The sequence below is a fragment of the Palaemon carinicauda genome, chromosome 30 (genome assembly GCF_036898095.1).
Source record: "Palaemon carinicauda isolate YSFRI2023 chromosome 30, ASM3689809v2, whole genome shotgun sequence".
NCBI lineage: Eukaryota > Metazoa > Arthropoda > Malacostraca > Decapoda > Palaemonidae > Palaemon > Palaemon carinicauda.
Window position 1 is genome coordinate 30,284,862 of NC_090754.1, and position 61,093 is coordinate 30,345,954.

At 44.0% G+C, this 61,093-nt stretch overlaps 2 protein-coding genes across 12 annotated transcripts in view; one reads left to right on the forward strand and one right to left on the reverse strand.

Annotated features, from left to right (window-relative positions):
* Snap25 (Synaptosomal-associated protein 25kDa) overlaps positions 1-2,587 on the forward strand; it is a 220,095-nt gene extending 217,508 nt beyond the window's left edge. For all 11 annotated transcript variants that reach the window (XR_011040535.1, XM_068353582.1, XM_068353583.1 and 8 more), the window contains one exon: positions 1-2,587. This exon is cut by the window's left edge and continues 2,000 nt beyond it. The gene's annotated coding sequence lies outside the window, so the exon portion shown is untranslated.
* A 28,331-nt stretch (positions 2,588-30,918) lies between these two features.
* On the reverse strand, positions 30,919-56,653 carry LOC137623700 (coiled-coil domain-containing protein 167-like). Its single transcript, XM_068354525.1, has 3 exons — positions 56,497-56,653; positions 33,025-33,122; positions 30,919-31,509 (listed from the first exon to the last, which is right to left on the reverse strand). Exons 2-3 carry the CDS (start codon positions 33,114-33,116, stop codon positions 31,287-31,289), a joined length of 315 nt encoding a protein of 104 aa, XP_068210626.1. The 5' UTR covers positions 33,117-33,122; positions 56,497-56,653; the 3' UTR covers positions 30,919-31,286.
* Positions 56,654-61,093: the final 4,440 nt, after the last annotated feature.

Here is a 61,093-nt window from a genome sequence, read left to right on the forward strand (position 1 = left end):
TTTGAAAGTGGAAGCCTTCCTTTATCAGAAATTTGCTATAAAAGATCATTTCAGGCTCAGAAATGGTTTCTGTCACTTAATAACTTGGTGGTAATACATTGCCCAAATGTCAGTTGTTGAAATTACCTTTATCATTTAACGAAGACAATATTGCACATTTCATTTGTTAGGATAATATAAGGTTGTACCTTTAGCAAATCTAGGCCCATGGCCAACATCTATTGGTTAAAGTTAATAAAATAGCCAGACCTGTTCTAAAGTATACATCCCAAATAAGGTAAAAAGAAATAGGCCTTTATTAACTTCACAGTATAAAGTGTTGCTTGATAAATCTCAAATGCATAGATAACGTTTCGTGATAAACTCAGGGTACCAACAGTTTGGCTCTGAAAAGTTTTCTTAATCTTTCTTTTTTAAAGTTAGATAAGTGGAAAAATTTTATAGCTGACCAAAATATTTTTACTGTTAAAATGTCAACATTCCCATACATTAGATTGAGGTCTTAATTTTGGCTTGCATAGGTTTGCTAAGGCAATGGCCTTAAATTGTTGGTATGTATTATTATTATTCAGAACAATGTGTTTGAAGATTTCTGTGTGTGCCCATTAATGAGGCAGTAATGCTCAATCATGCTGTGCTCAATTAAATAATCTTTTGGGCCAAATGAAATATTGGTATATTTTCAGATCATCTGTTCTTGAATCTTAAATTTTACATTGTTATCTTAAAACTAACAGTATTAGGGCTACTGAATGCAGATAAACTCATGGACTTTCAAATGTTTATGTAATGGTTAAGATTGGTGTAGATTTTGTACAAGCAGGTGTTTCCTCACCGTGACACATGGTTGTAAGCTGTGATATTCTCTTTTGGTTTAATCATGCAAATAACCGATTCATGTGTTAGGTCATATCAAAACTAATGAAAGTGTTGATGTTTTCGTAGGACATTTTCATAGTACTTTTTGCATGGCATTTTGGGTAGGCACCAAATAATTTGTGTTTTTGTATTTGATTTCCTCCTTTAGCATATAAGTCCACAGCTAATTGAATTAAAAATAACAGGTCATATTAAAGTGGTATAAAGGCTAATAAGAAATGCTCCACAAATTTGCATGCCTTGGTACACCAAAAGTTTTTGAAGAATGATTTGTTGCAGTGCTAGATTGTTGTTGTTGCAACTTTATATATCTTATTCACATGCCACCTATATTGATTTAACTGACACTGGTTTATGGTGAATAAGAGAAAGGTAGTTTGTTAACTAGAAGGTGGCATTTAAAGGTAGTGCTTCAAGGATGTAACATTTCAGATTGCAGTGGAAGAACCAAGAATTGCATGTGCATTACCAGAAATTAAGTGAAAATTCCCAGATTTGATGTTCATTTAATAAGCATGTGGCAATGGATGGATGGTTATGAACATGAATCTTGTCTCCTCCTGTGAACTGTAGAACAATCCTTGAAAGTTTTATAGGTCCAGGGTTAAATGCAGTTGTAAATGACCGTTTACAAATGTAGAGTATACCCTTGCTATTTTGACTGGAGATGCCTTTTTGAAGTGAGTATAAAATCCTATGGTTTAGCGTAGGAGTGAAATATCCACAGCACAATATGGTGGCATATCTAGTATTTAGCTATAGATCTTCATGTCTTTTCTATTGTGATTTGTGTCTTAGTGGTTTGTAATATGCAGAGAAGGCCCACCCAATTTTTCCGTGTCACTTCTCTGTGTTGGTTCATCCCCAAAGAGTGAAAGGGAACTCCTTCAGGGAGTAAGGGAAGCAGTCATATTTTTTTTCTTTTTATACAGTGAAAATTCAAACTTGAGAGTTTTGATGGCTGTGCAGAATGAGTTTGGTTGTTTGACAGTCTGATATCCTAAGTTCTTAAGATTTTTTTGTATTAAGGACAGGTTCATACTGCAGAGCATTGAACATATATGGACTGTTTGATCCAATCATGGTTAGATCATCTTGTTATGTTGTGCATAATAAAGATTAAGGTCCCCGCAAATGGATGGTTAGGGTAACACTGCATTGCTTTCACAATCCTCATAATGCTATTCCAGGACTGCTTCTTCCCCTACACTTCATTAATTTTACTCTGTGCTCCCCTCTGGAACTTTTTTGTGAATAGCTTAGTATTTTTTGTAGTTTATATAGTCTGATTATTAACTTATTTCAGACAGTGATCTGATCTGATAAACCAGAAGGGAAATAAAAAAAAAAATAAGGTGACTATACTGGTATAGAGCATTCCACATATTGTCAATAAAGGGTGTCTACATTTTCTGTGCACTTGAATAGATTTATTTTTCTTTTACATGAAAGTTGATAGTGTGGGGATTGACTCATTAAGTATTATTTTATACTGGGCTCCAGGATTAAATGAGTATTTCATAAAGTAAATTTAACTATGCAGATGATCTTTGTTGTTCTTTATATATTTGATTGCATTATGGCAATGTGCACATGAGAAATAATGAATTGGTAAATGGGAATTAAATTCTTTGTGATTTTCCTGGTTTTCTCATAGGGGAGCATTCGTTATAGTAAATACGTATCATTTAATAAATATGTAAACCAGTGTTGAGCTTTTTCCTTTAGTTCCTTTGGTATAATATATCTGTGATCATGCTCATTTAGAAAAGTTTGATAGCAATAATGAGTATTTATTATTAAATGTTTACTATATACTGTACAGTAGCAACTCAAACTTATCAAAATCACATTTTTCAGATTTTGTTATTTACCAGAAAGCTCAGAAGACTTGAATGTCCAATAGAAAAAAATTATTACACAAGGCAGAACTCATGGTAAGGACGCAAGCCATAACAGGTATTGAAATGAATGTGATTATGTTAACCTGTTTGAAACTGTAAGTGTGGACCCCTTTACAAAGAATTTCTCTTACTTTAACATTATTTTCTATTTCTGTGATTGAAAGTCTTTTTTTTTTTGTAAGGCGTTTTTTTTTCTGATAATCTTTTTTTGACAAATGTTATAAATGTACAGCCTATGAATACTTCAATACTCTACCTACAATGAATTTATTCTTTTTTATTTTTTAAGTGAATGTGTCATTGTTCATCGTACAAGAACATGTCCAGAAATTCTAATGAATTTGGTTTGTTCAACCACTTAAAGACTAACCTACACCCTACTTTTTGTCTGAAAGGTACGACAATATTTACCCTGGTAAGTAATTTTATGATTTTGTTTATTGTATTTTACATGAAATGAGCCACTTAACCAATTATGCTTTATCTCACTCAAAAAATTAAGATTTCAAGAAGAAAGCAGACTACATTAAATATATGTATGATATTTTAAAGTATTATACAGATACTATGAAAAGTGAAAGTGGGAACACTTAAATTTTTTAGTGTAGGCAAACATGGTCTTTGTTTCCTATCAGACTTTGCTACTTACAGAAAACTAGATTCCTGGAATGTGTGATGAGTTGAGGTGTTGCTACTTAATATGTAACGTATACAAATTAGTAATTAGACAATTTAGTAAGATGTAACTGGTTACTAAATATACAAAGCTCTGAATAATGTTAATGTTCTAAAAATGCAAACTTTTTATTTTATTTGTGACATAAAACCCCAAAGAAGCCAGCTGCTATTGCGTCGTCATTATTATTATTATTATTATTATTATTACTATTATTATTACTAGCTAAACTACAACCCTAATTGGTAAAGCAAGATGGTATAAGCCCAAGGGCTCCAACAGGGAAAATAGCACAGTGAGGAAAGAAAATAAGTTAATAAAAGATATAAGAACTAATGAAAAATTAGAATAAAATATTTCAAAAACATTAACAACATTAAAATAGATATTTGATATATAAACTATAAAAGGACTTAGGTAAGCCTGTTCAACATAAACACATTTGCTGAGAGTTTGAACTTTTGAAGTTCTACTGATTCAACTACCCGATTAGGAAGATCATTCCACAACTTGGTCACAGCTAGAATAAAACTTCTAGAGTACTGTGTAGTATTGAGCCTCATGATGGAGAAGGCCTGACTATTAGAATTGACTGCATACCTAGTATTACGAACAGGATGGAACTGTCTAGGAAGATCTGAATGTAAAGGATGGTCAGAATTATAAAAAAGGGATTTTGACGAAGGAAAAATCTATTTCTGGGCGAGAGACCTGTGCCGCCCAGTGAAATACTCCTAGAGCACTATTTCTAAGGAATATAACTGCTATATATTACCAGAGAAAAAAAGCATAGGAATGCCAGGTTGAACCCAGCTCGCTCACCTATATAAGGTGTCGGTATAAAATACTGGGGCGTGATAATTCACAACCAGAGGTCTCGCACTATTTAGATATCTCCTCTTCAAAATCCCCGCCACAGCGAGGTGCCGATCAACACTACTACCACTAACCCAACCCACGCCAGTGACGTCACTCCTCATAGCACCCAAGGTTTGGGGCCCATGTTGGGAGGGAAGTCAAGGGAGGGTTCACTGGGCGGCACAGGTCTCTCGCCCAGAAATAGATTTTTCCTTCGTCAAAATCCCTTTTCTGGGCTCCGACCTGTGCCGCCCAGTGAAATAGTACCAGAGAAATGGTCCCAAATCTTGGAACAATACCTGAGGAAGTAAAATAAAATCCAAAATAACAGGTAAGAGGATAGCAAGACATAGTTGATTAAGGTTCACTATGTTCAGGAGGAATCACATTCCCTGCTGCCACTGTAGCAAATATAAGGCTTCCAGAGGTTTTAAGCAGTGGCGTTTAAATACTGTTGGAGACTTCCGACCTGTATATTTAGTAAGTCCAGTGAAGTTCATAGTAATTAACTGAGGTAGCTACAGCTCATATATCATGGACGTGAGGGAGTGATGTGGGAATGATTCTAGGTAGCCCGTTAATGAAATGCAGAATCTTCTGTCTGAGTCCTTTCAGGATCTGAAGCCAACTTAAGTACGTCATTCAGAAACCAGGAAACTGAGCTAGGGTGAGTTGATGGTTTCAATCTGGCGCAGGTTCTCGGGATGGATGAGAAGTATGAATCTGTAAGGGCAATATTAAAGCCAATTGTAAAACCTTCAAGGCTGACTTAATTTGTGGTAATAGTACAAGTCGCTAAGTCTGATTCAAATAAAATTCTGAAGAAGGTTACTGTCAGATTCATAGTCATCGTCTCAACCTTTGAGTCCCTTAAAAACTGGCAAGTTTCATAACAGCTGAATCATACTGTCGAAGGGTGGATCCCCTCTTATCTGATTCTAAAAATAACGTATTTGAGGATCAATATCTGCAACTCTTGAGCTGCAAATTTCATAAAGTCCAGAAAGGTAGGGCATTCTGAATTTGAGGAAGCTAACACACCGAGTTGTACTGCTTGTGTTAGTATTGGATTGGGGATCTGTCGAGGTGGAGACCCAGTTCCACCAGAAGGGGAAACCCGTTGTGCTTGGGCCAGATGGGGGCTACTAGTGCAACTTGGCTTTTGAAAGTCCTGAGCTTGTCTAACACTTTCATCGACAGATTTATTGGTGGGAATAGGTAAATTCTCTCCCAAGTGTTCCAGACTAATGATATTGCGTCTGTGGCGTAAGCCCGAGGATCCGGGCTGGGAGCTACGTAGCACTCTAGTTTGTAGTTGGACTTTGTTGCAAACAGATCTATCTGGAGATCCGGAACCTGAGAAAGAATCCAACTGAAGGACAGTGGGTCTAGTGACCACTCCGACTCCAGCGGAGTTGTCCTCGAAAGTGCGTCCGCCACTATCTATCTAGAAGAAACCTGATATGTTGGTTTTTGGCTGGAGCCGGTTGCTTAAGGTCAAAAATACCGCCATGGCCTCTAAAACATTGATATGAAGTTGGCGGAATATTGTCGACCATAGTCCCAGGACTTTCTTGTACTGAGAGTATCCCCCCCCCCCCCCCCCGCCTGTTAGGGAGGCGTCTGTGTAAATGACGAGCTTGGGGGTGGATATTGTAAGGAAACGGATTTGCCAGATTTTGACCTTTGTCCATGGTTGAAGTCTTTTCATCAGAATTGGTTGGAGTCGAGCCCTTTGTCTCGATATTACTCGCTTTCCTGGAGCACCATACTCGGCTTATATCTTTCAGTCTGGCCTTCAGTAGTATATCTGTTACTGAGGCAAACTGGAGGGCACCCAGGATTCTCTCTTGATTTCTTCTGGAAGACAATTTGTCTTTGAGAAAACGTATTGTGTTTTGCTATATCGTTCCTCTTGGCTGTTGGGAGACAGAGTGTGGGAGCATAGAACCCATTGAATCCTAACCATTGAAACTTGTCCCCGGGACCAAACGAGATTTCTCGAAGTTGATTTGGAACCAAAACTGTTGTAAGAGATTATCACTCTGTAGTTGCTGTGAGGCAGTTTGCCTAGTTGAAGCCTAGAAACGGACGAAAATGCCTTGCTTTCGGAACATGATAGCAAACGTCTGCAAGATCTATAGAGGAGGTGACGGCCCCACAGAGAAGCAAGGTCCGCACCTGAGAGATGGTCAGCAAGTGAAACTTGTCGCATTAAATGTAAGAATTCAGAAGCGACAGGTCTAGGATTACTCTTCGCTATTCTGAGTCTTTCTTTGGCCCGCTGAACAAGTGATCCTGAAATTACAAACGATTTACTTTCTTTATTGCTTCCTTTTGCAATAAATCGTTTTCATATAAGACTAGCTCTTCCGTTGGATGTTGATGAAAACTGGTTGGTGGAGGGGGCCTTTCTATCCAACTCCACCCCAGACCTTTGGAAATTATACTGAAAGCCCAAATGTTGAACGTTCAACGGTTCCGGAAGATGTAAAGTCCTACCCCTACCTGAGAACTCCCAATGATTTGCTGCGGATTTACCTCCTCGGCCTCGAGAGTAGCTGTTGCGAAAAGTTCCTCTCGAGCTAGCGCCTCTGGGCCGCTGGTAACCCTGGAAAGCACCCTGAGTTTCAAAGGTGGGCCTAAGGGCTGGGGAAGTAGCATAGGAGGTAGTTGCTACTTGGGACTGAGGAACCAGCACGTATTGCTGTTGGGGTTGACCCTTCGAAGTGAAAGGTTGACTTCCTTGTGCCACCGGGATGGTTTGAACCACCTGTTGGGACCGCCGGTTTGGAAGGAATGGAAAGATCTCAAACTCTTTCTACCTCGAGATTGGTTGCTGGCCGGTTCGAACTTGTGCTTGGGGACTAAGCCCATCGAACCTTGAGGCTCTGATTGACCCTAGCAGCTCCAGACTGGGGCTTTAATGAGCTTGTTAGGCTCATGTCTGATAGTGGCCTCAGACAAGACATGCCTACAGCAACGACGTCTGGCCGCAAAGAAGTCGTAGGAATCAGACAGTAAGGTTTGAAGTAATGACTTCGTCAAGACCTTAAAAGGTGGTTCTTCTTCATACATTAAAGAGGTCTTTTCTGCCATTGTAGCCGAGTTGATAGGTCTACTCAGGCGCATACAGGCTTCGAGCTCGAGGCATATCAGGGATTCCGGAAGCCTGGGTAGCCACTCACTGAACTGAATGGGAGCACAGTCAGCGCTTAATTTACCCGATGTGAAGGTCGCCGGGGCGTTAGTCCAGCAATCGTGATCCCCCAGGGACAGGAGGGAGGTCGGATGCGTTTCCTTCAGCTGCGGTAACGGCTTGTCCTCGTTTATTGCCTGCTGAGCAAGGTCCGATATCTTAGTGACACACGGAGTAGGGGTTTACTCCTCCACTAGAAACATCGTGTACGGGCTCTTGTGAGGTGTTAACGTAGTGTTAACACACTCCCACTCGTTTAAGGGCCGGACCCAGGTGGACTGAGCCTGCCCCTTTGGGTACATTTTGGTTTCTTTGGGGACCTTGTCAAACCTTACGAGTGTCTCCTCGGTAAGGCATGCGAAACCAGAGAGAGGGAACTGTAGACCCGGCGGGTAGAATTCAAAATCTTCTACAGTCCGGGTGCCAAACCCTTCGATGGTTAACATACCATCTTTGAAGGGAGAGCGCAAGGCCCCCTTCCACGGATTGCTTTCGACGAATTCCGGGAGCTTAGAGGCATCCGGGATGATATATTGTGCTGTTGAGGTAGCCCATAACAAATGAGACCCTGTATGAGGCTATCTGGTTTAGCACTCTCTCTTCCCCCTAATGGGCAATAATTCCATTCAATTGTCAAGTTCACAGAGGCACCAGGAATCTTCCATCCTATAATTCGTGGTGACTCGGTATGTGACACGAGGTTTGAGCCAGTGAGCTACAGAGGTCCGTAAATTATATATATATGTATATATATGGATAAATATCAGCACAACATCGTGTTCAAATAGAAATAAATTTCTACCTCATCCCTGGGATCGGTCGCTGGCCTCTTCTAATGAAAGGTCAGGTTGAAACTAACCATGCCACGAGAGGCCATGCATCAATCTTGAAAGGGCTGCCGGATCGAAGGGAGCCTCCGGGGTCGTAGGTTTCAGGCCGGGCTTCGCTCTCGACCCAAGAGAAGTCTTAACTGGTTTGGTGATTTGGAAGACCTGTGAGTCTTTGGTAGGGCTGGCAGGTAGCTTTAACTTTAGGGACAACGGGACGTGGCCCGACATCAGCCACGTGCTTCCTTGAAAACCCCAAAAGGAAGAGACACAGGGTCTCTTTGCCCTGACACTCCAGGCAAACCCGCCAACCCAGATCTAAAGAGTCGCCAAGGTAGAAGTCATGGAAGACTGCGAGCTCCGAAAGAGGGTATATCGTTACTAATGAATAAGGTAACTCCGTTGGGAATGTAAAATAAATAGATCGAGAATAAATGTTTAAATCGATCAATCACAAAGGAAATAAAATGAAAATCCCAAAATAATATATCCGAAGTTATAATTATAGATAGTAACGACAGGGGCACCTACAGTGTCCCATAGTAGGGTAGTAACCCAAAAAGATCCGGGTGTTCCGAATTCTTAAAATAGACCGGTATGAAACCGGGACAAAAGGCTATGAACAAAATTTCGGACCGGTATAATAACCGGGGAGAAAACTTTTCATAAATTAACTGACATTGTCAAAATAATTCCATAAAAGGTGAAGATTATCAATGAAATAATATTGTCATAGCGCGAAATATACTATCCCGTCGGTAGGCTACTGGGGAAGTATAGAATAACATAAAGATACATAAGTATCCCATAGCAGGTCAGTAACCTAAAGAGATCCGGATGCTCCGAATTCTTGAATTAGACCAATATGAAATCGGGACAAAAGACTATGAACAAAATTTCAGATCGGTACAGTAACCGGGGAAAAACTTATCATAAATTAACTGACTTTGTTAAAACAATTCCATAATAAGTTAAGATTATCAATGAAAAAATATTGTCATAGCGAGAAATATACTATCCCGTTGCTACTTGGGAAGTATAGAATAAAATAAAGATACGTGAGTGTCCCATAATAGGTTAGTAACCTAAAAGGATCCGGGTGTTCCGGGTTCTTAAAGTAGACCGATATGAAACCGGGACAAAAGGCTATGAACAACTCTAGGATCGGTTTAGTAACCGGGGAAAAACTTATAAATAAACTGACATTGTTAAAACAATCCCGTAATAAGTTAAGGTTATCAATGAAATAATATTGTCATAGCTTGAAATACACTATCCCGTCGCTACTTGGGAAGTATAGAATAAAATACAGATACGTGAGTATCCCATAATAGGTTAATAACCTAAAAAGATCCGGGTGTTCCGGATTCTTAAAATAGACCGATATGAAATCGGGACAAAAGGCTATGAACAAAATTTCGAACCGGTATAGTAACCGGGGAAAAAATTATAAAAATTAACAGACATTGTTGAAACAATTCCGTAATAAGTTAAGATTATCAATGAAATAATATTGTCATAGCGAGGAATATACCATCCCGTCATTACCAGGGAGGTATAAAATAAAAAGGGATGAAAAAGGATGCAAAAAACAGTGATGAATAAATATAATCAAAACTAGTTCCGGCGGGGCCGGGGAACAGGGTTGGTAAAGTAAACTTAAAGTAACTTAAAGTAAACTTAAAGTAACCTAAGATACATCCTTAAAATACATAAATAGAAAACTCCAGTTATGATCTAAAACTAATGTCTGTAATTGAATAGGGCTCCCGGAGGGAGGATATTAATCAAAACTGTGTCAGTGTCAACAGATCTTGTATTTAAGAGCCTGGAGGCTCCGATGTCTGATGACGGGAGGGTACCACGGGAGAGCGCGGGGGGAGCCAATGGAACCCCCACTACCCAACCGGAGGTACCGGGACGAAGGTAATGATTCATGTAGAATATAATATAATGATATGGGATATTAATAAGTCCTATGCGGACGATAATAGCAGGAGGTACCGTAGGTGGGGACACTCCTAATATAAGTGCTCATTCTTACAACCATAGCTAAAAGCAAAAGTTACACCAAGGTGCAGTCATACCGATTAATCACGTGTGATAGTCCCCGGTGGTCCCGACCCTCCCCCTCCCCCGACCGATGGCCAATCGGGGCGACGGGAGGGGAGGAGACGAAACCGCCCGGTATGAATGAATGAGACTAAGTCACACCCCGTGGGTACACTCAGTCCTCAATATGTCGGAACGTTGAGGGAAGACTGAGGAACAAGCATACTTGACCCGTATGTCATAACCAACAACCATCGAGTCACTCGAGTGAGAGGAAGGGTGTACACTGGAGGAGGGGGGGATGGAATAGCCTCCCCAACCTGTGGGGGGGGGGGGGTATGGTACCGGGGAATCACCAGTGCGTAGTGGTAGACAGGGCTACCAACTGGAGATCCCCTCAACATGACATGAAAATCCCAAAAATATGATCATAACGGAGTAAAGCAATAAATATAATATCAATCCACAAATACATAAAAATAATTAATGAATTAAAAGCGAAATCACGTAAGTAAGGTTAGGCATGCAGAAATAATATGGCGAGAGAGGGACTCGGGCGAGTGGTAAGGGAGGAGCATGACGCCATCAGCAGATGGAAAGCAGGGGTACCAACCTAGTTACTGAAGCGGTAGATCGAACAGTAAAAACAACAAAATACGCGAGAGTCCCACTCGAACCAAATGTAAAACTAGGTGGAGCGTAATAAAACTAAAAGGTTTAATAATAATAAGTGAGATGGTCGTCTTCCTAGAACTAGCGAAACAATCTCAAAGGTGACGTAATCCACCAACATGCACGAATGCAGGCATACCAACATAACCTACTCCTTGATGAAACGCTAACACTGATATCATAGGATAACATAAAATTAATGCTAGATGAAAGCATAAAGACGGTGTACTATATAAATGTAAGGAAAAAACTCCTAAAAGTTCGAACAAATATTAATGACGGACGAACTAACGAGAAAAAGGGCAGAGCCGAACCATGAACGGTAAGAACGGGGACGCCGTTCATATATAAACACTTCTACATGCATAATGAACTAATTGAACGACGGTGCCAGAGATTAATATCTAGATCAGGAATAAGAAATTTAATAGACCGTAAGTTCCTGTCCAACAAATTAAGATGAGAATCAGCAGCTCAAGACCAGATCGGAGAACAATACTCGAAACAAGGTAAAATGAAAGAATTGAAACACTTCTTCAGAATAGAAAGATCATCAAAAATCTTGAAAGACTTTCTCAATAAGCCAATTTATTTGTGCAATTGAATAAGACACAGACCTAATGAGTTTCTCAAAAGTAAATTTGCTGTCGAGAATCACACCTAAAATTTTAAGTCATACAAAGTTAAAGAAACATCAATGCTGAGATCCAGATGTTGAGGAGCCACAGTCCTTGATCTACTATCATGCTTTGAGTTTTGTTAGGATTCAACTTCATAGACCATAATTTGCATCATGCACTAATTTTAGCTAGATCTCTTATTAAGGGATTCAGCAACTCCAGATCTACATTCAGGAGATGGAATTGATGCAAAAAGAGTAGCATCATCTGCATATGCAACAAGCTTGTTTTCTAGACCAAACCACATGTCATGTGTATAAAGTATGAAAAGTAATTGGCCAAGAACACTACCCTGAGGAACACCAGATATCACATTCCTATATGCACAATGGTGCCCATCAACAACTCTTTGCAATCTATTACTTAAAAATTCAATAATGATGTAAGAAACGACCCACCCGCTCCCAATTGTTTGAGTTTGAAAACAAGGGCATCATGATTAAATATGGTCAAATGGAGCACTAAAATCAAGACCAGTCATACGAACTTCCTGACCCCAATCAAGGATCTTCTGTACAGCATTGGAGATTGTAAGAAGAGCATCACAAGCTCCAAAGCCTTTACGAAAACCAAATTGCAAACTAGGGAACCGATGATTACCTTCAGCAAACCTATTAAAACATTTTGCTAAGACATTCAAAAACTCTACAGTAGATATTATGGGAGTTATGGAAATTGGGCAGTAATCAGTTGGACTTAAGCTACCACAAACACATTTACATAGTGGAGTAACATTACCAATTCTCCAAAAAATGCTAAAAGCTCCTCTTCTTACTATCTTGCGCGAAATAACAGATAAGTTTGGAGCTAAGAAATCTCCAGTCTTTATAAAAAGCAAAGAAGAAATACCATTTGGGTCTACAAGAATGCTAAGTATACCTGCAAATCAAAGTTTCAGCACCCTCTGGATAAGCAGTAAGACAAATTCATAGTTGAAGACAAGCTGGATGGTCGAAAAGGTTGGTAGCGATGTTGAAGCAAAGTACGCAGTCCACTAACCCAAGTCTCAGAAACAATGAATATCAATCCTCAGCTCCATATATAAAGCCACAGGTCTGTTAGTTGATCTAGCAGGAAATTCATCTGTGTTTGATGCAAGTGGCTTTGATTACTTGTATGAGTCTTTTTCCCTGTGTCACAATGCATTAGCATATTGTCATATACTTTGGACAATTTTAAAGATTGCCCTTTCGAGGGGATTCTATCCATTTTCCTGATCATGTAAATTGGAAGGCTACTAATTCCCCCTAAACAATGCCAGAAAACCATCAATTGTTGATAACACTAATGTAATTTGTTTCTTACAGTAGTTTGGAGGAGTGGGAAGCAGTCCGCCCTATGTCAAAATAAAGAGACCTATCTCTGTTAGTAAACACTTCTTGAGGTTTTAAGGGGACTATCATTTGAGGAATAACACATAATGACATTCAATGAGTACTGTAATTCGTTGAATGTCATTTCAATGATGATTACAATTATTTCAATTAAATTTGTAATGGCGGCCGACTGCTGCAAAACTTCTGCCTTCTTTCAATATGGCAAGAAGTTTCACCTTCTAAACTATGGTCAGCATCTTCCCTTGCCACCTAGGCTTCCTACCAGAGGCTGTTAAAGGAGTAGGGCATTTGAGCCAATAAGCTCCCAGGATACAAATCTCTATTCTCTTATTGGTTGACTCCCAACTGTCAGACAATAATGTGCTGTGTAAGATCTCAAGTTAGTACAGACAAAGCGGTATGTCGCGACTTGCTGTTTCTATTGGAATTTACATTTTTTCATATCTCATGGGTTTGCGCAACTTAGCAGAAAATATGCAAGATTAAAAACACACATATTTAAAATCCGGTAATGCACCGAGACCGTGAAACATGAGCCGCAATGTGGCGAGGTAATACTGTATATTAATTAAGTAGTTATTTCAGAGGGGAGTGTTCTGAACAGCAAATTATTTGTACTTGCAATAAACACTAAAACAAACCATTACCAAAAGGAATTAAGAACAGATTACTGTATATAAAGTGGGTTTTAAAATATTTTACAGTTTTAAACCTACGACATGCCCATTGTATTCTTAACATTGCTCAATATTAAAGTACTCGATATACTTGTGTCTTGTCAGAAGGCTTACAATTTCCCCCAAACAAGGCAAAAGTACTTACATTTTGCTAATATAGTAAATGGCAATTCTTTTTAATTCTGAAATTTAATACAATATTTCATTCCCCTTCCCCTGTGCATCACCCTGACAGTTTTGCCTGGGGTCTGGAGCTTCCGCTCCCTTTTAAGTGTTACTTCCTTCCCCATGACAAGTTTGTGGTTCCTGTTGGAGCAACCCCTGTGGTTCTTCCTTTGGGGAAGCATTGTTGTTTGAGTTTCTCAGACTTCAACTGCTCTGCTTGCAGAGCCTGAAGGGAAGGATGGAAAGAGGAAGAAACATGCGCCTTCTACTTCCTCCTCCAACTCTTCTTCCTTGTTGTTCTCTTCAGCTTCTGACTCAATTACAAGATGAATAAGTTGAGGAGGGCTTGCCAGTCATTGTTGTATGAAAAGACTCCTTTCGACATTACCTCTCTTTGGAGGACTGGTGCTAACCCCATGGTGAGAGAGTCAGGCCCTGTGTTTCAGTCTGGCAAATCTCGTTCAAGATAGGAGGTAACCCTGACGGTCAGACAAGCCTTCAGACTAAAAGACTTTGCACTAACACTGGATCTCAAAGAACTGAATAGCCTGCTTCGTCGATTAGACGACTAGCTGATGCTAACATAATCGTAGGAAGCTCTTCCCCCTTATTGAGACAGGCTCCGCGAATGTTGCCGAGATTAGGGGTCATGGTATTCTCGAGAAGTCCTCTTTGCAACCAATGCAAATCTGGTATACTTGGGGATGAGCATAGACACTAGCTGGTAAAAGTCTTCCCGTTCTTAATAGGATTGGAGAGATTGAAACAAATAACAGAACTGTTTCTAAGACGATATAAATTGCCAACAATCATGCCTCGACGAACAACAAATGCATTCCCCAAACGTATGTGTAAAGAAAGCTAGTCATTAGAAGCACTCATCATCTTCCCAGGAGATGGTTTTATGAGCTGAGAAGGTACGTAGAGGCAACCACAAAATTGAACCACGGGCACCAGATAATCCATAATCTGCATTTTCACAAGCTTCACAATAACTTCTCAAGGCTAGACCTGGGAAGCGATTTGATCGTGAATCCGCGCGAGCCTACAAAGTCAGAGGAAGCCGCTTCACCAATGCCTTCAGGAATAATCTGTCCATGGCGCAAGTGCTGATGGCTGGACTCTGGAGTCAGCAGACAACCTTCATCGCTGACTACCTGCAAGAGTATACCCACAAGTCCTTGGAAACATTCACTTTAGGACCTGTGGTAGCTGCTCAACAGGTTGTGTAGCGAGCCTAGCTCCCTCATGACACAAGAAATATCTTGACTTAGATAGTGGTTGCGGTGTAAGCCCAAGAATGAAAGGTACAAATTTCTGGCCCTTTTTTCCTCTTCCTCCCTTCCCTTAGGGTATTATCAATTGTATCATTATGAAACTGGATCGGATGGGCTATGCATGTAAAATACTCAATAGAGCACCCTTTCTTTACATTAGCTTGTATTGAAGTATCTCCCCCATCCTTACATGAGGGGAAGGATGGAGAAAATGTATGTATTGCCATCAGTCATAAAAATGCCTTACATTTGGGCACACATTTCTAAAGGACGTACAGTAGATTCCCCTAAAACAGTCAAATAGTACATAGTGAAGGCCTAACTTAACACCTCCAACATCTCAATGCTCAGGGAGTTAGGAAGTTGAACAGGAATACAGTAATGACTTCCGCTCCTATACAGGACCAAAGTACGTTAACATTTCCCTGGTCAGGAAACCAGCTAGGTTGGCTATACTGTACACTATAGGGATTTCCACACCTCACGAGAATTCCCCTATCAAAAGTCAGAGGATTGTACAGTATTACGTATAGAAACAAATCACAAATTTTATAATCGATTTGTATTTTTCAAAACGATAAAAACCTTAAAGCTTGAAGTTGCACTACCCACCTCAACCACTCCGCTAGTCCTAGACCAAAGGTCAAAGTGAAAGTAGCACTACCTACCGAGGGACTGGGGCTTCCCCGTCACCTGGCAGCCAACTGTGTTTACCTCATTAAAAAGATTTACAGCCATTCCAAGCTTCAATGAAGTCATACCCTATTAAAGATCAAACATTTGTAAGGTCAGGAAAAATACAAAGTGATTAAAAAAAAATGTGATATCCTGTACAGTATTTTGGTACATAAAAATGAGAGGAAAATATACTGGTGTTTATCCTTATTACTGGAGTAGATATTTTATATTTTATAGCCTTGTTGATTTTTTATTATTACTGAAATTTTTCCTGTAAAATATACACTTTTGCAGATTCCAGAACAGCAATACGCATATACATATCTGCATGTATATTATCGCATAAATGGCATTGAAAGTTTGAATGCTGAACTGTAGTTGCTCTATGTATGTTTATTTTTTGTTTAGTGTGAACAGCACCATACAGGGTATGCAATACAGTAATGCACATTATTTGTATAGTAAACCAAATTATTGTATAAAGCAGTGCAGTACATTACAGTACTGTAATCTGCATGTACAGGTACCATGCATATTGAGTATTACATAATTCATCATTATGATAGCAATTGTTGATCAAAATGCTTCATCACGATTATTTATATACTACTGTACTTCCACAAAAAGTATGTGTAGTACAAGCTTAAATTAGAGGATACAGTAGTTCCTTTGGATTCTCGTCATCCTCCTTGTCGCGTGAGTCCTTCTGTTTCACGAGACATGTTGCTGGAGGGATTCCATCTCCCTCTGTAACGATAACGTAGTCTCTTCGGGTTCTCGTCATCCGTTGCATTGTGCGAATCCTTTGGGTTCACGGGACAGGTCGGAGGGATTCCATTTCCCTTTAGGCAACAGTAATGTACAGTTGGCCCTCGTTATTCGCGGTAGTTAGGTTACAGACACAGATGCGATAAGGGGATTTTTCGTGAAAAAATATGCCACAAGGGTGGGCTAGCTCCTAACCTAAAAAGTCACTGCCCCTTGCCACGAGCGGGTGTCCGAGCTGATGATTAACACAATAAATACTCTCCAATATTGCTTTTATTTGGTTTCTACCACAGTTTATAATTATATGTAGTGTACAGTACATGTGCACATATGTACACTACATACTGGACACAGTAAGGCTACAGTATAGTATTGTGCTAAAGTAAATATATAAGTTGTCATCATCCCCTTACTTCTCTGTATAACAAATAAATTGTTCCTATCTAGTAATACTGTATTATTATTATTATTATTATTATTACTATTATTATTATTACTTGCTAAGCTACAACCCTAGTTGGAAAAGCAGGATGCTATCAGCCCAAGGGCCCCAACAGGGAAAATAGCCCAGTAAGGAAAGGAAAATAGGAAAATAAAATATTTTAAGAAGAGTAACAACATTAAAATAAATATCTCCAATATAAACTATAAAGAACTTAACAAAACAAGAGGAAGAGAAATAAGATAGAATAGTGTGCTCAAGTGTACCCTCAAACAGGGGAACTCTAACCCAAGACCATGGTACAGAGGCTATGGCATTACCCAAGACTAGAGAACAGTGGTTTGATTTTGGAGTGTCCTTCTCCTAGAAGAGCTGCTTACCATAGCCAAAGAGTCTCTTCAACCCTTACCAAGAGGAAAGTAGCCACTGAACAATTACAGTGCAGTAACCCCTTAAGTGAAGAAGAATTGTTTGGTAATCTGTGTTGTCAGGTGTATGAGGACAGAGGAGGATATGTAAAGAATAGGCCAGACTATTCAGTGTGTGTAGGCCAAGGGAAAATGAACCGTAACCAAAGAGAAGGATCCAATGTAGTACTGTCTGGCCAATCAAAAGACCCCATACCTCTCTAGCGGTAATATCTCAACGGGTGGCTGGTGCCCTAGCCAACCTACTACCTATCTAACACTTGCTGATACTGTAGTGTATTATTATGTAATATATGTACAGTAATATCACTACAGTACACCTTAACTGTACTGTAAGTGTTCGGTGTTTTCGTTCAGACGACACGTAAATTACACATCTTCTTGAAGAATGACACAACTATGTGTTGTCTCTTGTGCAGTAAGCTATGTCTACAATGCAATAACCTGGTACTGTAATTATATTCATTTCATCTTCTACTTCAATGGGCTGGAATAATAAAAGATGATAAAAGTATCGTCAGTAACATTACAATATAATCATTGTATAAACACATACAGCCACAACTGAAATAAAAAATAAAAATAAACAGGTGTTGCATTTTAATAATGGTATGATTTTTCTACTTACATAGTAGTTAGGAAGAATTGACTTAACAACATAAAATGTGCTCATTATAATCATATACTGTAGTTGTGTTTTTTAGTAAAATAAAAATAAGAATTATTTTATCTTTACAGTAAAAACATTCCTTTAGGATTATTTAGGTGTACATATTTTGCCAAGGTGGCGGTAGATGGTATGCCTACATAACAGATTTTGACATAGGAAAATCTATTTTTGGGCGAGATAGCCATGTCGTCCTGATGGAAGTTCCTCAGTGGCAGCTTTCTACTTGGGATATTTCTGTGAGTGATTTACCAATGAATTTTACTTTAGATGTTATCACAGAGTTCTAACCTCTGAAGCAAATATTGCAAGAGATATTGTGTATAAATTAGGGATGTGTTAATAACAAGTCATGGTTATCCTTCCCTGAATAGTTATCTTTGTCTTGAAAGATAAGGGATAGGGTAAGATACGTGGGCGAGAGAGCTGTTACAACTCCCGATCTCAATGTGCTACAACTAACACGTTTCCTGTTGAGCCATTCAAGGAGCAGTCATCACATGATGCGAGATCCCACACTGAGAACTGGGAGGGGATTGAAAAGTAATGGGCGGGCCATCAGGACGACATAGCTATCTCCCCAAAAAATAGATTTTTCCTATGTCAAAATCCGTTTTTTGGGCTCGAGCCATGTCGTTCTGATGGAAGTGTACTAGAGAATTATTATTCTCGGCTGTGGCCAGGAGAGTTTTGACCCTTTACACCCCATGGACATAATCATACTTCCCTTAACATTGGTAGTTATGGTACCAAGCTATGGTGCAAGCAATATGTTTGTAAAAAGTAGCAGCAAAGGAAATCATCATCACAGTCCCACTCACTGTGAAGATCTTTGTCTCCAATAGATGAAAAGACCAAAGTCTATAAAAGGAGGGCTAAAAAATTGAGGTACACTACTCTTATTCCATATAGTACATAGGTCCAATGAAAGGAAATGCAAAAAGGAACAGTAGTTTTTTATTGTTTCCAAAATTTCATACATGTAACCGTAAGCAATACAGCATTATGTACAGTAGATATATACAGAAAACCGAAATTTTCAGACACTCTGTCAGGCACCTGACAGAGTTTGCAATTTCCTTTCTCTTGCCTTGCGGTAGAGAAAAGTTGTTTGACTTTAGATTCCAGTGAAGTCCTAGCCCCTGGAATTCTTGAGCTGGAGACAGCCTGGACTTTTCAAAGTTGATCTGAAAGCCCAGAGACTGTATGAATTTCATGATTTCTTGAGCTGTACGAAGACACTCCGACTTTGCTGCAGCCCAGAACAGACAGTCATCCAGGTATACCATCACCTGGAGGCTTCTGTTTTGTAATTGTTGGACGATGACCTCGACTAGCTTTATGAAAATCCTTTGAGCTATATTGAGCCCGAAGGGCATAGCGATGCCAATAGGCTCCTATAAGATCTATTGAGACGGTGTAGGTCCCCTGGGTAGTAGGGTCTGTGTTAGTGAGATAGTCAGCATCTGGAACTTGTCGTTTAGAATGAATTTTTTGGTTGGGATAAGTCCAGAATAGTTTTAAGTGCTCGAATCTTTCTTGGGCACGCAGAATAGCTGCCCTTGAAAGTTCATGGATTTTGTGCAACATATGACTCCTTTCCAGAGAAGATCTGTACATAATCCTCTAAGAATGGGGTTGTGGATTGGAAGACCCTCTTGAACTGGTTTGTTTTTTGTCTCCCTTTTCAGCCTAGTCCTTTTGAGACTATACTTTGAGCCCAGGGATCGAACTCCCATCGATCCCTGAGCATGTGAGGTCGTCCCCCTACCGGGAGCTTCTCGTTGTTGTGAAGGGCCTGCGTCTTTAACTGTCTTGCCTCTACTGCCTCGCCCTCTAGACTGACCGCCCTTTCCAGACCTTTCCCTGCCACCGGCGCTTTTCTTTTGAGCTCTAACAGGGCAAAATGTAGTGGTGGTTCTCTCATACACTGGGTTAAAGGCTGGAGATTGTGAGACAAACTGCTGGGGAACCGTGTACACAGTCTGAGGGATGGAAGCAACTGAGGCTGTCGTGACAGGAAGGGATTTCCTTCCCTTAAAGTGTTTTCTGGGCTTCTTGCCCTTAGGTTGAGGTCCTTCACCAGGGGTAAATTTCCTTTTAGAGGACATACCCCATTTTTCTACAAGGCTTAGTCTCCTGAGCTGCTTTGCCCATGACTTCCTTAACCAATTTCTTGGAATAGGTGTCTCCCCCAGATATTGGAGTCGAGCAGCTTTCTAGGTTCATGCATGATCGTAGCAGCGGCCAGGATGTGTTCTCGACATGCTCTTCTGGCTAAGAAGAAAGCATGGAGATCTCTATGAAACATGGTTAGGTGAGTCTTTGCTAAGACTGGGAAGAGATCAAATTTGGAATAGTTTCCAATAAGCATTTCTAGACAAGATTGGAAGGATTAAGAGGCAGATAGTCTCTCTTTAGCTTCCAATTCTTCCTTTACAAGGGATTTGGTAATTCCAGGCAGTTTCTCATTAAACTGCCTGCCTCCGATGTCTTTACAGTATCTAGTTTTCCAACAGTAAAGGTGTTGGACATTCTCGCAACTGTCTAAATCATAAGGAAGGGCTAGGGAGACCGGTTTGCACTCTTATAGTACTGGTAATGGTTTACCCTCCACTACTGCTTTCTTTACAGCCTCTAAACTTTTAGAGGCAAAAAGAAACAGTATCCTTGGGGGCTACAAAAGTGACCTGCTCCCTGCCAAAAGCAGAAAGTTGTGTGTTAGTGAATATGGCCGTCTTCAGCTCCTTAACCAAGAGAGACTTGAGCCTTGCTGTGGTCCAGGATGATTGTTTCCTTAGGGATTGTGTCATCCCTAATGGATACTTCTGAGTTAAGCTTACATAGCAGTAAGGATAACTATCGATTGATGGGAAGAATTCCAAGTCCGAGACTGGCTTGGAACCCAACCCCTCACCAATGTGGAGGAACCCTTCACTTACGGCCATACGCTCAGCATAATGCCAAGGGTTCTTAACTGTGCATTCAGGTAGGCTCGAAGCTGGGGAAGCCTGAGAAGCAGGTGCCTTCTGTAAGGTTTTTATCTTCGCCATGAGGTCTGCTTGAGAACGATCATGTTTGGCAGTTAGGTTTTCCATGAAAGCTTTAATGGACAACATGAATTCCATTTGACTAGGAAATGAAGGTTTGTCTATCGTAGGAACAGGTGTAAAGGTAGAAGCTGGGATCCGAGCATCAGGGATGGGGAAATGAGCTAAAGAAGTATTGGGAACTGTACTCACCCGAGGTACATCCAAGGACTCCTCAGGGGCTTCCGTGGTCAGCAGGATCCTCTCCCTCTCTGATGACACAGAAGAAACTTTCAACATGTTGACAGCATCCAGGCTCATAAATTGTAGAGCATCCCAGACTTCTTCATCCACATGATCTACTGGTACTGGCGGGAGTTGAACCGTCGGTAATTGGTGACCAAAAACAGCGGTCACCTTGGGAAAGAGGAGGTCCTTCAGTTCCACAGAAGGAAGATAAGGGGCACCTTGTTGAGAGCTTTTCTGAAAGCCTCTGACCCAATGACGGAGCGTCTTCTGACTCCGTTCTTGCACATCCAAGGAGACGTCGGTGGCATGGAAGCCAGTATGAAGGAGGTCTTTGCAAACCTGACAATTATTTTGTTTCCAGATTGCAATAGAACCCTTGAAAACATGACAGTCCGCATGTTTCCGGCAAGTCTTGTGGCCACAGGGCAACTTGACCCGCCTGGTACAGGTGACTGCAGAACACACCATTTCACCAGCAACCTATAAAGAAAAAATTTCAATGAGTACAAATCATGAGAAAATATTTCTTCCTAAGATTAAGCATACAAAAAAAATTTTATACAATATATAAATAATGCTTACAGTTAATTCTCACATACATAGACCTACCAGCATAAGACTAAGATAATAAAGACTCATAGCAAACAGCTCAGAAATCATAGGAGAGTTTTGAAAAGAAACTATCAATGACAGTGGGGTAGGAATATAGAGGAAAGGTTCACATCAAAAGAACACCAGTGCCTCCAAAGTCGGTCTATTGGACTACCGAAGAGGGCAAGTTCACTTATTATACTGCCTACGTCAGCCACAACTGCCCCCGAAGCGGCAGTAGCTGGGTTAAGTCGGCATCTATATCTAGTAGCCAAGATAAAAAGTGACCTTTCAAAACCCCAGGCATGTCGACACAAAGCGGCAGAGGCATTGTCAAGTCGACAGGAAGAGAGTGGAGAATCCCTTGGGGAATGGTCCGCAATCAGAAGAGGTACAGGAATGAAAGGCAGCTAATAAGGGAACCTGCCAAGACCTAGTCATTATCATTAACTTATGAAAAGAGAGGGATTAGCCCATAAGATAATGAGTCGTACAAAATGGCCAGGATGCTAAGAATGAAAAATGCAAAGGATGTCCTGACAACCAGGCAGAATCCAATTGACCAACTTCAGAGGACAATGTTCCTCAGATATGGAAGGGGATAGGAATAAGCACGTGACCAGTCTAAGGCTGCAGCTAAGGTGGTAGAGGGAATGTCCCATAGCCAATGCACATCCAGTGGTACAACTTGGGAAGCTGCAGTCATAGAACAGGCAACCACCAAGGCGGCAGAGGAGAACCCCAAAGGACACCAACTCTTTGCCTAGATAGGGCCAGGCCACAGGGAGAACCATGCAGGCAAGCCTAGCCTACCCAGCAGGTGAGGGAAAAACTCATAATCCAAGGTAAGACGACTAGACAAGAGGAACTGTTACTCAGAGCACAGTCAGGTTACAGCCCAACCAGGAATGGGAATGGGCAGAGAAAACACCCAAGGGTGGTCTCCAAGGTGGCAGAGAGATCTAGTCCAGGAAAGGAAAGAGTCTCACCCACCCAGGGCCAGGATAGATAGCCCACAAGCTATCCTACCATCAAAGAGTACAGTACTTCAATCGCCATGGGACTAGACAGGAATGGGAACAAAGTTCCACAGCAGGTAGACACACCAGCAGGCACAAGGGTAAGGGAAAAGGGTGGTGATGGGAGACTCAAATTGGTAAGGTAGCACGACAGGAAGGCCCAACTGCCACATAGAACTGGAATAGTGTTCTAAAGGGTCTGCAGCAATAGGGCACAGAGGAGAAGTCCTCACAACCAGCCATAGCCCACAAAATCCAAGAGAGAAGCCTAAGAATGGGCAAGGCGGCACAGGGGGATCCACCCGTCAGCACTAGAACAGGGGTTAGTGCGTTCTAACGGGTAAACAAGAAGTAGACACAGGGAACAAGCTCCCAAGACCCATGCCGCCCTGCCAAACAAACAGGCTAAGTGGAAAACGAAAACAGTCACCACAGGACAACTGCAAAACACCATCCAGCTCCCAGAGGGACCCCCCAGGACCCCAGCTCCCTGCCGCAACGAGTCGACAGCACGGGAGGATGGGCAGCCTCACGAAACCAGTAGGGTCAGGTGAAAGAAGGGAATGTTGCAGAAGTACAAAATCACCAGGCATGGCTGTTGGCCGAGGCAGAGCCAGCCGAAGTCAACGCTGATAAAAACACAAGCAACGCCATAAAAAAGGGGTTGGGAAAGCCATAATCATACCACGCTGCAAAAGAATAATGTAAAACATATTCCTACAATAAAATGATCAAACAACCAAGCATTTCTGAGCGACCCGGAAACATGACACAATGGCGCTGACCACATGCTGGCCACAGATAACAAAAGATATGCAAATCGAAAGAAAATCGGGGTAGAGACGTGGAGCAAAACTCTCCAACACACAAGAAAAGGGCACCCAACCCAGCCGACAAGGGAGAAGTTGAAGCATCCATGATCATTAAATCACTCAAAAAGTTAAGAAAACATGCAGAAAAACTCCAAGCAACCGTTAAAGATGGTGTCTGCAAAAAGAAAATGGTAAACAGGAAACATGTTAGTTGTACCACATTGAGATTGGGAGTTATAACAGCTCTCTTGCCCATGTATCCTACCCTATTCCTTATCATTCAAGACAAAGTTAACTCTATTCAGGGAAGGATAACCATGGCTTGTTATGAACACGTCCCCGATTTATACACGATATCTCTCGAGATATTCCCTCCGGAGGTTAGAACTCCGTGATAACTTCTAAGGTAAAATTCTCTGGTATATCACTTGCAGAAATATCCCAAATATAAAGCTGCCATTCAGGAACTTCCATTAGGATGAAATGGCTCAAGCCCAAAAAATCTAATTGACGAAGTTTTAAATATTGCTGAAACTCAAACATTTTTTTATTTCTACACTTTCTCAAACAGAAATACAGCTTATTTCATAATCTAAAAACATAGATATCTCTGTAATAATGAAGGAATAAACAAAAATAGTGCATTCGATTACTTATCAACACTAATTCTCTCTCTCTCTTTCTTTCTTTCTTTCGAATCATAGTTTAAAATATCCTATTTTGCTTCGGAAGCATTACTGTACTAAATTGAGGATACCCTTATGTACATTTGCAATAATGAGTTTTTGTTACTTTTAAAAGCAAAAATATTTTAAGTATGGTAATTTCTATATTTCCCAACTATACAAACTTGAGTCCTTTAGTTGTTTTCAGCGCAAGCTGGAGGGCTGTTGAATCATTCTAATGATTAATTAAGCGACAGTGGGAGCGAGGGTGAGGAGCCCTCTCATCTGCCAAAGTCTCTTCACTTACAATCTTTTGGCTCAGGACTGAGAGGGATAGTTGAGGAGGAAAGTATAATATAAAGGACTTAAGTTTGTATAGCTAGGAAAAATACAAATTACATTAAAAAAATTATTTGTTCTTACGTGAAATACAAGCCATTGTCCTTTAGGTAGGGAAACACACTGCTTGGTGGGTCAGATTCCCCCTAGAACTGAACTGGTTGGTTCTCTTTCTTCCTTGCAAATGTCAGTCTACCTAGTTCTGTACAAGGACAAGGAGATGACACCAGCCACCTCCTATTTCTTTATCATTGAGATGAATACGCTGATAGGGTCTGCCCTGTCCAAGAAGATTGGTATGTGGTCAAAGGAAGGATACCTTCACTCGAAGGGGATCGCAGTGAAGCCTTCAAATGGTGCCAGCCTCTCAGCTTCCTCTACTGAACTATCAAGAGTTGAGGAAGGAGCAGGACTTCAATGTTCTGGCAGAAAGGGAGATAGAATGCCAAAGCTTCTTCAACAACTGAGGGGCATCAAGTGTCTGGGGTCATAACTCCTGCTCCCCTTCCGGTCACTGGATAGCCAGGAACCCGATCCACAACAACACCTGGGGGACGTGATATGTGGTCACAGCCCCAGGAACGTTCATTGGTCCCATGGGCTAACACATAGAGCCATACCCCAACACCACTCTGCTACCACGGTAGATGGGAGTATTCGAGAAATGCCTAGGTGAGCCGAGGCTGGGCCCCGTGACACGGGATGACAGACCTGACACCTGTGACACAACTCCAGGGTCTGAGGCTCTGGGGCCCCGGGGAACATAAATGGGTGCCAAACAACTTGTTCCACCTGTATAACAAGGTAGGCCCGGAGACCAAAACCTGGCACCCTTGGAGGCCGAGGCGTGGAACCGAGATGCATGTGCCTCAGTTCCAGGAACCCGAAAGACGAGGCTGACACCAGACAACCCAATGGGATAACCAAGGATCCAAGCCATGCTCTAGCCCAAAACATCGGCTGTCTATTTCACTTGGCTACCAAAGTAACCAGGGGGCTGAGGCATGCAGCCATGCCTGTCCTCGGATTGAGCCAACACTAGTCAACCAGACCACCTGGGTAATTAGGGGACCGGATTCATGGCCCCTATGGGCCGAGGATCAAGACCCTGACAATGGGTCACGGCTTTTTGCGCTATGCCTCAGTCACAAAATATGGGCTGTAACAGGGGACCCAGGGACCCAGGCATAGCTCCAGTGGGACTGAGGCTCGAAGGTGTGATGCACGGTAATAGCACCAGGGGAATGGAACACAGAACGGTGGCTCCTTCTATCAGAAGTGAACAGAATCAGAATCTGAAGAAGAGTTGAAGAAAGGAGATGCACACTCGTATTTCTTTCTATTACAAATCCTCCCCTCAGGCCCTGCTAGCAGAGGAGTTGAAGCCTAAGAAACCCAGATAACAACGCTTCCCCAAGGGAAGAAACCACAAGACTTGCTCCAACAGGCACCACAATACTGGGAAACACTATCACACTTACATGGGAGCAGAAGCCCGAGAGCCCCTCAGGCACATGGGTTGTGGTGAAGCACAGAGAAAGGGGGAGGGGCATGGTGACCAGGTCAGGGGAGATGCACGGGGAACCCATTTGGCACCAGGGGTAACACATCCTTTCAGCCCCAAGGAAGAACCATTACAAACATCACAGGGCACACTGACCACGCCTTTCACAACTGGCATCACCAAGGGAGACACTGGCACTGGGGAGCAAGCCTGAAAGTCCTAACGCGGACAAAACTCCTCGTTAGTGATTCTTTATGACTTTGTTTTAAAGTCCAATGACTTATCCTTTGCCTCTGATGCTCATAAGTAACCTTTAAACTCTTCTGATTGTCTTGCAAGTGTAATCAGCTATAATTTGTTCAAGTGGACAACTGTTCCACCTTGAGATGTTTTGTTTTGTACAATTCTGTAACATTATTGCCTGAATAAATTTCAAGGAAAAATGTGCTTATTGCCAATATTTGATACTCCAAAATTTTTGTTCCTTTCCACAGGTTGTATTGATTAAAAATAAGTATACAATAGATATAAATGTTTGAAGGTCGTTTTTGAATAGAAGAGGCAACAGACAGAAAATCATGGAGATCAATCACGTACGTATGATCAGCACCAGAACCGCCTCTCCACCCAAACTAGGACCAGGGAAGGTAGGGTCAGGCAATAGCTATATTTTATTGTTTGGGTAGACTAGTGTTGGAAAACTGGCCTAACCTTGGTATTGACTGTAAATGCATTAGATTATTTTGCTGTATGTCTTGTTTTATATTTTTCTATTTTTGAGGGATTTTACGCCAAGACAGTGGTCCATAATTTATTGATTAGTTGCATGTAATGATGAAGAAAATTAACTAATACAGTACAATAAACTTTTTCATGATGATAGCTCTAGCAGACACATTTTGCCTGTCCTGGTATTTTGTGTATATTTCAAGTACTGTACAGTTTTTTTTTTTTAACCTGTCTTACCTCTACAGTTCTAGCCAGGTCTTCCCTTAGGAAATTCTGCGTATTTGCATAAGTTAAACTATGTAAGTCGCAAGCTTAGGTTAGAATTTGGCATATACTAAATGTTAGATATCAGGTGTTTAAACTATGAGAATTTTTTTCTAATATTTGACAGGCCATACAGCTATGATTGACTTGATAAATTAACTGTTATTGTACACATCTACAGTATTTAATATACTGTAACCTCTTTTACAGGGTACAGTATTTATTTTCTCAATACCTATACCACTACAAAGATTGCATAAAGCAAGTTGCTGAATTTCATAACATTTCATAGCCTTTCTTCCATTCAAATATTAAGGCATACCACACAACTGCAGAGAGGTTGAAGAAATTACAAGCCCCTCAATGCACAGCAATGATTGTAAGAACGCTAGGAAGATATCCCTGATAAACGTGGCATGATCATTCTATGCAAATAAAAAAGTGATTTTGACGAAGGAAAAATCTATTTTTGGGGAGAGACCTGTGATGCCCGGTGAAAGGAGTCCTTCTTTACACTTTTCTGATATAAATCTTCCAAATATACCAGAGAAAGATAAAAGCATGGAATGCAGAGGTTACTACCCTCGCGCGAGCACCTTGTGGGTGTCGTGTATACATCAGGGGCGTGTGAAAACCACTATTCACAGGCTGTCTTCCATTTAGATAATTCCTTCATCAAAGGGAAGGGCCGTAACAAAGGCCCTAGAAACCACACTTGGACCACGCCACCGTCACCTAACACGAGCGCCCTCTAGATCATCCTTCTGTTTTGGACTTGCCCGCATAGTCGTATTGTTTGTGCTTTCGGTGTTTTTCCCGTGTTTGTCATTAATTCATCATGACGGACACTGCTACTTCACCTTTACCAATGTAAAGTACCATAGTTTGTTTTGACAGCTTTTTTCAGTACCGGGCATTTGTGCTTTTTCCAGTAATGTGGATTTTAATTTTGGGAGTGGATTGGCCTTCCTCGGTGTCGGCAGCCATGTTGGCTGTGTCATGCTATAGGCATGGCAATCTGCATGAATGAATGAATGAATGTTGGCTTTGTTCGCTTCGCTAGTATTTCAAGTTAATATTGCCTATCTGGTACTCTGTCATCTAGGTTATATCACTTACGTTTTATGACCATTATTATTATCATTATTTTATTATTGTTTTTACTATGGTATTTATTTGCTAGCAAGTCCAATTTGGACGAATGAAGAATAACGTTCTTGCCTTTGTTATAGTTTAAGTACACGCCTCGGGAAGGTGGTCGTTTTAGACTATATCTTTTTATTTATTTGTTACGCTGTCGTTATTCTTCGTTCTTGGTTATTACAATTTTATCATTATTCTTATATCATATTATTGTGCGCTTTTGGTTCTTTATAATGTAACCATGAGAGCGTGAGCATGGAGTTCTCGGTTTCTGTTACTACAGTTACGAGTTACCCTTTCTCTCGTTTTCTTTCTTAATCTCGAGGAAGGAGAGGTGGATTTCCCGTTTTCCGTTTTATACGCTCAAGAGTTATCCCTGCCTCCTCTTCTTCTCCGGGTTTATGATATTACGTTTGATGGTATTTACGTTTTATTGATGTGGTTACTGTTACTATAGCTAGCATTATTAATAGGTTCCGTTTGGGATCGCTTTATGCCGCCACCCGTAGTTCCGTTCTCTTCGGAACGTTCACCGCCTTGAGTTATACTCCGCTATAATGGATACTCATTGGGTTGGGAACTAGTCAGATATTTGGAGTGCAACGGTGAAACCCGGCACTCAGACTCCGGCTTCGGCCTTATGCACACGAACCTTTTTCATGATTAATCACACATCGGAGATCACACAGACGTTCAGCATTGAGGTTAACATTATCTTACCGCTGGTGTTCACGATTTCATTATTACGGACCTTTGTTACCGGATCTCCGGTGTCACCGGAGATCACTCAGACGTTCAGAACCACTCAGTCGTTCAGAACCGAGGTTAACATTATTTTACCGATGAGGTTTATAGTTACATGTTACGTGGTTACTTGACTTTATATGTTAATTTGTAGCTCTAGCTAGCAATAATAGAACCATGTTAGGCACACATAATTAATGTTATCCAGTAAAATGGCCTCTCATGGCATGGTTGGTTTCGACCTGGCTTTTTCATTAGAAGGGGCTAGCGTTCGATCCCAAGTACGAAGTAGAAATTTATTTCTATTTGAACACGATGTTGTATGGATATTTATCCATATATATACAAATATATAATTAAATATATATATAAATATATACATATATATTATATACATGTACAAATATATACATATACATATATATTATTGTTTTATGGATACTTTGGTTGATCCCAGCCTGTGAATAGGATCACTGACCAGAGTCTCAAGGAACATCCAGACTTATGTCTCCTTTCTTTTACAGAAGGTCCGCCTACATGGTATGGTTCCCGGAGTCATGCACGCTCTGCTACGAGCTGTCCTCCCTACTCCTGAACGATGATGTAAGTTGGTTCTAATTTGTTCCTTTTGGTATCCTTTGGCGATGATTTAATTTGTTCTTGATATATGTATACATCGCTTATTGAGGAGAACGGTCTTCTCCTTCATCACTAATCCCCTCACCTCTTTCAGGATGATGATGAATCTCTCCGGGCTGCAAGAGCGGCTCTCCGCCCTTGGGTGTCAAGATTTGGAAGGAATGCTCCATCTGGCGGACCCTATCTCCTCGACGGAGACATGGCCTCTCACCTGTTCCCGGGCTCTACTACTGCGGCAGTTCCACCGGAGACAGCGGCCCCGTTAATTGAGGTGGTTAGAGCAACCATTCCAGCGGAAGAGGAAGTTTTATTGGAGGGGGACGTGTCCTCTCTAGAGTTGGACGTCGAACCCATGGACGAGCAGGTAGGTGGTGATGAGTTTTGAGCCTTCAGCTTTGCCATTATCTGCGTCACCGGTCCTAGGACCCTCAAAGGATCCCGATGTTCATATTACTTTGCATAAAACCGTGACTGCTAAAAGACGAAGTCCGCTAAGTCTGGGGCTTCGTCAGCGGGTCGTGCTCAGGATCCCTCCTTCCCCGCCGACCTGATCAGGGATATGGTTAAAGAGCAGATACAACACATTCTAGGGCAAGCCAAGGAGCTATGACGGAGCTCAAAGATATGGTGACGAATCTGATCCGTTCAGGAACTCGGATGTCTCCCCCTACAGTCCCAGACGCATCAAAGTAACCTCCTTCGATAAAAACAACCCATAGAGATTTGCCTTACATGCTCCATATATAGTGCCTTGGTTAGGTTAGACAAGGTACCGAAGGTAACGGTAATATTTCCTAAAGAGCAGCCCCAAGCTGTCTGGGCCAGGACGTTGTCGGTCTGGGGGTACGCTAATTCCAAGCTTACTCCACACAATGGGGCCTACGCCATATTTACAACTGCTCCCATTAAAGTCTCTTGTCACATTTACAGAAAAACGCGAGTGTAAGTATAAAAAAAAAAAGATTGGCCCAGTTGAAAAGAAGGGAGATCAAAGGACAAAATGAATTCTTGCTTATTTTTTAATTAAAGTTCTGACTGAAAAAAAGTTTACCAATCAATTACACTTGATTTTATTTAACAGACTGCTGAATACTGTACCATAATTCAATCAGTATTTTACTTAAGAAGCTGCACTAATGCTACAACAAGTAACAAAAAGTATAAAATAACAAAATATCTATTAAACCTATTCAGAAATGGTAAAAGACAATATACCTTCTAGATTTTAAATTAACATGTGGAACTCTTAACAGCTCAATCATATAAAATACCCCAGTAAATTAATAGGATTGCACAGTTGCTACCCCCTCATTCCTCTTCTAAGACTAACCCCATAATACTGCTATTCAAGTTAATGAGCTGGGTAAATATTCTCAGCTTGAAAACAATAATCCATATAGAAAATAAATCATAAGTCCTAGTGCTAACAACAACACAGACAGAATCATGGCTACACGATTTTCTCCTCGCAGTACTCTAAGGTCCCTTTCGTGCTGAGAAAGATGTGTCTTAATGTCCTTGACTTCTTTTTCTAACAATTTCTTTTCCTCATTAGGATAATAACGTTTCCGTAACCGCGTTTCGATGAAGTCTAATCTGTTGATTAAACACGAAATACTATTAGTACTCATTTATCACAGAGACCTTTTACTGATAGTAATGTACTTAAGAACTTTAACTCGCTTGAAATTTATAAAGATCACACGCTCTAATCAACTAAAATTCTATAAGTCTAATTAATCTTTGTTATATAGTAATTAGCAAGCCCTGGAAATTTGTTTTCGGTAAGCAGCCACTTGAAAAGTTGAATTCTCACATTTCATAGTATGTATAATAAATGGTTAGCTACTAGGGTACTTTAGTATTATTATATTAACCAATTGAATTGTGAAAGAGAAATATAAAACTTTCATTTTATAAAAAATTTAGATAGTTCCTTAGTAATGAATACTGTATATTAAAATAAGAATAATAAACCATACAAAACAAATTAACAAATAAAATATTTTGGTTTCTCTTTTACTGTACATCAAATATGATCAACTTGGTATTCAATAAATAAACTTAGCAAGATTTTTTAATGGTCAAGAAACTTTGTAAAAAATGTATGGCACAATATTGAGATCACAAAAAAGCATAGTTAACTATCTACTGGAGGAGGCAGCAATCAAATTTCCAGGGCTACTTTTCAGAAAAGTTGCAAGAAACACAAAATACAATTTCAAAATTCTTGGAAAAGAAATATGGTACTGTACTGATTACAGTTATAATTCATTAGAAAAAAGACCAAAGTTATACAAAAGTACTAAATCTGGAAGGAACTAAGGATATGTTAACTCTAAATAGGGATCAATCACAAAGTGACAGTGTTAGCTGATGAGAGCAAAGTGTCCCTAAAATAGAGGTGCTTTGATCACTTGTAAATCATCACAATAAAAGCAGAGTAACTTTTATGTTAAAAGAAATAAACCCATCCATTGAGTAACAGTATAACCCAAAGTAGTTGTGACACCAGTTCATATAGGTCACTCAATCATAAGAGATAAGTCAGAATTTTATACGTAGAAAACAAATCAGAATTGAAAAAAAAAAAAAAGAGAATTACAAGAAGAAACAGATTATGAACCCTAAAAACTAAAAAAGATTATTATGGACCCTAAAGACTAAAAAAAAAAATAATAATTTCCTAATGTATATGTTAAAGCAGGAACACACATTTTCTTATTTTAAATAGTTCTTAGGATTATGCACATTTTTAATGCATACCTTTTGCTTTAACCTGACACCCTATTCACATGAAAAATAAAAAGTAAAAAACATCAACTGCTTATACTTTATACATGTACAGTATATTATTGTAAAGTACTTTATGGCCAAAACTCATATGCTTACTCAAAGGACTTAGCTATTTTCAATGTGGAAAAACTTATTAGTTTTTTCTCATTTTCATGAACAGTGCAAAAATTTATATTCCATAAAGGTAACCACGAGAATCTATACTGCAGTTACCATAGTTTACTACAGTATCAGAATATGAGCACCTGACTATCACTAACACAATGTTTTAATATATTTCACATAAAAATAACCTTACAAATTCACGTGTCCTACCTTTCGTAACATTCTTTTATCTCCCGTGATGTGTCTTCAAGCTGACTCATTACTGATGTATTACGACGGCGAACTTCACTCTTTTCCACCATTGTTGCCTAAATTGAAATATAAGATAGGCATTTTAACTTTGAAATAAAATCTATTTAAACTAAATAATACCAAAAATAATGTGTACAGCACCCTCTAAAGTTTTCATCTAATACATGATTAGAAGTCCATGAAGAGGAGTTTTACAGTTAATATGACAAATTTGGAAATATGTATTTTTCCTAACTACAAACCTAGAGCTCTTTACAGAGGGGACAGCCGAAACTAGCAGTAAAACTTTTATGCGAGGTGTAACTACACTCCACTAGCACTAGTAAATGAATGTCACTTTGCAATTGTGGCAGGGATTCCTGGGGGTAGGTGATGGCAGGACGAGTATGTGTAAAGAGCTCCAGGTTTTTATAGTTAGGAAAAATGTTATTTTGATAATAAAATAAATTTTTGAATATACTTACCCGGTGATTATATAGCTGCAACTCTGTTGCCCGACAGACAACTCTAAGGTAAAAACTCGCCAGCGATCGCTACACAGGTTGCGGGTGTGCCCAACAGCACCATCTGTCGTCCAGATACCCAGTACTCAATGTAAACAAAGACTCAATTTTCTCCTCGTCCCACTGCGTCTCTATTGGGGAGGAAGGGAGGGTCCTTTAATTTATAATCACCGGGTAAGTATATTCAAAAATTTATTTTATTATCAAAATAACATTTTTCAATATTTAACTTAGCCGGTGATTATATAGCTGATTCACACCCAGGGGGGTGGGTAGAGACCAGCAATATATGTTTACACTTTTATGAGCTAAGAGTTTTTATTTCATTTTAGAAGTTATCAAAATAACAAAAACAAAATAAATAGGTACCTGGTAAGGAAGTCGACTTGAACAATTACTCTGCCTTTTAAGTACGTCTTCCTTACGGAGCCTCGCGATCCTCTTAGGATGCTGATTGACCCCTAGGATCTGAAGTATCAAGGGTTGCAACCCATACAACAGGACCTCATCAAAACCCCTAATCTAGGCGCTCTCAAGAAATTACTTTGACCACCCGCCAAATCAACCAGGATGCGAAAGGCTTCTTAGCCTTCCGGACAACCCATAAAACAACAATAAAAACATTTCAAGAGAAAGATTAAAAGGGTATGGAATTAGGGAATTGTAGTGGTTGAGCCCTCACCCACTACTGCACTCGCTGCTACGAATGGTCCCAGTGTGTAGCAGTCCTCGTAAAGAGACTGGACATCCTTTAGAGAAAAAGACGCAAACACTGACTTGCTTCTCCAATAGGTTGCGTCCATTATACTTCGCATAGATCCATTTTGCTTAAAGGCCACGGAAGTTGCGACAGCTCTAACTTCGTGTGTCCTTACCTTCAGCAATGCTTGGTCTTCCTCACTCAGATGGGAATGAGCTTCTCGTATTAACAGTCTGATAAAATAGGATAAAGCATTCTTTGACATAGGCAAAGATGGTTTCTTAACTGAACACCATAAAGCTTCAGATAGGCCTCGTAAAGGTTTAGTTCGTTTTAAATAGAACTTAAGAGCTCTCACAGGGCATAAGACTCTTTCTAGTTCATTGCCTACCATATTCGATAAGCTGGGAATATCGAATGATTTCGGCCAAGGTCGAGAAGGTAGCTCATTCTTGGCTAGAAAACCAAGTTGTAGTGAACATGTAGCTTTTTCAGATGAAAATCCGATGTTCTTGCTGAAGGCATGAATCTCACTGACTCTTTTAGCTGTGGCTAAGCATACCAGGAAAAGTGTCTTTAAGGTGAGATCTTTCATGGAGGCTGATTGTAGCGGCTCAAACCTGTCTGACATGAGGAATCTTAGTACCACGTCTAAATTCCAACCAGGTGTAACCAAACGACGCTCCTTCGTGGTCTCAAAAGACTTAAGGAGGTCCTGTAGATCTTTATTGTTGGAAAGATCTAAGCCTCTATGCCGGAAGACTGATGCCAACATGCTTCTGTAGCCCTTGATAGTGGGAGCTGAAAGTGATCGTTCTTTTCTCAGGTATAAGAGAAAGTCAGCTATTTGAGCTACAGAGGTACTGGTCGAGGATACAGATACTGACTTGCACCAGTTTCGGAAGACTTCCCACTTCGATTGGTAGACTCTAAGGGTGGATGTTCTCCTTGTTCTAGCAATCGCGCTGGCTGCCTCCTTCGAAAAGCCTCTAGCTCTCGAGAGTCTTTCGATAGTCTGAAGGCAGTTAGACGAAGAGCGTGGAGGCTTTGGTGTACCTTCTTTACGTGTGGCTGACGTAGAAGGTCCACCCTTAGAGGAAGACTTCTGGGAACGTCTACTAGCCATCGAAGTACCTCGGTGAACCATTCTCTCGCGGGCCAGAGGGGAGCAACTAGCGTCAACCTTGTCCCTTCGTGAGAGGCGAACTTCTGCAGTACCTTGTTGACAATCTTGAACGGTGGGAATGCGTATAGATCTAGATGCGACCAATCTAGGAGAAAGGCATCTATATGTATTGCTGCTGGGTCCGGGATTGGTGAGCAATATATTGGGAGCCTCTTGGTCATCGAGGTTGCAAAGAGATCTATGGTTGGTTGGCCCCAAGTGACCCAAAGACTCTTGCATACATCCTTGTGGAGGGTCCATTCTGTTGGAATTACTTGCCCCTTCCGACTGAGACAATCTGCCATGACATTCAAGTTGCCTTGGATGAACCTCGTTACTAGTGAAATGTTTTGACCTTTTGACCAGATGAGCAGGTCCCTTGCGATCTCGTACAACGTCAGTGAGTGGGTCCCTCCTTGCTTGGAGATGTACGCCAAGGCAGTGGTGTTGTCCGAGTTCACTTCCACCACTTTGCCTTGAAGGAGAGACCTGAAGCTTTTCAAGGCCAGATGTACTGCCAGTAGCTCCTTGCAGTTGATATGCATTATCCTTTGACTCGAGTTCCATAGTCCCGAACATTCCCGACCGTCTAATGTCGCGCCCCAGCCTACGTCCGATGCGTCCGAGAAGAGAACGTGGTTGGGAGTCTGAACAGCCAGGGGAAGACCCTCTCTTAGGCTGATACTGTCCTTCCACCAAGTCAGGCAAGACTTCATCTTCTCGGAAATGGGGATCGAGACCGCTTCTAGCGTCTTGTCCTTTTTCCAGTGAAATGCTAGGTGGTATTGAAGAGGACGGAGGTGTAGTCTTCCTAATGACACAAACTGTTCCAGGGATGATAGCGTCCCTATCAGACTCATCCACTTCCTGACTGAACATCGTTCCTTCTTCAGCATGTTCTGGATGCATAACTGGGCTTGGCTTGTTCTGGGGGCCGACGGAAAAGCCCGAAAAGCTAGACTGTGAATCTCCATCCCTAAATACACAATAGTTTGGGATGGGACCAGTTGTGACTTTTCCATATTGACAAGGAGACCCAATTCCTTGGTCAGATCTAGAGTCCACTTTAGATCCTTCAGACAGGGACGACTGGAAGAAGCTCTGAGAAGCCAGTCGTCCAAATAGAGGGAGGCTCGGATGTCCGCTAAATGAAGGAATTTGGCTACATTCCTCATCAGCCTCGTAAACACAAGAGGAGCTGTGCTTAGGCCAAAGCACAGGGCTTGAAACTGGTAGACAACCTTTTCGAAAACGAATCTCAGAAAAGGTTGGGAGTCCGGGTGGATGGGGACGTGGAAGTAGGCGTCCCTTAGGTCTAAAGAGACCATCCAGTCTTCCCTTCTGACCGCTGCTAAGACCGACTTTGAGGTCTCCATGGAGAACGTCTGCTGTGTGACAAAGACATTCAGAGCACTGACGTCTAGCACCGGCCTCCACCCTCCTGTCTTCTTTGACACCAAGAAGAGTCGGTTGTAGAATCCCGGAGATTGAAGGTCCGAGACTCTGACCACTGCTCCCTTCTCTAGTAAAAGAGACACCTCCTGTTTCAAGGCTCGTCTCTTGTCTTCCTCTCTGTACCTGGGAGAGAGATCGATGGGAGACGTTGCTAGAGGGGGTTTCCGTACAAACGGGATCTTGTACCCCTCTCTTAGCAACTTCACAGATTGTGCATCTGTGCCTCTCTCTTCCCAGGTCTGCCAGAAGTTCTTGAGTCTGGCTCCCACTGCTGTCTGAAGAAGCTGGCAGTCAGACTCTGCCCTTAAAGGACTTGGTTCCTTTCTTCTTTCCTCGTTTCCCTTCGGCACGAGCACCTCCTCTGCTGGAGGCTCTGCCACGAAAGGGCGGAATAAAACGGGACGCTGGAGTGTCCATCCTTGGTCTAGCTGACAAGGTAGGCAAAGGGGTAGCTTTGCGAGCGAAGGACGCAACAAGATCGTGAGTGTCCTTCTGTATCAATGAAGCGGCTATTTCCTTAATCAGGTCTTCTGGAAAAAGGCACTTGGAAAAAGGAGCAAAAAGAAGCTCGGATCTCTGGCACGGTGTAACTCCAGCTGAAAGGAATGAGCATAGGTTTTCACGCTTTTTAAGGACTCCGGACACAAATGATGCAGCAAGCTCATTAGACCCATCACGTATGGCCTTGTCCATGCAGGACATAATGAGCAAGGAAGACTCTTTCTCTGTCGGAGAGATCTTTCTGCTTAGGGCTCCTAGACACCAGTCTAAGAAGTTAAAAACTTCGAAGGCCCTAAAGATACCTTTCAAAAGGTGGTCCAGGTCCGAAGATGACCAACATATCTTTGAGCGTCTCATGGCAAGGCGGCGGGGAGAGTCTACGAGGCTTGAGAAGTCGCCCTGGGCAGAGGCAGGAACTCCCAAGCCGAGAACTTCTCCCGTGGCATACCAGACGCTCGATCTAGAAGAGAGTCTAGCAGGGGGAAACGTAAAGGCTGTCTTCCCTAAACTCTTCTTGGACTGCAACCATTCTCCTAACACCCGCAAAGCTCTCTTGGACGAGCGTGCGAGGACGAGTCTAGTAAAGGCAGGAGTGGTAGACGGCATGCCTAACACAAACTCTGACGGAGGAGAACGAGGAGCCACAGAAACAAACTGGTCCGGAAACATCTCTTTGAAAATGGCCAAAACTTCCCTAAAGTCCAAAGAGGGTTGAGTAGACTTAGGCTCGTCCAATTCTGATTGTGGTTCATCTATGTGTGCAGCAACATCATCATCAGAAAGTCCCTCATCCGATAACTGATGAGGAAACGGTAACGGAGTGGGTAACGGCTGGTTCGCTGAGTCCGGTCGCACGGGTGCATGCGTGACTGAGCCGGACGCAACGTCATGGAACTGCTGCCCAGTCTGTGAACTGGCAACAACCATGGCAGCGCGGGGACGCACAGCGTCTACTCCAGACTGTCTGGACTGATGTGGGTGCGCAGTGGAAACCACACTGGGTTGCGGAGGTTGACGCACCGCGTCAAAACAAAGCAACTCTGACGGTTGGTGAACCTCCCGAACGTCAACGGAGACCTCCGTGCGTCGCTTAACGTCAACATGCGGCTGGCAGATCACACTGGAACGCATGGGTGGCGGAACTCTCTCAACTGGTGTGCGTGAGAAGGTTACCTCAGCGTCCACAGGACGCACAACCGATCGTGTGGAAGGTTGTAGGCTAGGTACTGCACTAGCTGGTGCGGCAGCAACCTTCTCCGCACGAAAGTCCTGCATTAGAGACGTTAGTTTAGACTGCATGTCTTGCAGTAGAGACCACTTAGGGTCTACAGGAGCAGGTGCGGCGACAGACGGTGTTACTGTCTGAAGCGGTACCGCTTTGCCTCTCTTAGGCGGTGAGCAGTCATCGGATGACGGCAGCGAGTCCGAACTGACCCAGTGGCTACAACCGGGCCGTTGGACTTGCGCTGAAGGGACCGACTAGCGTTTAAGCGGTCGTGAGACCTTGGTCCAGGGTTTCTTGCGAGAAACACCTTCCGAAGACGAGGTATAAATGGGCTCTCTCGTCTTAGTTAGGTAGGAGCGATCTTGGGTAGATACGCCCGATACCACGGAGGGAACGTCTGTTCGCTGATTAAAGCCTCTCGAACCCATTTGTCGTACGACATTGCTTCTCCCCTGGACTTGGGAGCTTGCAAGAGGTCCCGGACTAGGAGGACGACAGGCACGAACAGACGAACCCTCAAGCGCAACACTATCCACAACACTATCACTCGGCACTTTAGCACTTCCCACTGCACTTTTGCACTTAAGCTCCTTCACATCCGCCATGAGCTGATTACGGTCACTAGCAAGGGACTCAACTCTCTCACCCAGAGCCTGGATGGCACGCATCATATCAGCCATCGAAGGTTCCTGAGTGCCAGGAGGGGGGTTAGGAGCAACCACTACAGGGGAAGGAATAGGTTGTGGGGCATGAGGAGAGGATATATCAACAGAACGAGAAGAACTTCTCCTAACTCTATCTCTCTCTAGCCTACGTGTATACTTTTGGAATTCGATAAAATCGAATTCCGAAAGCCCAACGCACTCCTCACACCGATCTTCCAATTGACAGGTTTTATCCCGACAATTGGAACAAACAGTGAGGGTCGATAGAAGCCTTCGGAAGACGCCTTGAACAGTCCCTAGCATTGCACTTCCTAAACTTTGGGACTTGTGAAGGGTCAGCCATTTTGAATTGGTCAAAGGGAAATTCAAAAAACTATCAAAAAGTCATCAACAAAGAATCCGTTATCAAAAAGAGTTCAAGGATTTGTGTGAAGAGAAACCCTGCACAGCGAAAACTCAAAACTAGAATAAAGTACTTCACCAATTAGTTGTGAAAAAACTCCAGTTTAGCAACAGCGAGTAAGTACGTCTTGTCGATAGCTCGACAGAGAGAAAATTGAGTCTTTGTTTACATTGAGTACTGGGTATCTGGATGACAGATGGCGCTGTTGGGCACACCCGCAACCTGTGTAGCGATCGCTGGCGAGTTTTTACCTTAGAGTTGTCTGTCGGGCAACAGAGTTGCAGCTATATAATCACCGGCTAAGTTAAATATTGAAAAATTCAAATTACAGGTATTTCCAAATTTGTCATTTATTCTGGCAATATACAGTATACATATATACAAACATTTATGCTCTTTACACCATGTAGTCACCCTTAGGTGGCTGGTATTCCAAAAAAACCAGCTAGTGACTGACCCGGGATGTTACTCTGTGCTTTGCATAAGTTGTTTAGAGGCACCCTATCACCTCGCTAACTCGTAGAGTTAATGGCCTGGGCAATCTGTAAGAACTAAGCATTGTGAGTTAACCAGGTAAACTTAAACTTGGAGCTAAACCCCACAATTAACCTAGATCTAAACATTGCCCAATTCCACCTCATAGGGAGATCGGAGATGTAACAAATTACAAGATAGAGCATGCTAAGTATTCCAATATTGACAGTGAGGTCAAAAGAAAAGCCAGGAATGACCGGAGAGAATATTTCGGCAGTAATGCAGATGAGGCTGACAAAGCTATGAATTCAGGGAATGGCTATGGTGTAAAAACTGCTCACAGAACTATTAATGAAATCTCTACTGGGGCAAAGAAGAAGAAGCATTAACCCATCAAAAAGAGATGGATGGATCTGTTTTAACAACAGAAGATGAAGAAAGACAATATTGGATGGAACACTTTAGTGAGGTTATGAATAGGAGATACGAAGGAAAATACTTGATTGATATACCTGAAGCACAGGACGACCTTGATGTGCCCTCGAATGAATTCAGTGTGTTTAAAGCTGAAGCTGTCATTAGAAACTCAAGAGATGGAAAGCCCTGGATACGATGGAATAACTGCCGAGATGATACTGGGTGGAAAATGAAGTGACCCCTAGAATACTTGCAAGATTATTTTGTAGAATGTGGAGTGAAGAGGCAAAATCTGATGAATGGGAGTAAGGAGTGTTGGTAAAAATGGCAAAAAAGGGAGACCTGACTGATTGCAATAATTACAAAGGGATCAAACTTATGTCTGTTGTTATGAAAATACTGTATATAGCATGCTTATTCTAAAGACTGGGGAGAAAGATTTATGAAAAGCAGAGAGATAAACAGGTAGGATTTTGAAAAGGGTAGAAGTTGTACACACCAAAATTTCATTTTGAGACATGTTGCACAGCAATGCGTAGAATATAGAATTCCACTTCTGATGGCATTTGTGGACTATGAAAATGCCTTAGTGTACACCGGCCAATTTTGTGGAGAGTCCTGCCTTATTATGGAATTCCTCTTATATATGGCAATTTGATCAAGTCTGTTCATGAGCATAGCAAGTGCAAAGTTAATGGAGTGCTATCAAATGAATTTCCAGTGAACAGCAGGGTACTCAAAGGTAATGTGTTGTCACCTATGTTGTTTAACCTCCTCATGGATTTTGTAATGCATAGAACAGTCGAAGATGGTGGAGAAGGACTGGACTGGATTGGCAATAGGAAATTAGCAGACCTAGAGTATGCTGTCAATGCTGTCCTGATTAGCAGAACACCACAGGCTTTGCAATGCTTGCTTACCAGAATGAATGAAGTATCACATGAGGTTGGGCTCAAGATAAATAGAAGAAAGACAGATGATGAGAATGGAATATGCAATGGGAGATGAAATATCATTGGAAGGAGAAAGGACTAATAAGGTAGAATCATTTAAATATTTGGGAACTATGATCTCTAATACAGGGTCTTTAGAACTGGAATTTAATGAAAGATTGAAAATAGCAAATCAGACTATATACTGTATCAGTTTAGTAAGATCAGTGTTACCACACGGACATGAGTCATGGTATGACAATGAAACAACCTCCAATAGCTTTAGTAGATTTGAGAACAAAGCCCTCAGAAGGATATTGGGAGTTAAATGGAGGGACACGATTAGAAATTAAACTAAATGAGAGATTACTCGATGCCATAGGCTTCTGTGGATGAATGGTAGATGGGGATGGTTTGGGTATGCTCTTTGCACTGCCCAAGAGAGATTAGTTGACCAAATGTTTAGCTAAGCTCCATAAGGCACTAGAAGAGTTGGAAGACCCAACCTACATGGCTGAGGACTATGAAGTGTGAAGTAGGAGATGATGAATGGAGAAGTATTGAATTAAAAGCTCAAGATAGAGACTGATGGAATCAAACCGAGGCCCTTTCCATCAACAGGCATAGGAGGAGATGATGATGATATACGTGTGTGTGTATACAGTTTGCCCTCACTTTTCATGGGTTTATTCTTTGCCATTTTGCTCGTTCTTGACACAGAAAACCTTATGATCTATTAAATAAAAATTCCCATATTCGTGGGTTAGTAATAAGTACAGTACTCTCGCAGTACGGCAATTTCAAACAGCCTGCGCTCCTTTACACAACTTATCTCTCCGCCTAGCGAGGCGAAATCCAGCTATGTGAACGCTGGCGAGCATTACCAAGCGCTGACGAACGCCTGCAAGGGCCAGCGAGCGCGGGCGAACATTGACGAGGCAAGTGTTGCCTCGCACCTGTAAAGATGGTACATATAAGTTGTGAGCACCTGTGGGTACAAGTAAGTATGTGCTTCCAAAGAAGCATGAACTTGAGGCAACAGCAAACTGAAGCTCTGCGTGCTGGCGAGTAGCATTTCACAAACTGGGTTGCTTGCTGACCTTTGTCAAGCTGAAGACCTGAAGGCATGCTAACACATACAGGTAATCTAGTATCTACCTGTACTTGTCTTCCCACCTGCACATATCGCACTAGGGAGGTAGTGCTCACTTGTGCGCAAGTAGTCAAACTTACTAGCATTTGAGAGTCAGATAAGACAAACTCACTATGGTGAGCAGCCCGCAAAGTTAAGGTAGCACATGTACCCCTATCAGGCAGAGAAGCTCGCCCACCCACCTCACTAGGTGGTTGGGTGCGCAACAGCGTACAAGACTCCGAGAAACTGAGGTTAGAGCGCACTCCCCCCCTAACACATCATAGAGATACTCTCCTGCTTGTCATTTCCCCTAAAAGCGAAAAGCGAGAAAGCTGGGCCACTGCAATACGCTTGCGCAGAGAGTAGCAGATTCTCTTTCGAAACAGGTTGAAACCTTGGGCGAGGAGCAGTAACTGCATGCAGTCGCCCAACTCCATCGTCATCAAACTCCAAAAATTTTTGTTCCGAAGAGCTAGAGCAAGGCTTGGGCAAATCCATTACCCGTCGGCGGAAACCAATTAGGCGAAGGCCATCTCTGCGGCAGCCAGGAAGGGCAACTAACACCTGTGACCACCGCAGAGAGCTCTTCCCACAAGCGGGAAGGCTGCTGACAGCATTCAGCGAAGGGTAACCTTCCGGGCAGAGCACTCTACTTTCCATCGAGCTGAGTAAGAGCTTAAGTTTTAAGATCGTCATCGAGTGCTGCTGTGAAATGTAGCTAAAGCTAGTTTCTGGATTCACTCCAAAGGGATCCCCCTACTGGAAACCCCCCGGGGGGGTGAACCAGTCTGCAACTGTTTTTGTTCCTACGCCGGAGTTGTAGGAACAAAGGTGAGCTGAAGCAGAGTGCTGCAGCTAACTGTAGCACCCTCAGAAACTATTCCTTAGCATAGGGACCCAAAAGCCCCAAGCAGGATAGACTTCCCCGGAGGTGGCCAGCATTACTTCGCTAATGGAAGCGACACCCTCTGCACCTAAGGGAAGTCCAGGGTCTGTACTTTGAAAAGAAAGAGTTTTAAGCTTTCAGACCAGTTGCTTTTACTCATTAGCCGTTTAAAAGGTTTTTAACAGGAAAGCGAGACTACGTCTTTAATCTACCAAGCCGAAATAAAAAATGACAAATTCGAAGATAATTTGTATTTTTCCTAACCATACAAACCTTAGCTATTTACAAAGGGTATTACTTTTAGCGCAGCTGAAATGACGAGCCAATAGTTTTTAACGAGGGTTAATTACCCCCGCGCTAGTTAGCGGGGGGTGGGGAAGGGTAGCTTGCTACCCCTCCCCCCTCCACACACCAGTGACTTGCTTCACTTCACTTAGAGGTAGGACTTGACTTGGGGGTCAGGGATGGCGGGCACATATGTGTAAATAGCCAAGGTTTGTATGGTTAGGAAAAATACAAATTATCTTCGAATTTGTCATTTGTTCCGTAACCGAAATACAAACCACGCTATTTACAAAGGGTGACTTACCCCTTAGGAAGGGTGGAAAGTCCCCAGCCTTACTGACTTCGGCTTGCCCGGGGGCTCGATCCCTCAGTGAGCAGCACTAGAGAGAGGGAGCCCCTGTACCAACGAGTGGCCTACATAAGCAGTGTGAGGAGGAGAGTGTGACTCGTCCTATGAAGTTGACCTTGAGACCTTCAGATAGGAATTCTAGGATAGGACGTTCCCCATACCACCTCGTCAGGGTATGGGAGACGCAACAGTATTAATCTTAATACTAGGAGCACAAAGAAGCATGGGTTACCTGCAGAGGTCGAGGTCAGCTATGCGAGGACCAGGATGCTGCTTCCCCAAGAGAGGGGAGAATGAAGAAAGAAGTAAGGGTCAGACATACTCTTTCATTCACGCAGACTAAGACCGGGTAACAACGCCCTCAACCTACTGCTACTTGTCCAAAAAGGAGCCTGAGGTTAGACCAGCTGTTGTGCAGCCACCACAGGGCCGATAGAGAACATATCGAGGCTCCTGTGGGTCACGTCTTGCAGGTAGTGGGCTGTGAAGGTCGTTTGACGCTTCCAGACCCCAGCTTGAAGTACCTGCGTCACAGAGAAGTTTCTCTTGAAGGCCAGGGATGTAGCAATACCCCTGACATCGTGGGCCCGAGGGCGACGTGACGGAGGAGGGTCAGGATTCAGGGCATGGTGGATAACCCTTCGAATCCAAGCTGAGATGGTGTTCCTGGTGACCCTCCTCTTTGTCCTGCCTGCGCTCACAAACAAAGCTCGCACATGAGGACAGACTGCAGCCGTTCTCTTCAAGTAGTACCTCAGACACCTCACTGGGCATAGTAGCAGCTGGTCTGGGTCGTTTGTTACAGAACGGAGACTCGCGATCCTGAAAGAGTCGAACCGAGGATCCGGCACTCCAGGATTCTGAGTCTTGGCCACAAACTCAGGGACGAACCTGAACGTTACCTCCCCCCATCCCCTTGAATGGGCGATGTCGTACGAGAGACCATGAAGTTCACTAACTCGCTTGGCCGAGGCCAAGGCGAGTAGGAAAGCCGTCTTCCAAGACAGGTGGCGATCGGAGGCCTGGCGTAATGGCTCGAAGGGAGGTCTCTTGAGAGACCTGAGGACTCGAACCACGTTCCAAGGAGGGGGTCTCACTTCCGACTGGGGGCAGGTAAGCTCATAGCTACGTATGAGTAAAGAGAGTTCTAGCAACGAAGAAATATCCACGCCCTTCAATCTGAAGGCCAAGCTTAAGGCTAAGCGATAGCCTTTCACCGCCAAGACAGAAAGGCGCATTTCTTCTCGCAGATACACGAGGAAGTCCGCTATTGCTGGAATAGTGGCATCGAGTGGAGAGATACCCCTTCCACGACACCAACCACAAAAGACTCTCCACTTCGCTTGGTAGACTCCCTCAGAGGACCTTCGCAGGTGCCGAGACATTCTCTCCGCAACCTGTTGCGAAACGCCTCTCTCCGCGAGGAGACGCTGGATAGTCTCCATGCGTGAAGCCGAAGCGAGGCTACGGCCCTGTGAGGGACACCGGAGTGGGGTTGTCTGAGAAGCTCGTGTTGTGGAGGAAGCTCCCTTGGGAGTTGCAGAAGGTCCGGAAACCATTCCGCGTGATGCCATAGCGGAGCTACTAGAGTCATGGAACAGTTGACCGATAGTCTGGTCCTGTTGAGCACCCTTCTCATCAGACAGAATGGTGGGAAGGCGTACACGTCGATGTTGTCCCACCGTTGCTGGAAAGCATCTTGCCAGAGTGCCTTGGGGTCCGGGACTGGTGAGCAGTACAGGGGCAGCTTGAAGTTCAAGGCTGTCGCGAACAAGTCCACCGTCGGGGAACCCCACAAAGTCAGGACTTTGTTGGCTATCTGAGGATCCAAAGACCACTCGGTACTCACTATCTGCGAAGCCCTGCTCAGACTGTCGGCGAGCACATTCCTCTTGCCAGGAATGAAGCGAGCTGATAGTGTTATCGAGTGGGTTTCGGTCCACCTCAGAGTCTCTACTGCAAGATGGGATAGCTGTTGCGAAAAAGTGCCTCCCTGCTTGTTGATATAAGCCACTACCGTGGTGTTGTCGCTCATCACCACCACGGAGTGACCCGCCAGGGACCGTTGGAACTGCTGAAGAGCCAGAAAGACGGCCTTCAATTCTAGCAGGTTGATGTGTAGGCACTTTTCTGATTCTGACCAAAGGCCTGAGGCCCTCTGGTTCAGAACGTGCGCCCCCCACCCTTCTTTTGACGCGTCCAAAAACAGTCAATTCCGGGGGGAGGACGAGAAGACTCACTCCCTTCCGCAGGTTCTCGTCGGCCAGCCACCACCGCAAGTCCGTCTGTTCCAGAGACCCCATTGGGATCAGAATGTCCGGGGAATCGGATCCTTGATTCCACCGGGACTTGAGCCGCCATTGAAGGGATCTCATCCTGAGGCGGCTGTTTGGATCCAGACGGGCCAGGGAGGATAGGTGGCCTAAGAGACGCAACCACGATTGGGCGGGGAGTTCTTTTCGCCTGAGGAAAGGCTCCGCCACCCTCCTCAGCCTTTCTATCCGGTCGTCTGATGGAAAGGCTTTGTGGAGATTGGTGTCTATTAGCATGCCTAGATAAACCAGTCGTTGGGACGGCTGCAGAGAGGACTTCTCGAGGTTTACCACGATCCCCAGATCCTGGCAAAGATCCAGAAGCCTGTCTCGGTGCCGAAGAAGGGTCGACTCCGAGTCTGCTAGGATCAGCCAATCGTCTAGGTAACGAAGGAGACGAATGCCGTTCCTGTGCGCCCAAGATGAAATCAGGGTGAACACTCTGGTGAACACCTGAGGAGCTGTGGAGAGACCGAAACACAGCACCTTGAACTGGTAGATCTTGTTGTCTAGGCAGAATCTCAGGTACTTCCTGGAAGACGGATGGATTGGGATCTGGAAGTACGCGTCCTTTAGATCCAGTGTACACATGAAGTCTTGTGGTCTCACCGCAAGTCTGACCGTGTCTGCTGTCTCCATGCTGAACCGGGTTTGTTTGACAAACCTGTTCAGAGCTGAGAGATCGATGACGGGTCTCCAGCCTCCAGTAGCCTTCTTTACAAGAAAGAGTCGACTGAAGAAGCCTGGGGAGCCGTCCACCACCTCCTGGAGAGCACCCTTCTCGAACATGGTCTCGACTTCGGCCTGAAGGGCCAGCCCCTTTGCCGATCCCATGGCATAGGAGCTCAACGACACTGGATTCGCTGTCAGGGGAGGTTGAGATGACGTGAACGGGACGCGATAACCTTGGCCGATCACTGAGACCGTCCAAGCATCGGCCCCGTGTTGCTGCCACCTGCGGACGCAACGCTGAAGGCATCCCCCCACAGGTGGACACGCAGGGGGACTGCCACCCCTAGGGCTTGCGGCCGCGGCCGCCACCCCTAGGAGTCTTGCCTCCCCTGGAGGACTTAACGCCCCTCTTGACCTTGGCTGGAAAGGGCTGGGGCTTAGACACCACTTTCTTAGCTGCCGGTGCCTGTTTGGGAGCCTTACGAGGCTGTTGCTGCTGTTGTGGCGGGGCTGGAGGCTTATAGGGCCGAGTTGTAAGGGCCCTGTGGAGGAGGGAGTCCGTGCTGGATTTCCTCCACATCTCAGCCGTTCGCTCCAAGTCTTGAGGCTCAAACAGGCTCTCCCCCAGAAGGGAAGCATGTCGGAGCCTACACACATCTACGGCGGGGACCTTCGGATGGAATCTCTCGAACACAGAATCGCGACGCTTCAACACCGAGTTGGCCCACAGGGTGGTAACCTGGTGCGCCAAAAACTCGATGGAGCGGGTGCCCGAGAGCAAGAAGGTCTCTAGGGCCTTCCTATTGGTCTCCTTGGACAAGTCCTCCGATCGCAATAGGATGCCCAGAGATCCTAGCCAGAAGTCCAGCCACGAAGTGGCCTGCATGGCACACTTAGCGACCTTCTCGTGGTTAAGGATCTCTGCCGCCGAGAACGACACCTGCCGGGCAGAGAGTTTCTCCAGGGGAACTCCCTTCGCCAGCTCCTCCACAGAGTGATGGAGAGGAAGAGCGAGGTTGTGGTCACCCAGGATCTCGAAATACCTCCTCTGCTGAAGGCGAGGAGGAGGGATAAGCTTGTTCCCGGCAGTGGAACGACTGGAGGAGGCAAGAAGTGCGAGCTGAGCGTTGGCCCTAGCTCTGGCACGCTTCAGCCCCCGAGACCAGGGCAGAGCTGCACTGGTCTTAGGGGCCTTCCGAACGTCAAACACTTCATCCAGAATCGTGTCTTTGCCTTCACGGGGGGCGATGACTGGATCCGTAAGTCTGTTAAGTGTCCTTATCAGGCTTAGGACCTGCCAGAAGGCATGTTCGGACTCTTGCTGTTCTCCTCCCTGCGGGCTGGCAGCTAAGTCTCCTGCCCCAGGAATCTCTTCCTGGGGTGATACGTGGACATTCCCCTGGGTAGTCGTGGGTTCCTGACGAATCCTTGCAGAGGATTTAGGGACGGTCTTGGAATCCTTGGGTTCCCTCCTGGGAGGGATACAGGATCCCAACAACGAGGTTCGAGGGGCCCCTTCCTCACGAGACGATTCTCCTGCCTGAAGCGAAGTCTCCCCCCCTGGTGCCGAGGGGAAGACTACCGCCCCACTGGACTCACCTGAGGACGGAAAGGCCTCGTCCACGGGAGAAGGAGAGAGTACTCGTGCAGGAGAAGGGACCTTCGAGACCGACCTCTTGGGAACCAACTTTGCCCTAGGGGAAGTCACCACGAAGTCCACTCCTCTCTTTCTCTTCAGCGTAGGAGAGACAGCCGCTGGTTTGTTACCCTGGCCGGCGAGTGCTGGTTTCATAACCCTCACTAACGCCCGTGCCAGCGGACCAAACCAAGTCTGCTGCTCCAAGGACACAGAGTCCGAAATCCTCGCTAAAGAGAAAGGGATCGGGCGATCCTTTGGAGTGGACACGACGGTACCTGCCTGAAAAGAAGGTGGGGAAGAATGCTGTACTGACCTGTCTTCGTCCTGCACTACCAACCTGTGCTTGGATGGAGGTGATCCCGAGTGCCGTCTAGGAGCACGCATCCCTGCTGCTACCACCGGCTGTGGAATTCGCCACGAACGATGGTCGCGCGAGGGCGAATGGTCGCGCGGGCGAGCGATCGCTCGGGCGCGCAGGTGGATGATCGCGCAGGCGCACAGGCGAGCGGTCGCGAGGGTGGGCAGGTAAATGAACACGTGTCCGAGGCGACGAACGCAAGCGTTGGCGCGATGGCGAGGGATCGTGCTGCCGCGTAGGTGAGGAAGATCGCTGGCAATGTAGATCCACAGGCGATCGATGACGAGCTGGTGAGTGCAGTCGCTCAAGTTGGCGATGGCGCGATGTGGTATGTCGACGCACTGGTGTGCGATGGTAAGCAGCATGCGCAGGTGAATGACCGCGTAATGGTAAGCGATGGCGAGCAGCATGCGCAGGTGAATGATCGCGTGATAGGGTGCGATGGTGATCAGCATCCGCAGGAGGGCGATCGTTCAGGGTTGTGCGATGAGGAGCAGCATGCGTAAGCGGGCGATCGTTCAGGGTTGTGCGATGGCGAGCAGCATGCGCAGGTGAATGATCGCGTGATGGGGTGCGATGGTGATCAGCATCCGCAGGAGGGCGATCGTTCAGGGTTGTGCGATGAGGAGCAGCATGCGTAAGCGGGCGATCGTGCAGGGTCGTGCGATGGCGAGCAGCATGTGCAGGCAGGCGATGGCGAGCAGCATGTGCAGGCAGGCGATCGCGCAATGGCGAGCTAGAAGCTGGCGAACCATGTTCCTTCAGGAGCGTTGGCGAACGTCGGCGCGCTAGTTGTCGCTGTTGAATAGGCGATACTAAGATCGCCTGTGCGTGCTGGCAAGCAGGTGAACGCTGGTGAGGAGGTAATCGCTGGCGCGTAGGTGATCGCTGGCGAGCAGAAGGTCGACGCGTGTCCTGTGAGAGGACAGGTGGTGCGGCGCGTTTACGAGCAGGAACGGGAAGATCGCTGGCGCGTTGGCGAACATGTGTTTCTGACACGCGCAGCACGATGTTGCGTAGCCACAGGACCAGGCAGATGGTGAGCAGGGAGTTCAGCAGGAACTAAAGGGTGGTCAGAGACCGCAGGGCGATGGTCCTCAAATGAGCGCTGACGCTCGGGAGAGCTGACGAGCAGGAGAGCGCTGGCGAGGGGGGCGATCATCAGGAGAGAGCCGACGAGCAGGTGAGCGTCGGCGAGCAGGAGAGCGTCGGCGAGCAGGAGAGCGTCGGCGAGCAGGAGATCGTCGACGAGCAGGAGAGCGCTGGCAAGCCGGAGATCGCTGGCGAACAGGTGAGCGCTGGCGAGCAGGAGAGCGCTGGCGAGCAGGAGAGCGCTGGCGAGCAGGAGAGCGCTTGTGCGCTAGCACTGCTCGCGTAAGGGAAGAATCCCTTAGCCCCGAAGGGACCGTTGCCCGTCGGGTGAAGAGTTCTCCAGAAGGCGAAGATCCGGCAGGAGATGGTGAGCAGTCTGCAGAGAGGTTCAAGGAGGGCGGAGCAGTAGGTTGAGGCTGACGAGGAGAGTCCCCCCCGGAGGACGAAGACCCAAAAAGGCGTCTCTTAGTCCCCCTGTAAGGGGAAGGGAGGCCCTTGTGGCGTAGAGGGCGGTGAGCCTTACGGCGGAGGCGGCCTCGGGGGAGATCGTCGGGACCATCGGTCCTCCGAAGGGGAGTCTCCGTCAAAACACTTCCCTCAGAAGGAAGCTGAGCAGCAGTCGAGACCGAAGGACTCACTTCCCCCTTCGAAGGATGTACGGAAGGAGGAGGAGAGCCTTGAGCACCATCACCAGCAACAGCACCTGCGGCGGAAGGCCCAGCCACGTCGGAGGCCTCTGTCACCACGACGTCGACAATAGACAGAGGGTCTACCTCTGCTACCACCGGCGACTGCTTAACAGCGGCCCCCAACGAGACAAGGTCAATAAGAGCGACCCTGGAGGGCAAGCCCTTAAGCCCCAGGGACGACCAAATCTGTAAAAGATCATCACTGGATAAGGCATTATCAATAACCTCCCCCGGAGGAGGAGGGGGAACCGCCTCGCTATGGGAGGCGACGCCCTCTCCCCCCACCGAAGGTAGGGAAACAGAACAAGGGCCTGCGCTCCCACTCGGACGACTCTCCTTAGGAGGTGGCCGAGGGGGAGCTTCGGAGGAGGTTTGGGCGGCGGAAGAAGAGTCCCGAGAACCTTCCTCCTTCAAGGCTAACCCCGGAGGAGAACGGTCTCTCTTGGACTTCTTCTTACGCCGACGGCCAAACCTCTCCCACTGGGAGGCAGACCACTCCCTGCACTCACGGCACATGTTATCCTGGTCACACCGTCGGCCCCGACATTGAGGGCAGAGGGTGTGTGGATCCGTATTAACGTCCGACATGAAAGTCCCACAAGGACGGCCGGCAACTCCAGGGCATGTACGCATAGTAAAGAAAATAACTGAAGGTCAACTTCCAACCAACACACACGCTGAAAAGAAAAAGCAGAAAATTAAAGGCTGTCACGAAGGCGATGAGCAGACACGTCTGATCACCGCCGAGCCAAAAGTGAAGTGAAGCAAGTCACCGGTGTGTGGAGGGGGGAGGGGTAGCAAGCTACCCTTCCCCACCCCCCGCTAACTAGCGCGGGGGTAATTAACCCTCGTTAAAAACTATTGGCTCGTCATTTCAGCTGCGCTAAAAGTAATACCCTTTGTAAATAGCGTGGTTTGTATTTCGGTTACGGAACAAATGACATTCGGTTACTATTGTTGATGTGAGCGGGATGGTTGGTTTAACCCCAACTCCCCCTTTGCTAACTGGTGGATGGTAGTTACACCTCGTGGAAAAGTTGTACGGCTAGTTTCAGCTGTTGCCGAAATATATCTCTACTGTAAAAAGCATAAGGGTATGTATATAGTGCCAGAACAACAGAAGTTTAATTACCAGTAATCAGTAAATAAAAGCTTGTATATACTTGCATATGGATGGACAAAAAATATTCCACCTACAATACAATCCCTTGACCTACCGTATGTGAGCAAGTGAAAATATTCTTCAATCATACCCATTACAGTTTTATCTTCAACTAGAGGGGCACTCAATAGAGCACAGACCTCCGCCAAAGCAACTTATTTCTTGACCTTTTACTCAACCTTGCCTTTTGGCATGGAGTTTCATACACTCAAATATGAGCCAAACTTATGGCTGATTACGTGAACAGGACACATTTTGCTTGACCATGACCTTGACCTTTGACCTCCCAAAATTTAATCATTTCCAGCTTTTTACATTGCAGTTAATCACTACAAGTTTCATTACTCTATGATTAAAATTATGGCCAGAAAGCTGTTCAAAAACAATCACACAAACAGGGGGAAAACATAACCTCCTTTCAACTTCGTTGGCAGAGGTAATAACACTGCAATACATAACAATAAAAGTCCATTGAATGGTTAGTTAAAAATATTACAAATTTATATGACCATCAACAGTTTAGATTTCAATAAAGATGAAAATGGCTATGTTAACAAAAACAAATGAGAGGATGCCAGAGTGAATGAGCCTCTCACCCTCCACTTGGTTTTGCTTGCCCCATTTTTCTTTTCTTTTTTTTTAGCTAGTGATTTTGTGTATGTTTCCTTTTGTTTCTTCTCTGTATCACAATAGATGAGAAGAGATAAAACCTGACGAAACTATTTTACATGCTTCTGTTGATTCTCCTGTGTCCTGTGCAGGGGCTACTCCTATTTGTGGGAATCCCCTCATTCTTTGTCTTTCATAGTCTTCTCCAGCAAGTCATACTGAGCCTAAGAATACTTCTGCATCTTCAATCATGAATGCTCACTCAATATTGACCAGGCGATCTCTTGATTCCTTTATCCCTCTTTACCATGCTTCTTTACAGTATTAGGTTCTCTTTCGAATCCCTTTCCATAGAAATAATTGGTTCATTGTCAACACCTGGTGCACTGTCCCTCACTTAAGGTTGGAGATCCGTCCACCCAGAGAACAGCTGGGAAGCCAAGAGTAGTTAGTTACAGCCCGAGTTCAAGTTGTGAGTGGGCAACCCGTAGTAGGCCCATCAGCCATGGCTGGCGTCAATACTCAACAAGATGCCCAATATTATAAGTCTTTGAGATGTATTTTAACCATTTCCCCTCTAAGTCCGTTCTCCCCAAGTGTGTCTATAACTTAAAAGTGATTCAAAGTTAATTATTACTTATAAGCATTTTACAGTAAATTGTTCCAAAAATCCGTAAATCCACAAGAGATTTACTGTAGAGTTCTATTGACAATATCATTAAAGAGATTCAGTCATTCACTTTGGAGAAGATTTCTGCTCATGTTCTGTGAAAAATAATTCCTCTTTACGATGTAGAAGCTGTCTAATTTCACGCCTCCCATCATTTATTATTTAATGGCCACAAACATGTGACAGTCCAGGAGTCCGACCAGATGTTCGGATTTGCGTAGATTAAAGAGAGAACTGCCCTAACACCTCAACATGTAGGTGGATGAGGAGATGTGAATCCTCTTGTAGCCGAGTTACAGATTCTCTGTCCTTGTCGAAAGAGATGAGTACTCCAAACTCGTAGGAGGGGATTACCCATTATGGGGCAAACCTAACTCGAGGATGAGAAAGGAGTTATCTGTAGAGAAGAACATCGGTCGATGGGCGAACTCAGGCTGCAGGAGAGCGTCACGGTCAACGGGTTGACGAACAAGACCAAGGTCAAGCTAAGGGTTGGTCGTACAAGCCTCTCCGGAGGAGAATCTTACGGATGGAGGGCTAAAGTTGCTTTTATAAGTTCCGAGAGTGTAGGCCAAGAGGGAGCACAGGCCGACGAAGACAGAAAGCAAGAGGAGAGGAATCCTCACATCTAAGTTGCTATAGCCGTAGCATAAGCAAGATCTGAATTCAATCCCCAAAGACAGAGGGAATGCAAAAAAGGAATAACCCCATGCAGGTGTGAAGGGCCAAGGAGAAGATAAAAGGAATTGACCCAAAAACCGTGACAAAGATCCGACAAGTTCTCAAACTTGTGGAGAGAAGAGAAGGAAATAACCCCAAATGATTAAGTTCATAAGACACATTCCGAATCACAGGAGAAAGGCGGCAGAGGCAAGTGGTCGGAAGACTTCTGCTGCAGCAACCGCTGTCTAGAACTATGTTCTACCTGCCTGAAGGCAGTGTATAAGTGGGGTACCCCTATACCGTAAAGTGACGCAAGGGAAGATGTAGCGAGCGGAAGAAGCAACTTCGTCCCAGAGGCACAAGGCACGTCACCCCACTAGTAGTAGAAGTAGTAGTACTAATATTGGTCGTGGTGCGAAGAAAACTTTTGTGAGGGATGAATGCTGTGAATGCTGACAAGGAATGGAGAATGGCTAAAAAAAGGGTCATGTGATATTGACCAAGGCACTAATTTGTCATTTACACGATGATTACAGTTGTGACCTGGTTCTAATAAGGGAAAATGGGAAATTAAAAATAATTCCTTTTTATTGAAAATTTCATGAGGCAAAAGTTTATATAATGAAGTGATTCTGAGGGTTGTTAATATTTATTAACCTATCAGTAAACATCAAAACCTCATGTTTCTTAACCTAATCTAGCATGACGTGTCCATAATCACAGAAAACTCCCTTTAATTATTTACAATTTAATATAACAGGTACTTGATAAGCAGAGCATGGTTTTTTATAATGTAGTACAGTATAGTAAAATATTTGTTTGGACTTTGATCACGGCAAACTCACTATTTTGAACCCCCATAATTTATACATGGGTGCTACTGACAACCAGTATACTGTACTTTTCGTTAAACATCCCTTTTTACTCTTACTCATCTGTATTTGACTGCCACGGGACAGTTCTCCGCCCAGTTCATAAAATTCCTGGTAGGTGGTCTCCTTGTTCTGACTTTGATTTTCAATTTACTGTATCATTATAGTTGGTTGTTATTTATAGTCTCTCATCAGAGATGTTTTCAGTCATATGACTTTTTCCTCCACATCTATAAAATGAGTCTCAGGTTATTGGCATCTGCCTCAGACGCCGTCAACTTGAGACTCATTTATTGAAGCGGCATTTATTGGGAACTGTCCAAACATTGGTTTTTTCCTTTAAGAGGGAATAACATGTATTCCTTGTGTATTCATAGGTATTTTGAAGTTGTGATGACATTTTTCGAAAACTACTTTTCAAGTTTTAAGGATGTAACCAGGAAATATGTCTGGAAACACAGTTTCATTAGGGAAGCTGGTCAGAAAGTAAATACTGGGATACGCCTCGTCTTAAATTAAGCCAAGGGCATGGCGGCCTAATGGGGGAGTAGCCCTTGCATTAGGTAAGGATACTAATTTTGGGTTAGGTTAGGGGGGAGAACATTATGTTAGGTCACAACCTTATATCTAATTCCTATTTATAATACGGGAGCCTTTGTATATCGGCGGCCAGTTCTTCCTGCTTGTATAAAATTGGATATCAACTAACCTAATCTTTCCCCCTTAACCTAACTTACATGTCTTGTCCTTACCTATTTACCTAAATGGGGGGGGGGGGCGTTAAACCCCCTTGGACTGCTGTATTCTGTCAGCCGTTATCATACATACACCATATATGAATTTTTTTTGGAGCCTTTGTATATCAGTGGCCAGTTCCTCCCATGTGGATTAGAAATGGGAATTAACTGACCTCAACTTTCCCCATTAACCTAACCTACAAGCCATGTCCTTACCTACTTACCTAACGGGGGTGGGGGGGGGGTTAGGTTAGTCGATGTCCATTTTTAATAAACACGTGAGGAAATGGCCGCTGATATACAAAGACTCCTAGGGAGTTATTGGGCATGGCTATCACCATACTGTACACATATCATACAAGATCTAAGGAAACCTTCGCATAATGACGGACAGGACCTCTCGTGAGCATAGGACACATCTAATTTAATCTATAAGCCGTGCCCTTACCTACTTAACTAAGGGGAGGGATTAAGGGGTCAAGTCCACGACGAATAAAGTCAGAGGGTGCCACGTTCGGTTAGGGAGAACCAATCCTAAGATAAAAACCATATGGTCAAGCATTACCACTCGAGATAACTTAGGCATATAAATACCAATTTGAATTTTTGTATATAGTGTCTTATGAAATGTATAGTGTTCCTTAAATCCTATGGCAAGTTGAATAAAAATACATCAATCACTTAACGTCTACCGACCTTCCTAGAATACAATATTTTTCTTTTAAAATTTCACTATTAACAAAGACTAAGATCATTGGGCTGAGAAGCGCTTCAATTCGGCAATAGGCCTAACTGGGAACTTTCTCTTGTAACCAATTATCAGCTAGATCTAAAAGTATATTAGCATCATAAGGCCGTACCTGATTATGATATGATGGTGTGCAAGACACCAATAATCAGGTTGTAAACGTTGTGCTTAGCTTTTAGGCGAAACACCTGTTGGAGCAACAACACAGCTACAGCCTCGTTCGTCCTTTTGTTTATGGCACTGTTGTGACGTCACGAACGCGAGCCGAGGCTCAGGTTGTCAAATCGGATTAGCATTGCAAATTCAAATACATTTACTGTCCATGTGTCTTTAAAACCATTGGAAATTGTGCGCAAATATTTATTTATTAAAATTGAAATAAGTATCGATTCTAGAACGAAAAAGATATCCGTTGGAACAATTACGTGTCATAGTGGCCCTCTTTCATTCAATTGACCTTGATATTCTACTCCCCTTATGTTAATTTGAATAGTTTCAACAGACTTCAAAGAACAGAAATCTCTCCTTGCATCCACGGAATGAATTTATAAACGAAAAATCAAGAATATAGACATTTGATTTTCAATTTTTATATTTAATAATGTCAAATTGGACAACTGGATGCAAATTTGTGGTGTTCTTCTCTTATTTTTTGTTGATAGCACTTTTACGAACACTATCAAGTGATAGATAGGTGAAAAGCACATGATAATATAAAGATTAACGTCTATATCACTTTATATCTTAAAACAAGTTAAGATAATACTTTATCATTTTAGATAATTTATTGTAGTATTTTACAACTTTCCTTTCAGTTTTATGATACAACAACGTTAGAGATTCAGATATTTTGTTTTGATATTAAACCAAATTTATGATAACACGCCACGAAATTTTGTTCTTACAAACAGCCCATATAATGCACTTGAAGGAATGTTATTTGTCTACATAAAATGCAAGCAATGATGATAATGATAAGCCTCTTGCAGGCAAGATTACTGATTGTGTTTTTTCACATTCCGAACGGATTGAGGTAGTTGTAGTTTAGAACATTTAGTTCACTTGAGGTAAAAACATAAAAGTTATAACAAGTCATAGAGTTCTCTTGCTAGAGGGTACACGCGGGCACACTATTCTATCTTATGTCTCTTCCTCTTGTTTTTGTTACAGTTTTTAGTGTTTATATAGGAAATATTTATTCTAATGTTATTACTGTTCCTAAAATATTTTATTTTCCCTTGATTCCTTTCCTCACTAGGCTATTTTCTCTGTTAGAGCCGCTGGTCTTATAGCTAGCATCCTGCTTTTCCAACTAGGGTTGTAGTTTAGCAAACAATAATAATAATAATAATAACACTACACTACACTCTCCTGTATCATAATCCTGTGAGACATCAAAGAGGTGGAGCTGGGGGGAGAGTGACTGCTCCCCGCACTCTAGTTTTGGGGTGTTTGAATGTGTGTGGATGTAGAACGACAGAGAGTAAAAGATGTGAGATTGGAAGTATGTTTAGGAATAGAAGGATGGATATATTGGCTTTGTGTGAGACAAAGATAAAAGGGAAAGGTGAAGTGATGTTTGGTGAAATGTCTGGTAGAGTGTCTGGGATTGAAAGGGGAAGACCAAGAGAAGGTGTGGTTTTATTGCTGAGTGAATGGATGACAGGTAAAGTAGTGGAATGGAAGGAGATATCATCTAGGTTAACGTGGGTAAGTTAGGTTGGGTAGGGAATGTTGGGCTTTTGTCAGTGCGTATGGGCCAGGTTGTGAGAAAAGTGAAGAAGAGCGGAATGAATTAACTAGGTGTGTAGAAGGACTGGGTAGACGGAATTATGTAGTTGTCATGGGTGACTTTAATGCTAGAGTGGGCGCTGGAGAGGTAGAAGGTGTCATTGGGAAGTATGGCATACCAGGTGAAAATGAGAGTGGTGAGAGACTGGTAGATATGCGTTGAGCAAGAGATGGTGATAAGTTCTAGCTTTTTCAAAAAGAAAGATAAAAACAAGTATACATGGGTAAGAGTGGCAAATGGAAGAGTGGTAGAAAGGGAGTTAATGGATTATGTGTTGATAACTAAAAGAATGTTTGGAAGATTGAAAGACGTGCACATGTTTAGGGGTATGGCTAACAGTATGTCTGATAATTTTTTGGGGGAAGGAAAATTAGTTGTAGCAAAAGAGTGGGGGAATAGAATAGGTGAATGTAAAAGGGAGCTAGTGAGGGTTGAAGAGCTAATAAAACCGGCGGTAAAAAGTAAATATCAAGAAAAGTTGAAAATGGCATATGACGAAGTGAAAGTAAGAGAAACTGGTAATTTAGAGGAGTGGAAGTTAGTAAAAGAAAATTTTGTTGGGATTGCAAGTGATGTGTGTGGCAAGAAGGTTGTTGGAGGCAGCATGAGGAAGGGCAGTGAATGGTGGAATGAAGGAGTGAAGGTAAAAGTGGAAGAGAAAAAGAGGGCTTTTGAAGAATGGCTGCAGAGTAATAGTGTAGAGAAGTATGAAAGATATAGAGAGAAAAATGTGGAAGTAAAGCGCAAGGTAAGTGAGGCAAAGAGGGCAGCTGACCTGAGGTGGGGTTAGGGATTGGGTCATTCATATGAAGAGAATAAGAAGTTTTGGAAAGAAGTGAAGAGAGTAAGGAAGGCTGGTTCAAGAATTGAAGAGACGGTGAAGATGGAAATGGAAGGCTGTTAAAAGGAGAGGAGGCAAGGAAAAGGTGGACGGAGTATTATGAAAGTTTACTGAATGTTGAGGATGATAGAGAGGCAGATATAATTGCTGTTGCAGGTGTTGAGGTGCCGGTGATGGGAGATGAGAATGAGAGAGAGATTACAAGAGAGGAAGTGAGGAGAGCACTAGATGAAACAAGAGTAGGAAAAGCATCTGGTATGGATGATGTGAGAGCTGAGATGTTGAAGGAAGGGGGTGTGACTGTACTTGAATGGTTGGTGAGATTGTATAATATGTATTTGTTCCAACACAAAGTACTTACCTCGAACTACTTTCTTAGGAGTATCTGGGATCTCCTCCCATCCGACCAGAGTTTTGTGAAGTTTACCCTAAACCCATTTTCTATGAGGGGTAACCTCAGGCGGAGTGATACGCGGCCTGAGGCTAACCCCGGGTCAGAGAGCATGTTTGCTCAGGTCTCGACCTCCAGTAAGTTCTCTGGTCGCGTCGCGATATCATCTCGCCGCTCTCCTTAATCCCAGTGTGACTTGTGTGTCCCCGACCCTTTGTGTCCCACGCGGTACCCACGTGGTTCAATTGTGCTTTCTCTTTGTGCTTTCCCTGTGCGCGCTTGTGTCTCGTAGTGCTTCTCCTTCATCATGGAGCATCTTCGCCGTTGTCCTGGGGCTATGGCTGGCAAATCGTGTAGAGCGTTCCTCTCGAAACCCGAAGTTGACCCGCACTCCTTGTGTTCCTCGTGCATGGCCAGCGTGTGTTCCCCTTCCGCCAAGTGATCGGAGTGCGAGTTGTGGAATGAGGTGCAGTGGGTGCGGTATAGCACCAAGAAGAAGAAGGCGACGAAGAAGTCGCCTAAGAAGACCAACGTCCCTTCCTCCCTTGCTTCGACGGGCGCCTCGTCGGTCCGAGCTTCTCTCCCAACCTCCCCTACCCAGAGTAAGGGACGAGGTAAGTCCGTTGCGGGGAAGAGGCCTGCGGCCCTTCCCCAAGAGTCTGACCTTCATGACAGTGGGGTTGTGGGGTCTTTCCAGGCGGGTGAGGGGCCTGAGGGAGGGGCGGGAGTGTTTTCGGGAGACGGTGGCCTGGTGCCTGCAGGTCACGTCTCCTCTGATGACCCCATGTGGGGTAAGAATGTTGCTAATTCCTCTCCAGCCTCTTGGGCGTGCTTTTCAGGTGGTTCAGCAGCCGAGGGCGACGTCGAGAAGGAGCTTTCCCCGCCGTCGGACCCCACTGCGTGGGTTCCCCCTAAGACGCCCTTCAGGTCCCCGATGAGGATGGATGAAGGCTTCAGGACCTGGTCTCCCACGGGAGAGCCTCCTCGCTCCCCCTCAGCGCCGTAGGCCGTCTTCCCAGAGGTGTTTTTGCAGGCGTCGTCTTCCACGGAGCGTCGCAGGAATCCTCCTACACCACCACGGGAGGCGAGGTCTTCGAAGAGGGCCTATAAGTCGTCGGTCTCCTCAGTGGAGGAGCTTTCCTGCTCTTCGGAGGATGAGGTGCTGAGGAAGCTCAGGAGACGAAGGGGGAAGTCCCGCAGGAAGTTGTCGCGCTCTCGCTCCCCCTCGAGCTCGAGGTCGCGCCACGTGAGTCGGCGCCCAAGATCCCCCAAGAGCAACGTATGGGTGATGGTTCACCACGACAGGCTTCTGGAGCTAGCTGCGGTACTGGGCCCCTCAAGTTGGCGTCCGAGGACGAGCTCCCTGGATAGATACTCCTCCGGCAGCAGCGGCACCCGACGGAGGGACTCCTCATGGCAGGTTCCAGTTGACAGGCATAAGACCGCGAAGGTTCTGGCTCCATCCGCCCAACGAAGAGAGTCGCCCCTTCGGTCTGGCAGCCGAGTCCTGACCTCCAAGGGCCACCTAGCTCGTCACGAGCGCAGCCCTCGGCTTTCCTCGATGGGCAGGCCCGCAGATTCGAGGACCTCCGGGAGAGATGTTAGACCCAGGATGGAGGCCCCCGTTCCGACGGCGATGCCCGTCCTTTGTCGGGAACCCCCACGAGAGCGTCGGTCCAGGACTC

Coding starts and splice junctions, on each gene's coding strand:
- LOC137623700 (XM_068354525.1), bottom strand. CDS start 33,116: ATGGTGGAAAAGAGTGAAGTTCGCCGTCGTAATACATCAGTAATGAGT. Junction 31,510..33,024: donor ATAAAAGAATGTTACGAAAG/GTAGGACACGTG, acceptor TTTAATCAACAG/ATTAGACTTCATCGAAACGC.